Here is a 71,719-nt window from a genome sequence, read left to right on the forward strand (position 1 = left end):
GTGGTTGGTATGTAAAATGAATAGAAAATCTCTTAATAAAAAAAGGAAAAAAAAGAAAAAAGATTACACATAATCTGTGCAGTGTGTCAGAGGCACAGTAAGTCATTGGAACCTGCCTTCTTTTCTTCTTCTTTCATTTCTTTGTTTCTTCCATTCTTTCCTTCCTTTATATTTTGAGGCCGGGTCTCCTGTATCCCAAGCTGACTTTAAAACAGCTGTATATCTGAGGATGATCTTGAACTTGGGATTCTTCTCTTCCACCTACCAAGCATGCAGCACTGGAGATCAGACTCAGGAATTCATAGAGCCAGGCAGGCACCCTACCAGCTGAGAAACATCTGCAACACCCAGGCATACACAAAGGTAGGCAAACACCATACCATGTAAGAATCATCTGCAACACCCAGGGATTCATGGAGCTAGGCAGGCACCCTACTAGCCAAGCAACATCTGCAACACCTATGGATTCATGGAGCTAGGCAAACACCCTACCAGCTGAGCAACATCTGCAGCACATTTTTTTCTTTTCTCAAAGAATAATTATGCTATATGTGTATTTTATGAGCATATTACACACTCTTAGAAGACCTAGAGTCATCTATCACCTAAAACGTTATTGGATGATGAATGTTCTGGCCCTGGTACCCTTCTTTCCATAGTGTGGGTTTAATGAGAAACAGGCTGACACACATCAGCTCACTGGAATTTTGAGGGTAAGCTTTGCCTCGGGATACATCCAAGCCTAATTTTGGATGTTCCCACAACTCAAACTTCCATTCTGTCATTCTTATATAATGTGATCCTTCCAAAGGATGTGTCACTATTAATAAAGTCATGACTCAAAAGAAGACAAGATTTCCTCAGAACAGTGACAAAGAAGTACATAACTTCATGGTCATGGATTTTTCATGCAATGAACAGTTTGTGTTTGTGAAAGAAAATGAAAACGTGAAAACTAAGCCCTATAATAAGACAATTATGAATTACATTTAAAATTTTACTGTTATCACTCAGCCAAGGGAGTATCCCAGACTTCTATATAGGTCAGAGGTGAAAGCTGTGGAGGTAGTAGACGGCATTTCCAGCGAAAGACTGGTGCACAGGGACTCCAGCAACATTCTAGGAAACCAGTCTCCTCATCTAGAATAAATCCACCACATATGACCAGGCTCTCAGGAAGGTGGACTGTTAACTACACAGCATTTCAGGATCAGTTGCCTCCAGATGGCCAGGATTTTATTGATAGTTGGCAGGGTCACTTTTTTCCCCCACCTTCCAACTTAGGAACAAAAAAATAAAAAGCACTAAATATGAACACTGAGCCACTCACAAAGGTTTCCACACTTCCAAGTGATCTGCCTCCAACTCTTCCTGCCAACAGACTCCTGTTAGGAGGGTCTGATGTCTCCTTTTTTTCTCTGCTGGGAGGGTATGAAGCCTCCCTTTTCTCTGCTATGAAGAGAGTTCCTGTTTCTCCATCCATCTCGGTATCTGTCAGAACTCAAGCAGCCACGGCTAGCACATCTGTGGTAGTAAGCTGTGATTATATAGCCTCTGCTTTTCCACCTTGTGGCAGCTTTGATTATTTCCACACCAGGAAAAGGTCTCCCATGTTATGAAAGTAACCTAACATGGCTTTTTTATTTGTTTTTAAAATTTTAAATACAGTTTAGTTTGTTTTATGCGTATCTGAGTGGGCACATTCAAGATACAGTGAGCATGTGGAGGTCAGAGGACAACTTGTGGGAGTCAGTTCTCTCCTTCCTCTACGTGGGTCCTGGGGATCACACTTGGGTTATCAAGCTTAAAGCAGGTGCCTTTCCTCACTGAGCTGTCTCACTGTCCCCAAGGAACTCAACCTTTATTGTGGATGGCTACTTTCCGGATGTCACACCACGTCTTGCCTGTCTCACCTCGCCTTTCCTCTCTATATCACTCCTTTTCTCTATCAGTTCTTTTCACTTATACTTGCACTCCTCCAGATTGTGTGTATATGTATAATGTATACATATATATACACCTGAAAATTATACACACACATGAAATATATAAATTTTTAGACGGCATCTTGCTATATAGCCTGGATTGGCCTTGAACTCACAATCCTACCTCATGAGCCTCCTGCTGGAATAAGTGTACATAACCATCACTGCCTCAGGTTGTCTGCAAGCCACACTTCAGTTTTGGTAGCCCTTAAAAGTGCTGCCTTTGCTTCTTCTAATTTCCAGCCTCTTCAATCCCCACCTCTGATAATTCTCATACAGGCACAGCTGTGATGTCACTTATCTGTCCAAAACAGCAAACAGGAAGCTTTTCAGTCTACAAGGCAACTGTTAGTAACCATAGAATTGAAAACAAGGCTGCTTGCTTTTTGGAATGAACTTTCCCATTAGCTAAAGGAACAATGATGGTATCAGCTAAAAGATTCAGGGTCCTGCTTGAATTTGTCTTAGGCAGAAGCTCAGCAAGCACTGGTTCCAGAAGTAGACAGACACCTCACTCTTTACAGGAGGTGAGACCCATTGTTTGCCATCAACTAGAAAACAGCAAATCTGTGTCTCCGTTACATGAGTATGGCTTGTAGAAGAGGAAATACTGGTGGCTCTAGACTTTCTCACTCACTCACGATGTCTCTCTAACATAGGAGTGGCCAACAAAACCCAAGATCAAACACAACATGTGGTCACCAACTAAAGTCATCAAGACAGAACATATCGGTCAGGCTACAAGAAGTTTCCTAGAGTCTCCTTTGCTCCCTTTGTTTGACAGAGTCATTTTTTTGATTGGAAGACAGCTTGTCAGGTGGACTGCTCACCCCAGAGCTAAGCTTGGCCCCGGCCTTTCTCATGATCATCCCCTCCCCTTCCATATAGATTCACAGATGAAAAAAATGTTTCTTAAGCAGCATTCTCTCCCTCCACAGTCAGATGGGATACACCACTTTTTAAAAGTACAACTATAATTATTAATTTATGTTATCCCATTTTGCACAATTGGAATATTTGTACTAAGAATGTTATGAAATGTCCTTCTTCCCCTCTTAAAGTCAGTTGCCTGAAACCACATGAAAGACATCATTGGTGCCAAGGACTGGTTTCAGCACTGTTCACAACTCTAAATCTGTATTCCGGGAGTAATCTGAATCATTATGCATTTTAAATCAGAATAATGACACATTTGCATCTTCCATTGCCCTGAAAAATAATTACTAAAATGTAACTCAGGATTCTATTTCTCTAGCTTCTTTTCACACTTCTATCATGAAGTGTGATGGCAAAGATTGCTATCATTCTAAATACCCTGTTCCATTCTTCAAGTTGGGTACATGTTCTGTATACTCTTTATGTTTTCCCATGATCCTAAGCAAATACTACCCCCACACACACATATATAGCATAGGACCAAAAGGAAAAGGATGGATCCCATCTCCTCTCTAATCTGTCTCTTAAGACATTTCAGAAACTAAAAAGATGACCTGCCTTTCTGTCACAGACATCAGCAAATGCAACTGATTTATGTAATGCTTGTGAATTTGTATTTTCATAATTTACAAACAGTTTGAGGAATATTGAAAACCCCCACCCAATAGGAATGATATGTCTGCTATGGAATAAATAAATTTTAAAATCCTATTCTAAAGAAATCTTCAGAGAGGTAATGAGTAAAAAGCACACTTCCTTAACTTGAAGATCACTACATAATACTAAGGATGGCCCACCAGTCAGGTAAGTTGCAAGTTTCTTTCTAAATCTTGTCTTCTAGATTCTTCTGTTAGATTTAAGGACATTTCCAATTAGAGCAGTGGCAGCAGGCTTCAACACCCTCCGAGAAATGTTCAAGAGGAGAGGACAGGGGCTAGGGCTGATGCTCAATTAGTAGAGCGCTTATCTAGCATACACAAAACCCTGGGCTCAATACCCACTTCTACGTGTACTGGGTGTGTACAAGGCTGCAATCTCATCACTGAGAGATGGAGGCAACAGGATCAGAAAGACAGGCCAGCCTGGGGTACATGAGACACTTTCTCAAAGAGAACTGTTTGAAAGAGTAAAGGGCAGCTTCCAGACTTCTCTTACTCCTTTCCAAGAAATCAACTTGTTACTCACAGTTAAGCTGAGCCATCTAGGTACTACTTCACCCCATCAGTACTTTCCTGTGCTCTTAGAAGTTTATGGTCCTAAAGTCAATTTGCTCGGCTGTAGTGCTCCACTGTCATTGATGAGAACCTCCTCATGTGGGGGCTGTAGTGTTCCACTGTCATTGATGAGAACCTCCTCATGTGAGGCTGTAGTGTTCCACTGTCATTGATGAGAACCTCCTCATGTGAGGCTGTAGTGTTCCACTGTCATTGATGAGAACCTCCTCGTGTGGGGGCTGTAGTGCTCCACTGTCATTGATGAGAACCTCCTCATGTGGGGGCTGTAGTGCTCCACTGTCATTGATGAGAACCTCCTCATGTGGGGGCTGTAGTGTTCCACTGTCATTGATGAGAACCTCCTGTGAGGCTGTAGTGTTCCACTGTCATTGATGAGAACCTCCTCATGTGAGGCTGTAGTGCTCCACTGTCATTGATGAGAACCTCCTCCTGTGCTGGGCTGTAGTGTTCCACTGTCATTGATGAGAACCTCCTCATGTGGGGGCTGTAGTGTTCCACTGTCATTGATGAGAACCTCCTCATGTGGGGGCTGTAGTGTTCCACTGTCATTGATGAGAACCTCCTCATGTGGGGGCTGTAGTGTTCCACTGTCATTGATGAGAACCTCCTCATGTGAGGCTGTAGTGTTCCACTGTCATTGATGAGAACCTCCTCCTGTGCTGGGCTGTAGTGTTCCACTGTCATTGATGAGAACCTCCTCCTGTGCTGGGCTGTAGTGTTCCACTGTCATTGATGAGAACCTCCTCCTGTGCTGGGCTGTAGTGTTCCACTGTCATTGATGAGAACCTCCTCATGTGAGGGCTGTAGTGTTCCACTGTCATTGATGAGAACCTCCTCATGTGAGGCTGTAGTGTTCCACTGTCATTGATGAGAACCTCCTGTGAGGCTGTAGTGTTCCACTGTCATTGATGAGAACCACCTCCTGTGGTGACTGTAGTGTTCCACTGTCATTGGTGAGAACCTCTTCTTGTGCTCCTTCCTGTTTTTGGCTTGTCAAGTTGACACAAGATAGGCTCATTCAAGAAAGGGGAACCACAATTGAGAAAATGCCTCCATCAGACTGGCCTATAGGAAACTCTATGGGGCATTTTCTTGATTAATGATTGATGGGGTGGGCGCAGCCCTCTGTGGGCAGGTCTACCCTGGGCAGGTTGTTCAGAGGCTGTATAAGAAATGGCTGAGCAAGTCATAAATAGCAATCCAGGAAGCAGTGTTCCTCCATGCCTTGGCATCAGCTCCTACATCCAGGATCCTGCCTTGAGTTCCTGCCTTGACTTCTCTCAGAGATGGACTGTGATGCTGGGCCATGTTAGCCAAATAAGCCCATTCTCCTCAACTAGCTTTTGGTTGTGATGTTTGTCACATCAATAGAATGAAAACAGGACACCTCCCCCACTATCACTTCTGAAAAGCAATTCTTACATGGGGAAGGTTACCCTGCACCCAGCTGATACTCTATTAGGGAACTGAAGACTCCATTGGCAGAGAGGACAGGAGACTTCATAGGTCAGGAGTCAGGGAACTGAGTGGTGGAGACACAGATCACTTAACTGGAAGAAAATCCTCACAGGAGCTCTGTTCTCCATAGAGACCTTTTGTAACCATCTCACACCAGAACTGCTTATAAAGAATTCTCCAGGAGAGGAGGACTAAGGTGGCCAACAGCTGCCATAACACCAGGGTCACAATCTCCTCTCAGCATCTGACTATCCAATGTATATATGAGGAGAATATTCAAAAAAATCATCTCTAATTATGTGTGTCACCATGTACCTAAGACAGAGCACTTCAGAAAGCACACATGATCAGGAGTTTCTTCTGTTATGGAATTCAAGTCCCATGGGCACCAATCTGGGAAAAAAGACTGGTGCCCGCCTGGACCCAACAGCTTGTGGTTCAAAGCCTTTCAGGTGAGTCTCCCTTAGAATCTGAAGGCATGATGACTCGGTAGTGTTGGCAGAAACTCACACTGACTGTCGTCTCAACTGAACTTTGATGCCCAAGGCCCCTGGCCACTTGCATGATATTCATTGTCTTATAGGACCGCTCTTCAAATCAAGTGGACTCTCCTTTGTGGTTTGAGTTGTTCAGCCATCTTCCAGAAAAGTTTCTGTTTTGAAAAGAAATTGGTTTATTCCTGACATCTGGAGCTATTTTTTGAGGATTTGTTGCAGAGGTTCAAGGACATGGCACCAGTATAGCTCAGCACTGGTGTAGATCCCCTTGGGGCACCTGCACAGCAACTGGCATTTTGGAGGGAGAAGAGATGATAGGGGAAGATCATGTGACAAGATAGGAAGCCCAAGAGTTGCATGTGTGAGTGTGTCCATGTGTGAGTGTGTATGTGCAGGTACACACGCATGTGTGTGTGTTCACACATGGAGCCAGAGGCAGGTGTCAGGTGTCTTCCTCAATTTATTCCTACTTTATTTTTTGTGACAGGATCTCTCCTGGAACCTTCTGCTCACTGACTTGATAGGACTAAATTGGTTGACCAGAGGGTGAACATGATCAAAATACACTGAATGGAATTCCCAAAGAACTAATAAGAAGATGAGGGAAAAATCCTTCAGGTCCTCAGGTTTGTGTAACAAGGTGAGCACTTTGATGACTGAATCACCTTTCCAGTCCTTCCTCATGAGGCCCTTCGTGGAGCAAACACCAACAAGGCCATCAAGTGCAGATATGCAGATACTCTGTTCCCCCACGCTGGGGCTGAAGTCCCAAGCCTTCAACAAGCTGGGTACTGAGTGTCACTGAGCCATAACCTTATCTCCCTCTCATTCTAGTTCATCTTCCAATTAGAATATGTGGCTGTTTCTGAAGCCAATGGACATGAAAGTCAACATATATAGCACAATTTTAACTAAAAAATACACAGCAAAAGATCTCTAGGGAATCATTTCTCCTATAATTCAGATTGAGTTGTATCGGTTTATTAAGACTTCTCTGGCTACTAGGATCCAGAATTTTTGAGAACAGATAGATGAAATTTTCTAAGTTCCCATGACCCGCATTATATGAAAACAACATACAGGCATAAAAATGTAAATTCAGGGTTGAAGAGATGGTTCACTTATTGAGAGCACTGGCTGACTTTCCAGAGGACCTGAGTTTGACTCCCAGCACCCACACAGCTGCCCACAACCATCTGTAACTTCGGTTCCAGGGATCCAACACCATTTTCTGATGTCTGAGGGCACCAGGCAAACATGGGTGCACAGACATGCATACATGCAAGCATCATCTATCCTCACAGACATGCATACATGCAAGCATCATCTATCCTCACAAAATAAAAGTAAATCTTAAAAATACAAATGTACAGTTGATAGTCTTAGGAAATTTCCTCCTGCAATGGGACTACAAATCATTTTTTTCCTTCTACGTGTATGTATTCTAAACTTTCCATCATAGATATTTAAACTTCCTTATGTTTTGCAGAACCAAGGCCTTCTATCTACTATAGAATAAACTCCAAACACCTCAGCTGGAGACAAGATTTTCCATGATCAGACCCAAGTTCACCTTCACATTTTATTTTCTTATTTCATTATTGCCCTTTCACATTTCAATGAAAAGTAACTGTTATGTTGTTTTCAGAGGGTGTCTAGCTTTTTCTTTTTTAGTGTTGGGAATCACACCCAAAGCCCTCAGCATGCTAAGCAAGTTCTCTGCCACTATTATTTCTCTAGATAATTTTTTATAAACTAATTTCGCTAGCAGCTTTTGCTGTTTTATCTATTTTTAAACAATTTCTGTTTAACTCCTATTTCTTACAAAGTATTGAGTAAGGAACACCTCTTCTGGACTGTAGCCTGCTTCCATAATTCTTTCATTTCTTTCTCCCTCCATTCTTTGTTTCCCATTAAAAAAATAATTTAAATTATTATCTTTAATTAATTTTGTTACTCCCCCTTCCCTAAATTTCTTTTAAATTTTTATCAACCAATGTGAACTCTTAGTCTTGAGCGCTTCAGATGCAGATACTTGACAAATTAGTGCAGAGCTAAGTGATTTTATCTGTTAGCAGAGGAAGGATTACGCACTGTCACGACAGGTTAGTCAGGAAGGAGTATGACCAACAGGAAGAGGAATTGAAGGCTTATCAGATAAGATGTTACTTGAACCAGCTGTAACTTCTGCAGAGAAGTTTAGATCAGACTGAATTAGCTCCAGGTCTCTGGTCACTCAGAGGCCCGATGTATAAAACTAGCCGCTACCAGATCTTTGTATATATTAAACCATGCAATAAATGATTGTTCTGTGGGGCCATCATTCCCTTTTCTGTGTTGGAAGTACACATTTTCCCTGGTGTTCACATATTCCTCCACATTCAAAATATTGATTCACTTCTCCTTTCTCCTTCCTTTCTTCCTCTGTCCCTTCCTTTCTTCCTTCCCATTTCCTTCCCTTTCTCTGTTTTTCTTCTTCTTCCTCCCTCCCTTCCTGACTTCCTTTTCACCTCTCCCCTCCTCTCACTCAGTTTATTTTATCTATTCCTTTTCAGTAATAAAATACATTTCTATATTCAACCAACAGAGTACAATCTGACTGTCTCTTTCATTGTGAGAAAAGTAGCTGGTTCTATGATTTTAGTTTGAATAGTCAGAAGACATTCAAGTATATGCATTCAATTTGTTCCTTTAATATAAGAACTTGAGGGGATAGCTTGAACTTTTTCTGTGGAAATGAAGCTTTCAAAAATTCAATTACTGGAAGGTCAGTGGGACAGCTTAGGGATAAAGGTGCTTACAGCTGAGACTCATGCTTGAGTTTGATCCTTGGGATCCACACGGTGAAAGAAAAGAACGGATTCCTGAAAGTTATTCTCTGGCCTCTGCACGTATGCCATGGTGCAGACTTCCAGAAGTACTATGGAAACACAAGGAAACACACACAATACATAAACTGACTAATCTTTAGGAAAATTTAAAGATTGGTTACTAGAGTATGTATAGGATCTGAGAATTCAGAATTATCTGCATGAATTATATATTTTGTTTTTCTATGTGCCTTTCATTCATGATTAATATATTAATCAGCTGTCTAAGCAATATTTTAAGTGTGTGCTATATGCCAAGAGCACATGGTAAGTACTAAGAATTCAGAATCAAATGAGTCAAGAAACTTAGTGTAAACTTTGGAAGATGGATGCATAAACCATTGCAGCACAGTAGATTTGAAAAATGTGCTAACAGAAGCAGACACAGGGAGACACTGGGAAATGAGGAATGATGGCCGGTACTTGAAAAGATTTCTCAGGGAAGTCTAAGGTTGTTCATAAAGATATCATTCTGTTACATATCACAGGTTTGTTTTTATTTCAAGAGCAACATGACCATTTTGCCAATCACATCTGTACAAATGGGAATATAAGCACATATCTTTCTAAACTTTAAATATAAGAATATATATTTTAGTGAGAATTTCAGAGAAAAAATATAAAGAAAAACTGTTCATCTAGGAAGAATTGTGGCTACCATGTCTCTCCTGCCTTTTGTATCTCACTTTCTCTGCTTGGCTCTGGCCCTTCCTGAATTCCATATCCTCTTAGGGTCTGCCACTAACCCCTTGTCCTCACATCAGCATGAACAAATATTTCCCTCTTTTTTCAGTCAAGACAGAAACACAATTTTTTTTTCATCTAAGGAACAGAGAATTATAAAACTCTGATTTTGAGAGACCCTTAAAGAAAACTCAGAGTGGAAATGGATGCCTTCATGTGGTGTGATTTGTGGCCTCCTGCTAACTGGCTGTCAGGAGTCTGTTTTGCATTTCTAGTATTGGTGATCTAATTCTCAGAAGAGTGACCCTGTCTGATCTTTATACATCTTCCCAACTGGCAAAATAAATTGAACAAAAAGGAAATGTGAAGGATATGCAAAGAGAGGGAGTCCGTGAAGTCTGTGTTCACAAAATGTCTCTATGTGCACCATAACCATTAACCCCATTCCCATCTCCAGTACAGTGTGCTCCTTAGCAAGCAAATGGCCTACAGACAAGCACATAAAAAGCAAGCAGTCTGTGGTGATGGGGAAGACTGGGGGAAATAGGCGGGAAAAGGGGCGACTTCTATTAAAATGTTTAAGGTCTTCACTGCACTCGTATATCACACACCAGCAACATGAGCAGCATTCTACTTGAAAGGAAAAGGAGAGGAGGGAGAGGAAAAAAGAGAGAGGAGGGGGGAGAGGAGGGGGACAGATGGGGGAATGGGGGAGAGAGGAGGGACTGACGGAGGGAAGGGAAGAGAGTAGAGGGAAAGAGAGAAGAGGAACAAATTAAAGAGAAGAGTAAGCAAAGAATCTTGGGTGAATTTTTTAGCTTCAGATCATCTGTTAACTATACCCTATGGACAAAAAGAACTGAATTTGAGGTAAAACCAGGACATTTCAGACCAGCAAATAATTTCAATTCTGTGAGTCTTATGGAAAAGCTTTTGTCTTTTAACAATGGGGCACAGAATTAAAACTAAACCCCCAAATGATTGGCTTATTTCTCATAAATAGATCCTCTTTACTCTTCCCTTCCCATGAGCTTTCTCTTCTTAAAGATCATCAAATTCAGGGCCACGCATGGCTGGCACTCACTTTTAATTCCAGTACTTGGGAGGCAGAGGTGGGTGGATCTCTGTGAGTTCAATGCCAGCCTAGTCTGCAGTGAGTTTCAGGTCAGGGCTACACAGTGACAGTCTGTCTTAATCAATCAATTAATAAACAAATAAGTAAATAAGAAACCAGTTGTGGGTTAAAAAACTTAAAAAGGATGATTTTTCCCCCTTTCAGTTTCCTTCTGGATATTCCATCCTGTGCTTACAGTGTGTGGTGACATACAGTATGGGCTGTGGTGACATACATTGTGATCTGTGGTGACATACAGTGTGATCTGTGGTGACATACAGTGTGATCTGTGGTGATATACAGTATGGGCTGTGGTGACATACATTGTGATCTGTGGTGGCATACAGTATGGGTTGTGGTAACATACATTATGGGCTGTGGTAACATTCATTATGGGCTGTGGTGACATACATTGTGATCTGTGGTGACATACATTGTGATCTGTGGTGACATACAGTGTGATCTGTGGTGACATACAGTATGGGCTATGGTGACATACATTATGGGTTGTGGTGACATACAGTGTGATCTGTGGTGACAAATAGTATGTCCTCTAGGTACATACTTTCCTTACCTGCATCTCACTGTATTTAGCTTTGGCTTCTAGAAGTTCTACACAACTTGGACTTTTTACCAAGTTAGTCCACTTCTATGTGAGTCACAAACATTATGGCGTCTGAACTATAGTTAAGTTTTCCAAAATTAAAAAAAAAAGTAAATAAAAAAGCTCCAGTTTTCTCTCTTGCCAGGCAGGAAGCATTTCCTGGAGATTAATCACTGTTTTGACTTGCAAAATTCAGAAGATTCAGAGAACTTGGTGAAGAAGGTTGTATCACCCTACTTTGATTATTGGTTGTTGGAAACAGTCCCATTTGGGTGGAAGCAATGATGAGTCAGTTTGCGGGTGATCTCCACAAACACTGTCACCCTATAAAAGTTGGGCTCAGGAGGGTGGACATAGAAGGAGGTAGGCAGAGAACACGGTGAAGGCAGCACAGACCGACAAAGGCCAGTGGAGATGGAGTGTCTCCCGGTCCTGCTGTGGCTGTGTGCAGCACTTTGCTCGTCCTACCCACTGCACAGCAGGGCAGGGGATGAAGACCCCGGCATGGAGCTTCTTCAGGTAAGCAGTGGGAAGGACCTCGGGCTCTTGGCAGGGCACAGCTTTGCATTCCACAGACTGGTTCTGACAGCTTGTGTAGGGGTGGTTCTGCAACAGAGGGTCTCAGCATTGCGGGATTCTTCCTTTTGTATAAAGTAAGAGACAAAGGCCATCAGCATTGGGTGACACTTTGAGGTCACGCAGCCGGTGGCAGGAGCAGCGGCAAGAGAAGGCAGCGTGACCGTGACCTGTGCCTTGCTTTGGACCATCCTTCAGAGTCTGAGTCCAGTGTAGTTTAGAAAAATAGTTACAGTGTTAGTACATGAGAGGCCTGACGAAGTTTCCCCTAGTAAGCCAAATCCTGTGAAAAGCGGAAAATTGAGGAAATTAAATAAAATTACCCCAAACAGGCAAAGATTCTCACAAGTGTTTATTTGTTCCTTTTGGTTTTCTCTGCATTCAATACTTAGGGATTTCCTCCCCACTTTCATTGCTTTAGTGGCAAACAAAGACACTGTGTTCCAAAAACAGAGCAAGGAAGGGCTACTGCTGACAAATTAAATGAAGTATTATGCTTACAATTTCAGCGAACAAGAAAAATAGGTCAAAGACTAAGAAAAGTAAAGCCACTGCCGGGCTTGGTGCAAGTCTATAATCCCAGGATCATGAATTCAAGGAGTTCCTTGGTTAGATATTGAGACTCTATCATGAATAAATGAATGAATGAATGATGAGTGAATGAATGAATGAATAAAGAAGATATATGACTATACATATTTACTATAAATAGCAATAGCTAAAAAAATAGAATTGTGACTTAAAAGTCATGTTTATTCCATTAGAAATACTTAGAAAACTACTATGGCCTTGCAGAAGACGGAAAGCAGTCCACTAGGAAAAAGGACAGTAGTCCTGTGGTGAAAAAAATCCGAGAAATGCAGAAGTTCCTCGGGCTGGAGATGACAGGGAAGCTGGACTCCAGCACTATGGATGTGATGCTGAAACCCAGGTGTGGCGTCCCTGACGTTGGTGGCTTCACTACCTTTCCAGGGTCACCAAAGTGGAGGAAAAACCACCTCACCTACAGGTAACAGGTCCAGTCTTCACTGAGTGTTAACACTGTGTCAGAGGCATCACGGCGGCACACACTATCTTCTTCCATTTCTCTCGTCCAGGATTGTGAATTATACACCAGATTTACCGAAAGAGAGTGTGGATTCTGCCATTGAGAAAGCGCTGAAAGTCTGGGAGGAGGTGACCCCGCTCAACTTCTCCAGGCTCTCTGAAGGAGAGGCTGACATCATGATCTCCTTCGCAGTTGGAGGTAAAGGCGCAAGAACTGCCTGAAATACACATTGCTCGGTGGTATTTTACTAAAATGTTACAAAGAAGTCCTAATTACCATTTGTTACAGTTATATATATATACCTTTTCCCTTCAGAACATGGAGACTTCGTCCCTTTTGATGGGCCTGGAGCAGTCTTGGCTCATGCATATGCACCCGGGCTGGGGATTAATGGAGACGCTCACTTTGATGATGATGAGCAGTGGACAGAGGACACGACAGGTTAGTGTTCTGCCTCTCAGCATGACTTGGTTTCATTTCTTTTCATATTTAGGGAAATTTTCATAATCAGCTGTACTAATGCTAGAATGTGTTCTGGATTCCAATGGAATACATTTTTTTTGTTTTAATAACAGCTTAGTGTATTTTCAGATGACTAAAAAGCATTCATTTTCTTAATAAGCACAATATAAAATATATCAATATATGTGATGGGTTTGTTTTATCTTATGTATTTTGTTTTGTTTGTTGTCTCTTAGAAGCTTGTTCTTTTCCAATGAGAGACAGAAAGGGAGTGGATCTGGCTGTGAGGGGAGGTGGGGAGGAACTGGAAGGAGCAGAGGGAGGAGAAACTCTAATCGGGATGTATTATATGAGAAAAGAATCTATTTTCAATAATGGGGAAAATCACTACATTTTTAACAGTTGTGGATCTCGTGTGATTACAGACTACTACTATAAAAACTTCCTAATGCTATCAAATTATAGATATTCAAGCAATAGCATAGGGTAGTACTTTGGCTCTGGTAATTTCCCCTCTTTACTTTTCAAAGCAGAAGCCAAAATTAAACTTCAGAAATCTGATGGTTTTTTGTTTGTTTGGTTTGTTTGTTGGTCTTATTAAGCTCACATTTTTGTGACTTCTGGTTAAGATGAATTTTTATCAATTTCTGAAAGAAAATGACTATCCCTGAAGTACAAGAACCAAACTGTCCACAGAGAAGGTCTCTTAGTTCATAACTTTGGGGATTGACTAAGTTTTCAAAAACTTGGCTGAAATAAATTGTATTACTTTCGAGATTGAACTGGGATTCATAATGAAAATATAAACTGATATCTGTAGAAAATACAAATCTAACTTTCTCACTGAATAAAATTCATGTGTTAGAGAATTAGCATTCTCCCCTCCCAGAAGACCCTTATTTAAAATGAGAACGCCCTCAGGTCCACAACATCCACAGGTAATATTTACCAAAGTTATGCCAGTCATGATCTCCTCACATCCCAACTTCAGCACTGAGGGGACTGCTTCACATAATTATAATGAGAAGAACATGAATACAGTTAAGGGTCCAAGATCTCACTTAGGACAAACACTCGGGCGTGCTACGTTTAAAACCGATTTTACAAACTCTATGACATCTCTCTCACTTTTGGGACTTGGTATGTAAAAGGATGATGAAACTGTAAAATGATGTAGGCAAAATCCAGTGGAAAGTACAGGATTAGGGTTATGTAAGGGTTTTAGAATGAGATGAGAAATCCCCTGAGATGAGCTGACTGATACGGAAATTGTCAAATGCTAACCCCATGCTGGAGCAGTTTTAGCTTTTTGTGGACAAAAGAAAAGAGAGCTCTGCTATGCTAAGTAGTAAGTAGTGATCTTCATCTGACAGCAGTGAGTGAGAGCTGCTGTCAGACCATTGGAGGCCCAAGAGAGGGACTGCTGGGTGAGTTTGGGTACTTGGCTGATCTCAAGCACAACTTTCAAAATTCACTTGTTTTCCTGCTGAGTGTATGATCAGTCAATTGTTCAGTGAGACAGCAAACAAGGTGAGAGCAAGCCTGTGTGTTTTCAGGAAGTAAGTAAACGCTGTGCCCAGATGTCCTATATGATGTAGATGTAGCTAAGGATAAGCAATTATTACGTACGATTTCTTCCATAGGTACCAACTTATTCCTGGTTGCTGCTCATGAACTTGGCCACTCCCTGGGTCTCTTTCACTCAGCCAACACTGAAGCCTTGATGTACCCAGTCTACAAGTCCTCCACAGACCTGGTCCGCTTTCGTCTCTCTCAGGATGATGTGGAAGGAATTCAGTTCCTCTACGGTAAGAGAAACAGGAAAAGGGAGTCCTTGTGGCTGCTGTGATGCCACATAAGTATCTGTAGTTAAATTCAGAGACATTGAGGGTGTTTGGGAAACACAGAATTGATAGGTAGGCCACAATTCTCCTAACTCTGTCTCCTTTAATCTGTTCCCCTTAGGACCTCCACCAGCATCCCCTGATGTCCCCGTGGTACCCACCACATCCAGCTCTCCGGAACCTGAGTCACTGATGTGCAGTCCTGCTTTGTCCTTTGATGCAGTCACCACCCTTCGGGGAGAATTCTTGTTTTTCAAAGATAGGTCAGACCAAGAGCCCTAAATCCCTACCTATTTTTGATGAAAAATGCTTAGAAAGGGCAATAAGCAGGAAAACAATAGACATATATAAACATTTTAAAGACAAACTCTGGGGCCTGAAATCTTTTGGGTCTAGCACTGACCTTTCCACATGTTTCTAAAATCGTCAAGTTCCTTTTTGAAGCCAGATGGTTAGATTCTTGTCACTGAGGTTTTTGTTCCCAAATGTCCTAGGGACAGGCTGCTCTTCAGAGGGTAGAAATGACCTTCAGAGTCAGTTTTCTCTTTACTTTCTTTCAAAACAATACCAGGAGAAGCATCATGATTTATCAGTTCACTCCTGGGAATTCATTCTGCATGAAAGGGAGCTAGAAATTTTTCATCCCAAGACCCCCTATACACAGTCTGGATATTCTGACAGGCCCAGACTGGATGGAAGTTGTCACGCTCTTGCCTCTTTACAAGTTCTGGGATTCCAGGCTGTGCCAACATACCCTACTTCAAGATCTCTGTGTATCCTAGATTTTTTTCTGTGAATGTACAAGAATATATTTATACATTACACTCATGCAGGTGTGTGAATGTGTGTGCACGCACACACACACACACACACACACACACACACACACCTCACTCACTGTCAATCTTTTTGGGAAGTGTGGATGATACTTTAATTACTAATTACACACTGTTTCATGTGTATTACATGTAGTTAAAGCTTATGCTGAACTAATTAATTGGTGGAGAACAAATGTCTGGAAATCTATGACAGGAGGTCTGTTGCAGTCTTCCTTTGAGGAGAGGGGGGAGACAGGGAGAGAGAGAGAGAGAGAGAGAGAGAGAGAGAGAGAGAGAGAGAGAGAGAGAGAGAGAGAAAGAGAGACAGACAGAGACACAGACACAGAGACAGAGACAGAGATAGACACAGAGAGATTTTCCCTGTAATGACATTCCTGTATTTTGCTCATCCAGCCTGGAGGATGCAGAATGTTGGGTAAACGGGGACAGGGATGACACACTAAAGATGAAAGGCTGGTTTCTGATTGATACCCTTTTTTTCTTTTACATCTATTTTTAGGCATTTTTGGCGAAAATCTTTGAGGAGCCCCGAGCCTGGCTTTTATTTGATCTCTTCATTTTGGCCATCCCTTCCTTCCAGCATGGATGCTGCATATGAGGTTACTAACAGAGACACTGTTTTCATTTTTAAAGGTGATTATTCCACAACATTGCTTTAACTTAGTGAATCAAGCCTTCTGGGGGAAAGGTGAACAGGACTTGACTTTCTTATGTCAAATTCTGTGTAATTAAAAAATAGCCAAAGATAATAAGGAAACACATAAAACCAACATTTTATTTACGGTTAGAAAGTGAACTCAGGGAGATGCCTTGTCCAAGTTGAGAACTCCCTTCCTTCGTTCTTCCACCCAAGCGTTTTTGTTGAATGCCCACCATAAAGCTAAAACCTAAAGCTATTCACCATGAAAAGACAGTGCTAAGAATGCATTTCCAAAATTCAAGGCATAGTTACTGGACTTTTAACTGGTGTTCTGTTGTTTGGCTTCTGCATAGGAAATAAGTTCTGGGCTGTCCGAGGTCACGAGGAGCAAGTGGGTTATCCTAAAAGCATCCATACTTTGGGTCTCCCTGAAACTGTTGGGAAGATCGATGCTGCGGTTTCTGATAAGGTGAAGAAGAAGACGTACTTCTTTGTAGAGGACAAATACTGGAGGTGAGATGCTGTGAGGATGGTTTTGTGTAGAGACCAACTTGAGAACTGCGTTCTCCCTTTGAGGAAACACTTCCACCTCACCCTTATCCTCACTCTCCTCTCTGGTGCGGACAGGGGCTTTGAAACACGGGAGCATCTTCCAACAGGCATTTCGGAAGTGTTCCTGTTCAGAGCGTGTGTCCCCCCTCCCCTCCCGACTCTGTGCAGCCTTCTCTTCTCTACCTGCTCGATCCTGCACACATTTCATACTTAACTCCTGCACCTTCATGAAGTCTTTACTTCCTCGTAATTTACTGTTCCTCTCCCAGTGCCCCAGACTTCTCTTTGTCTCCTGTGCCTGGGTCTCATCTTCCTCTCAAGGACTTCAGCTGAGCTCACACACTGACGACCTCTGCCTGGCTAGAGATAAGACACCATGAAGTTGGTGTCTTATCTCTTATCAATCCACTCAGGATTGCTTGCAGGTTCACTAATTCCTAGATCATCAGTCCAGATGTTGAGACAAGGCAGACAGACCATTGGTCAAAACCACACTTACTATGTCTTGCTTTTCATTCAGTCCCTTTTCCTCCAGGGCTTCCATAGAAAACTTCAATGTACAGGATAGGAAAGGACAGATAGCCTGCTTATGGTGGTGAACTGGAAAGTGTATTTTTTCATTTTTAATATTCAACTTTTAAATTTGTTTTATTATTTTATGTATATTAGTAAGTGTGTGTGTGTGTGTGTGTGTGTGTGTGTGTGTGCTCTCACATGTGCACCACATTTACACAGTGCTCTTGGAGGTAGAAATGTGTATAGCATTCCTCTGGAATTGGAGTTACAGATGGTTGTGAGCCACCATGTGAGTACTGGGGACCTCACGTGGGGCCTTTGTAAAAGTAGACGGTGCTCTTAACAACTGAGCCACCACTCTAGTCCTAAATATTCCATTTCTACTCATGAGGATATATCTGTGAGAGAGTGTGTACATAGGCATACAGGTGCCCACAGAGGCCAGAAGAGGGGATTCATATCCTCTGATGCTGGAGTTACAGGCAGTTGTAAGTCACCTGACTGCGGATGGTGAGATGAACTCCAGTCATGGGAAAGAACACCAAAAGTGCTCTTAACCACTAAGGCACCTCTCTAGCCATGGAAATTGTATTTCTGACCAGTAACTCAATCCATACACACATGTGTATGTGTGCACTTATAGGCAGATGTATGTATACATGGTTGTGTATTCACACAACCATGCCCTTCTGGTTGAAAGAAGGTGGGGAGTCTCTTGACCAGGCTTAAGAAGAACAGTAACAAACAGTATTGCTGTAGTAGACTGTTGTCCTGTTCCCAGTGTAGCTATGTTTTTAAGAGCTAAGTTTTACCTTATTAAAAACACATGGTGCTAAATAATCTTGACATTTATGTGCAGAACTTGGAAAGGTTACTAGAATTCCACATGGCTCACAAGTTTGGGGAGCATGCCCTCCATGCACTGCTGAGCTGCACTTCTCTCATTTTGTGCAGATTTGATGAGAAGAAACAATCCATGGAGCCAGGATTCCCCAGGAAGATAGCTGAGGACTTTCCAGGCGTTGACTCAAAGGTGGATGCTGCCTTTGCAGCATTTGGTAAGAGGACACTTACTGTGTTGGCAATGGGACCCTTGAAATGCTCTGTAATATGAGAAGATGGAAGAGGATTAAATAATTTCTAATAACAGATTTTAAAAAATCAGTACTCTCCTCTCTCCCAAGAATTTCAACTTGTTTGCTTTTGTGGTAATTACGGTTCTCCTTCGGGTGAGCTCATGAAGGCGATTGATTGACACAACTCTTCTATTGTATGCAAGAGTGGAAGCCCAAAGTGCTGGGAAGTCACTTCCTCATTGTGAGCTGTTGCCTTTCTTATCCATGTTATTAGGAAGCTGCCATCAGTGGCGGGACTTGGTTTAAGGCTGGCTGACCTTCTCAATCCCATTGTTTCCACTATTCAATCGCAGACTTTCTCTGTCTTTCCTGACTCAGTAAATGACTGACAACATTGATTCCCTGTAAACACTCATCTTTCCATGTACCAAAGCCTAAAAGAATTTCTTCCCTATGCAAGAGTAAGCTGGTGATCTTTACTGACACTGATGGCCACATCTGCAGAGAGGTAGAAAGCATGGTGATTAAAAGTCACTGTTTTCCTAGAGCCAGAAACAGCCCTTGGACTAGAAGATAATGAAGGGGAGAAGGGGGGGTGGGAAGAAAGAAAATAACCATCGTTTCAAACAAGCAGCCATTTTTTTTTTCCTGATTGGAAGTACAGACTCAATGCTATCTCCTTCCCTCCCTGGCAAGTCTTTTGAGACAAATATTTGCATCTGCCTAAACTTCAACTGGTTTGTCAGAAAGATGGAATTAGATAGACTTACTTCACAGAGCTCTTGCCCAACCAAGTTTATAAAAGTAGTAGTTTTGTTAAATGCTTGACATTGTCCCTGGCATGGACTGAAACTACAGAGATATTCTGTGTTGTTTTGTTGTTGTTTTCTCAGATGAGCAAGAGTGTGAACCCAGGACTTTGAACACTCTAGGCAAAGGTTTGAACCCAGGGCTTAGAAAACTCTAGGCAAGGGTGTGAACCCAGGATTTAGAACACTCCAGACAAGGGTGTGAACTCAGGACTTAGAACGCTCTAGGCAAGGGTGTGAACCCAGGATTTAGGATATTCTAGGCAAGAGTTTGAACACACAACTTTGGACACCCTAGGCAAGTATCCTATTACCAAGTCGCATCCCTGATTCTTTCTGTTTTCCACTTCTCTCTTACTGAGGTTTTTATCTTCCCAAGTTTCTACTTAGAAGAATGTAGCTCATATTTCCTCTTGTCTTTATATGCAGGGTTTTTCTATTTCTTCAGTGGATCTTCACAGTTGGAGTTTGACCCAAATGCAAAGAAAGTGACCCATGTATTGAAGAGTAACACTTGGTTTAATTGTTAGAAGAGATTCAAGGAAGACCTGGTGTATTTTAACTGAAGTTGACAGTTCTTCATCCGAGTATTTGTGAACTGAAGTGATTCACTCCCCCCAGTATGTGCAATGACAGGATCCAATGGAGGTTATGGATCTCACCAGCCAGCCTCGAGTGGTCACAGGGCACTCAGAAGCACTGCTTAGCTTGTACTGTGTCACATGGAGAGGTTGAGGTCACTTCTGGACAATAAACACTTGTCCAGAATTATTGTATCTATGTAGATGATTTGCTTTTATTTAATAAAGATGACGTATCATTTATTTAATCATGGATTTTTGAGTGCTGGTTTCCAGAACTCAGCATCTTGGGCACTGAAAGACTGAGCAACGAACGCACAGCTGGATATGCTGGGCCACTGGAGGTAGACATTCTCTGTCTCTGCTGGTGGAGTTTATCCATAAAGAAAATGTACCACTCACCCACCTAATGCACCCCTACAAACAGGAAAAAACAGGAAGTGTATTTTCCCCACCTAGACTTCAGATGTCTCTGTCATACCTAATGGAACAAGCTAGGGGTGAGTCTCATATTACAGGGCTAGCTTCTAATAACTGCAGTGAACCCTGCATTCATAGCAAACAACCTAGTTTGAGCGCCTCATCCTACAGGTGAGGGAATCCTACTCCTTTAACTTACATATTCCTTCAGGACTGTGCCTCCCTGCCTCGGCCATCACCTTTCCTCAAGTCTACCCTGTACACACATGAAAGTATCATCGTGTGCTCATTTGTATCTGTGTGTGCCTCAAGGTGGATGTCCGTTTGCAAAGGACAATTCTAAAACAGGTTTCTCATCCCTCAGTAGCACTTAAAGCTCAGTTCCTAAGTATGCACTAGGTGCTCACTCACCTTTAGACTATGCTTCCATTGGAAGAGAATTTATTAATCATGTTCCACGTGCCAGGCATTGTGCTAGACTGGAGACACAGAAGCCTAAAAATATGCACATAATTCCTGACTTCATTGGGATCATTATAATCATTAAAATCCAACAGAGAGACACAAATCATTACAAATCTGAAGAAGCACTTACAATGCTAAGGAGTTATAGAAGGGAACACAATGTTTAGGTGCACTTCTAGGAGGCTCTTCTTGGAACTGTGTCCTTTCTGGAGAATATTTGAGGCCCACAGAACCACAGAACAGAACCTGGCTGTGGTGGGAGGGTTGGCAAATGAGAAGCCCTTGATCACAAATGGAAAAAATTTCTAAGCAGCATTCTACAAAGGACAGTCCGCATCACGGAAAGCTTTAGAACTTGGTGTGAACTGGCTTCTGGCCCCTTCACTTGCTATCTTGATTCTGTGCTGTAGATTTTAGCTACAGGCTGGCCCTAAAGGCTCCAGAATGGTTTAGTTCCTATTGCCTTGGGAAGGTTTCCTGGAAAGGTTGGGTACTCTGTGTCTACAGGAAGAAAGGAGCGTCTGAGCCCGAGGGCGGGAAGAAGGAAGCAGATGCTGGGGATCTGGTGAGGAATTAGGGATAAACCAACGGAAGAGGGGATTTGACACAGGTGAGAAGGTCCCAGCACCGCAGTGGTCAGTGAATGACACGTATACATATATCTATATCTATAGAGAGAAGGGGGTGAATATAATATTGAGGCTTTTTAAACAGTGTTGATTAGTCATGATACTTGGTATATAGTCTGCTGTCCTGAATGCTGTATTTTTTTTCTGTTTCACAGTGCTTGAAAAGTATATGAGAATTGACTTAAGAAATTCAATTTCTTAATTTTTGTAATTATATTTTTGATTAATTAATAGTTTTGATTAATTAATAGTTGTTTAAGTGTTTAGAAATACTATTGGCTTTTAAATCTGCATAAAAGATTTACACTATTTGAAAACTCATCCACATTAAAATTATCTTGATATGAATACTGATTAAATGTTATTTTAATGTAATTTAGGTAGTTATTTTAATGCAATTTAAGTAATTAAGAATATTTTATGTTCAACTATATTAATCAATTAAATATTAATAAAAATCAGTAAAAGACATGGTACTTATTTTTATGCAAGTATGCCGTGTAAGAAGCAGAATGACATGGCTAGAAATGAACGTAGACCTTTTTATTTTTGAGACAAGGTTTCACCTAGTAGCCCTTGCTGGCCTGCAATTCATCGTGTGGACCGGGCTGCCCATGCACTTGAGACAGTTTTGCTCTCCTTCCACAAAAGTGCTGAGATGACAAATGTGGACCATCATACCTGGCCGAACTTAGAGTCTTGAGAGCACCTCAGCATGGACTTTCAGGAAATTATGATAATGAAAAACTATCAAGAAGTATGCAAAAAGAAAGCCCCCAATGGACCTGAGAAAATCAAAACAAAACATTGGCATACAGGACTATTTCTATTTTAACACAGAAAGGAAGATATATACGTACGTGTGTGTGTGTGTGTGTGTGTGTGTGTGTGTGTGTGTGTGTGTGTGATATAACTCTCATCCATAAAACGAGCACTGTTAGCTGTCTTCCAGTACAGCCAGCCATTCTTCAGACAGGCTGCGCAGCATCCTCAGAGTGTGTGGAGGTAAGTGGAGACTTGTCTGATACTGGCTTGCTACCCTCACTCTGATACCTGCCTACTTTAGCTGACAATGACTGATCTGGAGAAGTTATTAATAACGAAGCTGGTAGAATAAGAAGAGACTGACAGAGGTGAGCTTGAGCTGGAGAAAAAGATAGAGGAAGTGGTTGGTTCTCGGAAGCAGGTTGAATTAAGAGGTAGGTTGAGTGACCCTGGTAGTGTTCAAACCATGAGACTGTGACAGGTCACACATCAGATTCAAATCATAAGAATTAAAGAGGTTAGTGTGACTAAGACTACAGGCCCCAAAAGCTGTGAACTCAGATTCTGTATCCTAAGCAGCCCCCAGAGTCGGACTGTTTTCACACCAGAATGTCACTCCTGGCTCTGGAGCCTGTTTCTTTATGTACAGCTAGGACATACAGGACTTCAGCCAGTGGAAATATGGAGAATTTGGTGTATGTCCAGTGTTTGGGTTAGTATTCTAGAAATCAGTCTCTTAATAGCTCAAGAAAACACTAACTATAGACAAAGATAATGGATTGATGACCAGGAGTCCCTCTGTGCACCTTCTGTTGACTAGTACGTTGTTGTGAGGAATATCCTAAAGGTTAGAAAACTCACTGTGCTGTATCTCTGATTACATCATAAATCAGTTAGCTAAGGCAGTGTTGTCTCCTGGTAGGCAGCATTCATGGTTGTAGATAGCATCTAGTGAGTGGACAAACCCATACTCTCCTTATGAACATTTCAGTCATTTGGTCTTAGATGAGTAAAAGAAAAAAAGAAACAAACAAAAACAACCACAAGCATAGGGCCCTTTTCAGACAATCAAGCCTAGTAGGAACTATCCCTTTTATTTAAGAATCACTTAAGTATCTACTCATTTCTTATTCATACATCAATTTGTTCGATGCTTATTTGTAAAAATGTAAGAAGCTGATGTAATAGGTCCAAGTGGCAATTTGAGGACCTTTTGTAACGAATAAGAGAGATTAGTTCATAGTTGGAGGAAAGTAGGGAAGACTCTTCAGGCCAGGGACAGGATGGTGACATGGAGGCCAGAGGAAGTTAATGGGACAGCCCTAAAGTCTTCAGACACCATTTCCCTGTCTGGGACTCCAATTTCAGTGCCTAGAGTGGGCACATGTTTGCACTGCAGTCACAAAGATTTATGTTCAAATGATTCTGCCCCTTGCCTCCTGTGACCTAGGACTTAGGGTCCGTGGGTTGTTTACACCTAAAATGAAACCTTGAAGACCCAAGTAACCATGTGTGTCCAGTGTCTGACACAGTGTTTGGCAACAGCGCTACTACATGGCCATATATGGGGATGGGTGGATGGATAGATAGATGACAGAGAGATAGATAGATAGATAGATAGATAGATAGATAGATAGATAGATAGATAGATAGATATAGATGATAGATCGAAAGATGATAGTGGGTAGAACCATTTTTCCTACATGCCACTTCCTAACAAAACAGTATTAAATCCTCAATTTTCAAAGTTTCTTGTTAAAGACCATTTCAACACATGTAGTAGAAAAAAAGAGAAGAAAGAGGAGAAAAGCAGCTCAAATGAACTAAGAATGTTCAAAAGGCTGACTCCCTAAGTATAAAAAATTAGACACAAGTTGAAATTCAAAGACTGAATTTACTATGGAAAACATGAACACTCTGAGGATTTTCACAAAGCACCCAGCATGAAAGAACCAAGAAAATCACAGAATAATTTGTCTGTGTAGAAAGAGCTGGAAGTCAGTTGGAATAGTTGTCCTCAAAAAAAGTCTTTTTAGTCATGCCATTCTCCTATGGGACAAAAGGCAGAGGGAGGAATGTCCATAAAATTATATCTAAATAGGGGGTGGGGGAGGAAGATTCTCCTAGAAGAAAAAAAAAACTCATGCAGATGTAAAGAGCAGATAGAGTTTTAACTTATTTTTATCTTCCTGTAAACCATGTCAATTCTAGGCACTGATAAATTTTATTTTACTGAATCCCTGGATTTATTAATTATTGTTCTCAAATAATCACACATCAGTCCACAACCTACCTGTAGATATTAATAGAGTTCTGCCATGAATAGCTAGCTGAAAATTTCAAGATTCAAGACTATGTAATTCTATGAAATTCTTTGTTGTTTTTGGAAGAAATTGAACAAAACGTTACTTTAAGCTTCCAGTTTTCAGCCCTTGTCTGCACCCAGACAGATCATAAAACAGCTTCAGGTTTATCTTATTGGTTCTGGGATTGGATCAGGAGACAATGGGTGACCTTGCTGAAGAAGGTGGGTCATACAGAGCATGGGCAAGGCCCAGTAGAGAGCTTCTGTTTCTATCGGGAACAGGGAGATGGCTTGGTGGGCAAAGGCACTTGCTGTGTGAGCCTTGTGACCTTAGTTTGATCCCCAGAACCCACAAAAAGGTGGAAGAGAGAACCTATTCCATAAGGTGTCTTCTGGCCACACACATGAGCCATGCCTCACAGACAAACAACAGTAAGCACATTTTTGTTTCGTTTCTTTTTTTTTTTTTTTTTCGTTTTTGGTATTTCAAGACAGAGTTTTTCTCTGTGTAAACAGTCCTAGATGTCCTGGAACTCACTTTATAGATCAGGCTGCCCTCCAGCTCACAGAGATCCACCTACTTCTGCCTCAGGGTGCTGGGATGTGTGTACCACCACATGCGGTCTGAGTAAGTATATCTAAAACTGGCTTTCAGGGTTTCGTTCAAGTAAAGGATAGTAGTTTATAAAAGTTTGAAAGCTTCTAGACTGTAGAATACACATATTCCTGCAAGATCTTATATTTTCTGAGCCTCTTGGAGGATCACACTGCATGCCATTGTCTCCTCCCTAATTCCTGGTGGTCACATTATCTTCCGTCAAGTGAGTTTAGTAACTAGGTCCCAGGGAGCCAGGAAAAGGTACTTTTCTAAAACTTTATAGTCTACCTCAAGATAGATCCAGCTATTGGATATACACCCAAAGGACACTCCATCCTACTACAGAGACACTTGCTCAACCATGTCCATTGTTGTCCTTTTCATAACAGCTAGATTGGAAATAGCTTAGATGCCCAGCAACAGATGAATTGATCAGGAAAATATAGTACATTTACACAAAGAATATTACTTAGCTGTTAAAAAATTATAAAATTCAAAGGTAAACAGATAGAGGCAGAAAAAAAATCATCCTGGGTGAGATAACCTAGACCCCAAAAGACAACAATGGCAGGTATTTGCTTATATGTGGATGCTATCTTTTAAGCCTTTGCTACTATCTGAATAACGACAGAGGTTAGGTATAGAGTAAGGAACTACTGGAGAGGGAAGGATTGCCCAAGGAAGGGGAAAGAGAAAATACAGTTAGAGATAAACAGGAGGGATACTGGAATGGGAGGATTAAACTGGGAGAGGGAGGGAAGAGGAGAGTAAGGGAGGAAATATGGAGAAGTGATAACAGTAAGGGACATTTGAGAGGTCACTCAAAAACCTACTACATTAGACGCCTCATAAAATATGTATATGTATATGAAATATATATATAAATGAATCACCAAATAATGAGAAAGTCAAAGCCTCAACTAGACCACTCACATCCAAGCGAAACCTCCAATGAGTGTAGGAATGGGACTCATCTAATTGAGTTGTTGTCAAAAGGGCCCCATAAAAACCTCAAAATAACTCAGCCAATTACCAAGGCTATTGGTTGCTCTCTACAAGATGATGTTTAGGACCCACGGCTGAAGACAACATCTACACACAACTCACTGAAAACAGAGAAGTTGAGCTGGTGTCTTCCTAGGGCCTTCACTCTCACTGACTAGTGTTCATGGCACAGGAAGGTACTCTGCACACCACCAGAGGAGAAACTTAAACACCAACCCAGCTTCAAACCCCTTGACCTACAGTGGTGACCTGTCTGCAGGACATGCTGGTATAATAGTGGCACAAACATTGTGGGAGCAACCAATGACTATCTGATTGGATTTAAGGCCCACTTCACGAGATGGAACCCATGCCCAACACTGCTTGTGTGGCTAAGGACCTGAGACTAGATAGACCATGGACCTAGAGGAAAACCAAATACTACTGTTCTGCTAGAGGAACATGGCAATAAAATGACTCCTAATGGCATTCTGCTGTACCCACAGATCAGTGTCTCAGTCAGCATCAGAGAAACTTTATTCTTCAGTAGACAGAAACTAATTCAGCGACCCATAGCTGGACATTGTGCGGAGAATGACAGACTTTGATACACTTAGTTCTAACTGGGATGTCTCCATCAAATCCCTCCCCTCGGGGCTCAGGAAGCTATGCGGAAAAGGAGGCAAGAAGACTGTGGAAGCCAGAGGGGATGGATGACACCAGGGGACATGCCTTCCAGACACAGCAGGACTGACGCACACATGAACTCACAGACTGTGATAGCATGCGTAGGGCCTGCACAGGTCCAAAGCAGATGGGGTCCCAGTGCTGCAGCGGAACTACCTCCAACTGATAACTGCTCCCAAAGGAAAAGCTAGTTTCCCCAATGACATCTCACGGGGACACGAACCACACTCGGAGGCCAGCCCCACGCCCAGCAGTAGTCAGCAAACACAAGTGAACTCAGGGGTACCTTACTGGTCTTTTGCTTATATAGACTTTGATTTCTGATTTTATATTTTTATGGGTTTTGTGTGAGTGTGTGTGTGTGTGTGTGTGTGTGTGTGTGTGTGTGTGCGCGCGTGTGGTGTCTCACGCTATTTGTTTCTTTCTCTTTTCTTTCTGTTGTTAGTTTGTTCACTTTGTTTTATCCTTGTTTGTGTTTTTTATTTTTTCTGTCTGTTTTTTAAAGAGAGACAGAGAGACAGAGAGAGAGAGAGACAGAGCGGGGGAGTTGGAAGGCCAGGGAGGATATGAGGGACAAGAAGCCATGTTCAGAACACACTGTATGAAAATAGCTATTTTAAAGGGAACATAAAATAAAGAGTATGGCGGTATCGCCAAGTGCCAGCCCCCTTTAACTCCTGAAGCGCAGTCCGCTCCTCTCATCTGATGACTGACCCACTGCTGCCCTATGCTGCAGGCACCCCGCTCAAGTCTTTCTCACACCCACCTACCCTCCGTCTGATGCCACGAAGAGAGGCTTCTGTCTTTGAGAGGCCTTCTCCCAGTCTCCTACACTATTGGACTCACATATTACTGCCTTGAGAGGAAATGAGTGCTTTCATATCAAGCCAGGACCTATCGAAGCATTATTTATGAATAAGATATTGGTTGTACAGTGAGAACAGACACCCACAAGGTGAGAAGAGTCCCGAGGACACCGACTCTGGTCCCAGGCGAAGGTGGTACTATGAGGAGGTAAGGTGGGGAGTGGGTCAGTGTTTCTCCTTGTTGCACACTCTTGAGCCTCTTCTAAGAAGGGAAGGGACAGGAATAGACGGACCTACAGAGGCAGGCAGCCTTGTCTCTCTAATGGGGATATGATGCCGTGGATCAGCAATTTTATGTGAAACATGAGTCCTTGAGTGCACATCTTTCAATAACACAGTGATACATGTATTTAGCTATTCAAGAGAGGCTCCATGAGACCTTCTGAATGGATGAACACACAAATACATGCATGAATGTGTGTGTGTGTGTGTGTGTGTGTGTGTGTGTGTGTGTGTGTGTAGTATAAACACATGCCACCTACCCTCAGTAAGCAAAGATGCACCCATATTAAGGAAACAAGGATAATTACATGCAAGAACCCAGGATCACACTTGGTCTCTTGCCAGCCCGTTTTACCTGATGCATTTAGACAGGTTCAGAGGTGAGTCTTCTTTGTCCCATGAGGCTGATGAGCAAGTCTGTGTAACTCTGCGTATCTCGTCTCCCAGAATTCTTCTTGGGCAAGGTTCTCATAGCCTACACCTCGAAGATAAAGAGAGGCCATGGTGCTGTTGCAGTCTCATAGCAGATAGTTTATCGAAGGCTGAAGAGGACCTCAGGAACCCAGGAAAGCCAGTAAACACTGGAGGGCCTAGAGTTCAAACAGCATGGATGTTGAACATTGTCTGTCACTCGGGGTCGGTGACCCTGCCCTCTTTCCTGGGAGCAAGGTGTATGCAGATATCAGAGAGCCAAGTAGTAAAACCTGCTTATCAGGGGTCACTGGGGGCTGTAGGGCTGGCTCAGGAAAGGGCTTGCTGTGCAAGGGGAGAGGGAGTTGATTATGATCCCAGAGACCCATGTGAAAAGTGAGACTTGATGACGTGTGTTTGTAATCCTACCACTAGGATGTGTGACCTGCTAGGTGAGCTCAGAACGATGGGAGAACCTTCCAAAAAACTAAAATGGATGGCTCCTGAGGAGGACCAACCAAGGCAGTCCTCTGGTCTCTATGCACACATATACAGGCATGTAAGTATACACACAACACACGCACGCGCACACACACACACATACCACACACACACACCACATGCACTGCACACACACACCATACACACATTAACACACACAAAATACACACACCATACACATACATACACACACACACCACACACATACACACATATATACATACCATACACACATACACACACATATCACACACAACACATACACACACATACACAGACACCACACACATCATATACACACATATACACACACCACACACACCATCCACACACACACACATATACCACACACACACCACACATATATACACACATCACACATACACACATATACAATACGACACACACACACATACACATATCACCACTGTATACACATACCATACACACATGTTCACACACATACACCATACACAACCATACACATACATACACACACATACACACATATACACATATACACATACCACCCACACAACACACACACACACACACACAGAGCCTTGGAGTATGCTGTGCCTATGTATTTTATAGGCCTGACCCTTTCTCAGATAAGATGGATATGAACTGGAGAAAACAACCATTTAATTGATGAAGAACATCTCTTTCACAAATGTCCTGTTTGATATAATCCTGGATTTACCGCACCAAACCAGCCCAAATAATCTGCTAGGGTTACAGTTTCTGATTTCCCAGGTTTTTCGCTGCCTATGAAAAGGATGTTGTGAAGCGTGAGTCACACAGCCTCTGGCTTTCTAGAAGTGTGAGAAGTCCCTATATAAAGATGGAGCTTCCTGGCTAGGACGCTGCAGCAGGCAGGGAGGGGGCCATTGGTGGTCTCGCCCAGGGAAAAGGGACATCATGCTTAGCCTTCCTTTGCTGTTGCTTCTCTGGGGCACCAGCTCTTATAGCTTCCCCGTGTTTCAAGAAGGACGCCGGCAAGATGCGGAGACTGTCTGGGTAAATGGACGCTACATTACGTGGGACAGGAATGCGAGCCTTTGCTTTGTGTCCTTCTATTACAGCATGATGGCATTTATGGGTGGATTTCCTTCTAAGAGGAATAGAGTATATCAGAAATGGAGCCTTCTCAAACACATATCTAGCCAAGCCTGGTTGGAGGAGAGGGAACCAAGGAAGGAGAGGCAGCTCGCTCTACAAATGTGGATTTGCAACAGAGTGCAAACCTCACCTACAATTCTTGTCCCAACACGAGCTTCCGAATTCTCAGTACTTAGTGGTGGGAGCTCTCTGCTCTGAAACCGAAGGATAAGAAGGGCAGCGAAGCTTAGTCAAAACTTTAAAGTAATTATCTAGTGTGGCTAAAGCCTCAGGATGTCATTTAAAAAAAAAAAAAAAAAAGGAGAACCATTTTCCAGTTAGTGCTCCATAACTTTAAGTATTTACGTATTTTTAATTATGTGTATGAGTGAGTGTATCATGTGTCTGCCCACCTCAGGTAGAGGCCAACAGTGGTCTTTGGATCCCCTCAGCCTGGGTTCTCTGCAGGCAGTAAGTGCTCTTAACTGACTTAGTGGTTCGTTAACTTTGTATTTTATCAGAAATACCTGGAAAACTACTACAACTTGGGCAAAGACACAGCAGATAAAACCCTGAGTGGCAAGGACTTGATGGCTGGAAAGCTGAAGCAAATGCAGCAATTATTTGGGCTGAAAGTGACCGGAAAGTCAGATCCTGAAACTCTGAGAGCGATGGGGAAGCCCAGGTGTGGGGTGTCTGATGTGACGCCATACTCCATCACCTACAACAATCCACGCTGGACAAAAACACATCTGACGTACAGGTAACTAGACTGGCATCAGAATCAAAATGGGGTCATTGTTCCCCATTAGAATAGCGGGAAACAAGACCCAGTGTGCCACCATCTTATTTTTTTTCTTAGCATTTTGAACTACACACCATATTTGCCAAGAGCAGTTGTGGAAGAGTCCATCGAGAAAGCCTTCCAAGTCTGGAGTGATGTGACACCACTGACATTCTCCAGGGTCTTTGAGGAGGAAGGGGATATCGTGCTGGCTTTCTACAGAGGAGGTAAGTTCTTCAACCTCGCCTTGTCCCTCAATCTCTCCTGCTTTGCGGGGGGGGGGGGGAGTTGCTTGTCGAAGAGCATTATTGGTTTTATGGGGTCGAGGAGTGAAATAGTATCACATGGGATGGAAGTCTGTTGGCGACTCAGCAAAGCTCTGAGCTAGCCAACAGGAGAACCAAATGAGCCTTTTATTGAATTTGGTTTCTTGCAGACCACGGTGACAATAACCCTTTTGATGGACCCTTCTATGGCCTTGCTCACGCTTTTCAGCCAGGACCGAGAATTGGGGGCGACGTTCATTTCGATCTTGATGACAGGTGGACCGACACCAGCGAGAGTGAGTCTATGAGGCCCCTGCTCTCAGTTCAACTGGCCCTTCCTAGTCCTTTGCAATGTTGGTTGATTTAATGGACAGAATGCATTAATGGAAGTAGGTAATCCATTACCACTCAGAGAACTAGTAGCACATTGAGAAGCAGGAAACAGGAGTGATTTCTGATCATATATCATCTTTCTGATGGCAAATAGGTTACTCTAAAACTGCTCTTAAGAAATTCTGAGGGCTGATGAGATGCAGCTCCTGAAATCCTCCATTTGATTCCTGGAACCCATTTGGCAGAGAGGAGAAAACTGAATCCTCTAAGTTGTTCTCTGCCTTCCACACAGGCATCCTCTGTGCACTTTGTGCTTGCACATGCATGCACACACACACACACACACACACACACACACACACACACACACACATCAATCAATCAATCAATGTAAACCACTTTTCTTTTAAAAAGAAAGAAAATGTTGAAAGTTTTAATGTTTTACTTATGGACCTGGACCATTTTTACAAGAAAGACGCAATAAACTTAACAAATTTGGTATTAAACTTGGAAAACTGAATGAGAAAAAACTGTTTTGTGCATTCCAATTTTTCCAGCAGTAATCATTTATTAGCTTTGTAAATAAGAAAAAGTACAAAACGTTAGTGCTTCATTGCCCCTCTGCAAAAGAACTTGTCCCAGGTCTTTGTTAACATGGACTCATCTGAGCTAGACTTTAGATCAGTGAGATCTCTATTGGACCAATATAATCCTAGAGTGCAGGCCTGTTACAGTTAACATATGCATGCTCCCACCTTCAGAAAAAGACTGTATATACATGTGTGTATTTTAAAAAGAGACTGAGAAGGTGTGAACATTCACCCTGGAAGATTATTTCCTTACTAGATGTCTCAAAACAACATAATTTTTAGTAATTGGAAACATTTGGCTCTTTGTCCTTCCAGATTTCAACTTGTTCTATGTTACGGCTCATGAGTTGGGCCACTCCCTTGGACTCACTCATTCCTATGATATTGGGGCATTAATGTTCCCCAGCTACACATGGTACACTGAGGACTTTGTGCTAAACCAGGATGACATCAATCGTATCCAGGCTTTATACGGTAAGTGAGACAGCCATTAGCTGTTGAAGGCATTTCAGTCTTCAGGTGGGCTTCTAGAACCATGGAAACTAACTCCAGGTCCCTTATATTCTTTAGGACCTTCCCCAAATCCCATCCAGCCAACAGGTGCAACAACCCCAAAACTATGTGATCCCAATCTAAGCTTTGATGCTATAACTACATTTCGGGGAGAGGTGATGTTCTTCACAGGCAGGTAATATCTTTATGCTTCACTGGACTCTAAATTCACTGTTGTAGACCACCGATATGGCTCATCTATTAACCTTACAGTGTTTGTAATTACATGGTAACAATTGATTGTGTTTCTTTTCTTATCTTTTTACAACTTATAATGACTGCTTCCAAGTGGTAATTAGGTCAGTTGGTTCAGAAAAATCACCACTGTAGTGAAAACATGTTAATGTAATGTCATTTTATGGATCTGTAAATTAGGAAGGGAAGGAAAGAGAGGTTCCCTGGGGACACAGAGCTCATGGGTGGCAGAGCAGTTATCAGTCTCCTGGCCCCCTATTCAGAGCTCTTTTCAAGATCTCAATCTGCATGTTGATGAGTGTGATGTTCCTTTACCAGGAAAAGTAGGTCTTTTTATGAACCATTATGTCAATGAGGTAGCTCTTTAACAGCTTTGCTCTGCTCCTGAAGGGTGTCTGTGGCTCCTGAAGCTCAGGAAAGAGAAAGGAAAAAGCCATTGCTGGAAGACTTCTGAGTCCCTCAGGCAGAGAAGGGCAGCCCCCCTCAGAAGAGGGAACTTAAAATCCCCTGTCAGTGTGTGGACCTGAAAACATGCTGCTCCCCTTCTACACAAGGACCAGGCTTACCCTCCACACCATGATGATTTCTAAAGGTCCAGGCAATATAATAGCACACCCAGATGTTCCCCACTGAAAAGTGAATAGAACAGAGGTGCTCTGGAAGGCTGGATCCCTCAGCCACTCTTCTCAGAGTATACTGGTGCTGTCTGGTTATGTTGTACCCAAACTCAGATATTGACCCCAAATGCTTTCTAGGCTCTTCTTTGCTACTTTTGAGAATAAAAGATAAGGATGGAACTTGCATGATGTGACCCCATCTGGCTCTGGACTTTTTTTTTTTTTTCCTGCTTGGAGTCTGTTTAGGTAGTTGACTTCCTCTTGGTTTAATTTTGGTGGTTTGACTGGATCTAGAAATTCATCCATTTGTTTTAGGTCATTTAGCTTAATGGACCACATTTCTTAAATATTCCCTTTTAATATTCTGAATTTATTTAGTATCTACTATAATGTTTTCTGTTCTATTCTGATTCTATTGATTTAGGTCCTCTCTTCCATTTGTTTGGTTGGGCCTAGAGGCTGTCACTCTTGTCTATTGTCTCAAAGAATCATCTCTTAGATTCACTGATTCTTTGTAGTGGTTTCTTTGTTTCTATTTCATTGATTTCTGATCTGATTTTTATTATTTTTTACCATCAACTAGGTTTGCATTTAGTTTGCTCTTGTTTTTCCAATTTTTTGAGATACACCACTAAGTCCTTTATCTGTGCTCTTCCTGATTTTAATTTTAATGGAGGCACTTTGAGCTGTAAATTCCCCTACAGGACTACTTTCAATGTGTGCAGAGGCTTTGTGTTGTGGTTTCATTTTCATTTAGTTCCAGGGGTTTATTTTATGTCTTTCTTGACTTCTTCTTTGACCCATTCATCTTTCAGTAATGAGTTATTCAATCTCCATGAGTTTTTGTATTTCCTACAGATTTGTTTGCTGACAATTTTAAGTTTTATTGCACTGTGGTCAGATAGGATGCAAGGAATCATTTAAACATTTTTGAATTGTAGAGATTTGTTTTATGTGGTCTCTTTTAGAACAGCTCCTGTGTGTTGCCAAGTGTGGTTTGTATTCTTTGGTCTTTGGATGAAATGTTTTGTAGATAACTGTTAAGCCCATTTGATATATTATAGAAATTAATTCTGATGTTTCTATGTTTTATTTTTGGTCCGGATAACTTGTCTGGATAAAATAGCATTTTGAAACCATCTGCTACTAGTGGATTGATTTTAGTCTGTATCTTTAAATTTATTAGCACATTTTTAAAAAGGAAATTGGGTACACCAAAGTTCAGTGCACATATGCTTAGGATTGCAATGTCTTCTTGGATAGCTGCTCCCTTGATTAGAATAAAGTGTCCCTCTTTATCTCTTCTGATTAGTTTTAATTTGAAGTCTATTTTGTCAGATATTAGAAGACTCACACCTGCTTGCTTCCTGACCCCATTTGATAGGAGTATTTTGTCCATCCTTTTACCCTAAGAAGATGCTTATCTTTAAAGCTAAGGAGTATTTCTTGTAGAAAGCAGATGGACTTTGGATTTTTGATCCTTTCAATCAGCCCATGTCTTTTGATTCGGAAATTAGGGTCACTGATATTTAAAGTTATTATTGAATTGTGTGTGTTAATTGTAGTCATGTTGTTGATTTTTGTTGTTGTTGTTGTGTTCTCAAAGACACTTACTGTGTGTTTTAGTAATTATGGCTTCGTATTTTTCCACTGTCTCTCTTCAGTCCTAAATATTGTTTCCTGTATTTTCTTTAGATTTGGCTTGTTGGATAGAAAGTTTTTAGGTTATTAATATTGTTTTTCTTTCTCCTTCAACTATGGTGGATAGTTTTTGTTTGTTTGTTTGTTTGTTTGTTTGTTTGTTTGTTTTCGGAGCTGAGGACCAAACCCAGGGCCTTGGGCTTGCTAGGCCCTCTACCATTGAGCTAAATCCCCAACCCCTATGGTGGATAGTTTTACTGGGTGTATTAATTTAGGCTAACGGTCATAGTTTTTTAGAATTTGAAATGCATTTCTCCAGGCTCTTCTGGCCTCCAAGGTCTCCACTGAGAAATCTGTACTCTAGTGGGTTTTCCTTTATATGTGACTTGTGCTTTTTCTCCTAGAACTTTCAGCACACTTTCTTTTATATGTGTGCTTAGCATTTCAACTGTGGTGTACTGTGGGGATTTTCTTTTTCCACTCTTGCCTGTTTGGTGATCTGTGTGCTTCTGGTATCTAAATAGGTGTGTTTTTCCTTGGTTTGGGAAAGTTTTCTTCTATGATCTTGTTGAAGATCTGGTCTATGCTGTTGACTTGGAGTTCTTCTCTCTGTCTATGTCTGTAATTCAAAGGTTTGGTTTTTTTATGTCATCCCACATTTCCTGTGTGTATTTTTTGTAATGTGTCATATCCCATACTTTTTTGTTATAGATTCTCTTTTTATTCTTGAGTCCTGATTCCCTGTCGTCAACTTGATTCATCCCAATTATAAGGCTTTCCTTTGCATTTTCTAGTTGAGGTATTGGGTTTTTCAATTCCATCTTCATTTCAGCTTGAGTTCTTTTCAATGTTCCTATTACCTTATTGAATTTTTATTCATGTGTTTTAGATTGTCTTTGCCATTTCCAACAACTTTGTGTTTTCTTGGGCATCACTCAGGCATTTATTCTCTTTAAGCTCTTTATCCTTGATTTAATTGAACTGGTTTTTTTTTAATCTTCTTTAAACTTTTGTTCTTTGATGAAGTTTATGACTGTTATGATTGTCCTTTTAAATTCTGTGCCTTCTGGTTCATGTAGGAAATTCTCACAGCGAACATTTCCACAGGACTGGTGGGTTTTGAAGAAAAGATAATGGCTTGAGATTTCAATTTCTATTGTTGGTGTATTTTCAATAAGATCTGGGCATCTTTTGATAGTTCTAAATCTGATATGGATAGAGCAGGTTGGGGCAGATAGAGAAGTTTTGTGGGTAGATTGGGCCAAAGAGGTTAGAAATGGTTTGGGAGGAATGTTCAGAAGACACAGGGCTGACGTACAGGATTTGCCTCCTGGTCCAAGCCTGGAGTATGGGGGTAGGTCTGGCTGGGTGGAAAGGTTGAATGTAGCGTGGGTGGGGCCTGTGGATTAGAGGGTAGGTGGTTAAGGTCATTAGCAAAAGCCTAGAAGTTTGTGTTTCAGGCAGGAGTGGCTAGGCTAGGCTGGGACTCTGGGTGTGGGATCCAGGCTAGATCTGGCAAGTTGGAGAGGGTCAATGAAACTCACTGGGCTAGATGCTTGGATGTGGAAGATCTGGCTGGGTGGAGAGATTGAATGTGGTGTAGAAGAAGCCTGTAGGTGTTGGACTCATAGATTATATCTTAAAAATTATACCCTGTATAAAGGATTTAACCTTCCACAGGTTTAAGTATTCATAGGAGTATCCATGCACCCTCAGATACTCAGGGGTGACACCATCACTAAGTACAGAACATTGTGTTGCAGTTGGTCACATGCTACAGTCAGCGCCTCATGGCTCACCAAAGCTGACTATTACATTTTGAAGATTTATGCAAATTGGTTGTAAATCACAGTCAATATAAAAATTAAACTGTACTGGAACCAACAATAACAGAAATAAAACATTGTTTTGTCATCATCTTCACTGAAACCTGTTGATGGTACTGAGGCTCCAACCCAGGACTTCCCGCATGTCAGGCCAGAACTCCACCACTGGTCTATATGCCCAACCTTATTCTCACAACCTTTTATTCCTTATGTTCAGTTGGTTTATGCCATCTGTGTCTCCAAATGATAGGGATCCCAGGTGATATACTGCCGTCACTTTTAAGATTTGCCACAGCGTGAGAAACAAGCACATCGAACAGAAACCTTCACGTCCAGTCTCTTCTTTGGAGGGGCCGTAGACATTCACTACCAGCAGCTCCAGTGAGGAGTGGGTGGAGACTGCTGGGAGACTGACACCCATGCTCTCTCTGCCTTTCAAATTAGGTTCTACATCCGTGTAAACTACTTCATGCCAGAGCCTGAGCTCAATTTGATAGGTATTATCTGGCCAGATCTGCCAGGTAAACTTGATGCTGCTTATGAAGCTAGTATAATGGATGAAGTCCGCTTTTTCAAAGGTAATGTTTCTGATGGTTTCTCTGTTTGTATAAATTAAACTTTCATTTAGCTTAGGGGTAAGATAAAAGGGAATTAGCTATGTTCACTGCATGTGCTTCTGAAAATCTAAGTTTCATGAAGTAAAACTTAGGAGCCCACCGTCTTGGTTAAAAGTTACATTGCATGTTTAGCATCATTTTGATTAAAATGTAAGTGAATAGAGATGTAACTCTCTAGGCTCGTTAAAGAACTTGCAAACATCACTGTATTTTAAACTTCCTTCATACCACTGGGATTGCTCAGAAATGAAATTGAGAGACAGGAGGTAGTTCTACAAAGGATGACACAGAATGCTTTTGTGCATGCAATTTCCTGGACCCCATTTTAATACGAACCATCTCCTGCGAGAGAAGGAAGCTGTCACCAGGGAGGCAGATGAGGCACCGCGTACTTGATTTCTCCTAGTAAAGTGATGATATGTTTCCCTGACTTTGATTTAGAGCCTCTTTTCTTGAGGTCAGGCTATGTGGTGGTGAACATGTGACCACTTTACTGGGAGAAGTCAGTCATGTTCCCAGGACCCTTGTCCTAATGACATCCTGCCTTGAAAAACAAAATAGACTCTCAAGTCTCACTGTGAAACTTCTTTGAGAGAATCTAAATTTTACTAAGTTTTCCAGGAAACTCATTCATAGATTAATATATGAGAAAATCAAAGTAACTGTGGATGGAATTCAATGAGTCTACGTGATTCAGTGAGATCAGAGAATCTAGCGCTTCTGACTTTGAAGACCATGCCAGACACACGTACTTTTTACCAACATGTTTTGGTATAGTACAGCCTTTGAGACACTGAATACAGTTATAGACTCAAACAAAGAAGAGAATTCAGTTCAGATGGACACCACACTTGGCAATGGCATCTCTAGCCTTTATTATGTAAAATTAAATAGAAGTTTACATATGCAACGTTTCAAAGCACCATTTTGTGTGAGCTAAAATAAGCATGTTTGTGAACAAGAGTGATCTTGCCTTCAAAAAAGATCATTTCCTGTGATATAGAGCTTAGGCGCTGCAAACAAACTCTTGAATCTGCACACATTTACCTATCTACCTTTTACAATGCTGTTGAACTTTGTTGCCACAGAGGTAGCCTAGAACTTCTAGTTGTTTAGTATCTGGCTTTGGAAAGGAGCTTCAACTGCAATAGGAAAAAAAAGATAATTTTCAAAGCTTGTTACAGAATAGAATGGCCTAGAAAAAACCTCATGTAAACCAGGCTTGGCGGCTCACGCCTCTAACCCCAGCCTTTAAGAGGGTAAGGCAGGAAGGCGGCTGCAAACTGGAGGCCAAGCCTGGTTACATAGTGAACTCCAGACCAGACTAGCTTACAGTGTGAGACTCTCTCAAAAACACAAAAGTCAATCAGACAAACAAAAGGCAAACTCATTCAATTGGTTTGAAATTGGATCCCAATATCAGCATTTAACACAAAACAAGACACCACCACCTTCCCTGGGTGGTTGCAGTTTGTAGCTAGGATACTGCTCTAGCCTTTGAAGCTTAGCTGGAAATGTAGACAAGGAGGTTCATCTGTGGCTTTTGATTGGCAGGCAATAGGATGTGGGCTGTTCGTACAAGGAGTGTAATGAGCGGATACCCCGTGGACATCCACAGCTACTTTGGCTTCCCTAGCGACGTGACACATATTGATGCTGCTGTCTGTGAGGAAGAGATTGGAAAAACATACTTCTTTGTTGATCACATGTACTGGAGGTAAAGACTGAGATCCAAATAATGTTATGGTGCCAGTTGTTTGAATAGAGAAAGATCTTAAAATGAGTTTCAAATAGCCTTGACCAACTGCCTTTGTTTGCGAATGGCTGTAGCCACTGAACATCCATTAGTCCGTGGACTGGTAGGTCTCACATGGTGCTTGTACAAGGAATCCAGTGAGCCTGTGGCACTGTTCCATGCTGTGGAAAGACAGGACAGTAAAAGCATTCAACTTCCTGAGCTTCTTTGACACAAACTTAGCCATTCACACAGCATTTTATCTTAAGAGGACATCTCTGTAGTTCACTGGATTTCAGAGGGACCTTATGCATATTCTGACATCCTCAGCATTCATTTTTCCTCACCCAGTTCACTCTTTTTTAATCTCAAGAATTAAAAATTTGTATGCAATCCATGCTGGTGTGATTCTATAAATATTTTAAGCAATCTGCATGTTTGGTCAAAGGTCCTAATACTTTTAACCACTTTTTGATCAGGTATGATGAATATAGACGGTCCATGGATCCAGGTTATCCCAAATTAATAACAGAGGACTTCCCGGGTGTTGGCGATAAAGTTGATGACGTTTTCCAGAAAAATGGTAAGAGTATAAACATTTTCTCCATTTGTTAAAATACTAAAAGTAACAGTATTTCTATTTAATGTAAATGTAAAAATGTAAATGAAAGTACAAATGTAAAAAATAAATATACTGAAGTCATGTAGTACTCAGTATTGAGTCAAAATCTGGAAACTACATGTATAATTTAATAAATATGTTTCATTTTTTTTCTAGGGTATTTCTATTTCTTTCACCAATCAACTCAATACAGATTTGACCTCCAAACGAGAAGAGTTGATGCTCCCCGTGATTCCAATACCTGGTTCAACTGCTGAGAGTCCTGGCAACCTGTTACCAAGTTAATGAAAATACATATCTCATCATCTTAAGGAAGGTGTTTTTCTGAAGAGCCAAGTATTTTTATATTTATTTACCTTCTAGAATTGCTGATATATAGCACTACTGAATACACTTTTATTTATATTTCATTTTACATATTTTTACAATTTATAGTATAATATTTTATGAACTAAAACAGTTTAGTGCCACAGCTGACAGCCCAAGAAGGTCAAGTTCATGGTTGATAAGTCACTGAAGGAGGCTATTTGTCCAGTGAGTGACTCTGACAGACATTGATCCTAGGCCTCTCCTTCTAAGAGAGGAGGGTCACCAGACAAGCTCTCCTCAGAGGAAATGGCTCTTGGACACACGAACAGCTGTACATGAGGAAAGTCGGTTGATACTTTGGGTTTGGTTTTTAAAACAGATCTTACAGCCCAGGCTGGCACTGGACTCACCTCTTCCACTGCTGACTCCCAAATGCTGGGATTACAGGCATGCCCATCATGCCCAGCTAAGAGATGGTCCTTGTACAAAATAAAGATTTGATACTTAAAGCCACTTTTGTCTCTAATGCTTTATAAGTTTTCTATTTCATTATGTTTTTATTACCTGATTGTAAAGCCTCACTTATAAATACTATTTTTTTTCAAATTTGAAATGGAAAACAAGCAATATGAAAAATGCTCATGAGAAAATTAGTCTATCCAAAATTTTCAAATTTCTACATTTTTGTGGAGTTTGTCTACAGCAGGATATGCCTCAAAAGCAAGGTATCATGACACCTAGCCCTTAGCAATTATCATCATGTGCCAAGGCAGAGTGAGTCTTCAACACTGGACTATGAAGTATGTGGCAGGGCTACAAGCCTGGACAAGGAAGAAGTCGTTGAAGTGGGTACCTATAACTTGGAGCTTGGTATTCCAGAAAGGAACTCAGGAGTTTTTCCAATGTGCTGTTTACCTGGTACCTCACATTGTGCACACAACGATGTTCCATAGTGTATGACAGAAAGCTCAAAACTTCTGTCTCACAGTGTGGAGTTAGCGTGCGGGGAGACGGGAACTTCCATGGATTATTACATGGAAATGAAGCCAGCCCCTCCTCCCCCCACTAGACGCTGGTCCTTAGGAAGGCCCAGAGAGGAATTTTCCCTAAGACTATAAGGTATATATTAGAAAAGGAACATATTGGAGTCTGAGACACTTACGAGTGTGGGTGCGTGTACACATGCCTGTGAAGGTCATCCAGTATCTTAGTGTTTCTACTACTGTGAAGAGACACCATGACCACAGTAACTCTTATAAAGGAAAACATTTAATTGGGGCTTGCTTACACTTTCAGAGATTTAGCCCATTATCATCATGGCAGGATACGGCAGCATGCAGGCAGATAGGGTGCTGGAGAAGGAGCTGAGAGTCCTACATCTTAATCTGTAGGCAGCAGAAGGAAACTGTGTCACATTGGCCACACTTGAGTTTATAAGCCCTCAAAACCTGCCTCCAGAGTGACACTTTCTCCAATAAGGCCATGCCTACTCCAACAAGTCCACACCTCCTAATAGCACCACTCCCTATAAGCTGAGCATTCACACACATGATTCCATGGGGCCGTACTGTTCAGACCACCACAGACAGAAGCCTCAGCTCTCATTCTTATGTGCCATCCACCTTTCTTCTTCTTTTTCTTTCTCTTATTTTTTCTTTCTTTCCTTTTTCCTTTCTTTCTTGAGACAGAATCTCTGAATGGCCTGGAACTCACTGGACTATCTGAGCAGGCTGGCCAGTGAAGCCCAGAGATTCTCCACCACCTCCCCAATGCTGGAATTATAATCTGCCCCCCACACACACACCTTTTTTTTTACATTGCAACTGAAGTTTGCAAGCACTTAAATTGAGCTGTCTCCTCAGCTCCCTAGTTACTATTTTGATCAACAGGTAAGTTGTGGTTAGCATATATAGGAGCTCTGTTCTAAGGATTACACCTTTCCTTAATGAACCATGTATGCCTGCTGGCTTGACTGTGTAAATGCTCAGTAAATTTAATAGGTGGTAATTTACTTAAGAACAAACAGGACTCCATAGCCCCAAGTCACTAATCTCTGTCAGATGTGGAGGCTTAGAGTAAGTTTAGTCATCAAAATCACCCCTGGGAGGCAAGTCTGTCCTTTCATGGTTAATCAACTACAATCACAACCATAGCCCTCGGGGTACACAAGAACCATCAGCAGGGTGTGCCAACACCAACAAAGGTGTGACTCAAAGGAACACAAGGCATCTCAGAACTTGTCAAGGCAGCACCTCGGTGCACAGTTAGGAAGCTGCCCAGCCAACAAGCTCCATCTGTTAAAGACACTAGAATATAACGAAAAGGGGCTTGTTCCCAGCATGGAGTACGCATAAAAACTAATACCTTGAGTGATGTTATCCACACCACAGGAAAAGTAATTGTACGGTGATAGCATGTACTTGCTCAAGTTGAGCTGACTTTGTCTGAGTCTACTGGTGGGCAGCTTTGCCTCTGATTTTCAGGTTGGTTTATTCTGTGTAGTACCTATGCAAAGTCACAAGCTGACTTGGCTGGCCGAGGGCATGCACCTCCCCCTCCAAGCTGTGGCTGAGAGGTCTCAGAGCCTCCTGGTTTAAGGAGGTTTCTGTTGCCATGCCTCCCTCTGGTAGGGAGGTAGATGCTACTGAAAAGGTCACTCCTATATTTACTTGTTTCTATCCCACTAATTTGAGATTTCATACTTCAGATATGGTAGGATTACTTTCCTTTCACTGAAAGGAAAATGTACTTAAAATGTTTTGGCATCCTCTGACCTCTATATTAAGAAGCAAGCTTGTGGGGCTGGAGAGACGGCTCTGCAGCTGAGAGCACTTGCTGCTCCTCCAGAGGACCCACATGGCAGCTCACAACCACCTGTAACTCCACTCTGAGGAATCTGACCCCTACTTCCAGCCTCTGACACCACCTGCACACTCGTGACACACACGCAGACACATGTACTCATATGCATAAATAAAAACAAATATTTCTTTAAAAAGAGCTAATTTTGGCTTAACAGAGCTACTGCAGACTTTCTGTGTTTGAAGAGCACTCAGCTTGGCCAAGAGAGGAAGTGAAAATGCTTTTAATGGGTAATGTTACATGAGGAGAAAGGACTGGAGATTCCATTGTAAACCTCAATCATCTGTACTTTGGGAGAAGGGAAAGGATAAAAATTGGAAAGCAAAGATAAGGAAGGAGGTCAGGGGAGTATCTTCATCTAATGTGCAGTTGTCCGACCTCCATTTGACAAGTCTCTGTGGAGCCAGTACATGAGGACCTCAGTCATGAGACAGAGACTGGGCGGACACCTGAGCTTCACCTCTGGACCTTGCCTCCTCCATGTTGGCGGCCTTCTCACAGTACTCCCCCCCCCCAAGGGCCAGTAAATCCATCTGAAAATCAGTAATACCTGTTACACAAAGACTCAAAAAGTGGAGTTTCTGTCATTATGTCTTCCTAGATCGCCATCCTCATAGTTACATTTGGAATCTTTTTCCATTAATCTGTTTACTCCTTGGCTGCATGTGTTTGAGCCTAATGCATGTTTAAAAAAACACTGTTTTCAAACTATCTAAATATTCTACAAACATTAATTCTCCTTGTGAGACCCTCACTCTATTCTCTAAGACGAAGAAGGAGACTTAGACAAAGATATCTTAATATAGATAGACCCAGGCCAGTTTCAAGCTCCCAGAAATGATGGTGCCAGCCCCAGGAACTCAAAAGCACAAAGTCAGGAAGAGCCATCTGGTAGCAACTAATCAACAGAAGAGTGCCCCAAATGCAGGACAAAAGCCAGGCCATTTGGCAGTGACTGATTAACCACGGGATGTCCCAACGCCTGAGATGGCACGTCTCAACTCCAGAGACAGGCTGTAAAAAGTTCTGACACAGCAAACGGACAAACTAAAATAAGATAACATGGAGGCCTGGGAAGATTTAGCCAACTAGAATTGTACCTGTACTAACTCCCCCACAACCTAGAGGGACTCCTCGTGGTTTTTGCCTTTAAAAAGCAAGCCTCACAAAGAAAAGGCAACTCCTCCCTGCCTCGCTGCAACCAGTGAGTGCTTGGGGACAAATTCCCTGCCGGCTTGTATTGCTTACAATAAACCTTGCTGTTGCATTCTGGATATCCTTAGTCTTTGGTGGTCTCTCTGAGGGTGATCTGGTCATAACACTCCAGTCAGTTCCTTTTCCTCTTTATAAACACAGAAGCCACTTCCTTGAGATTAAGCATTCTTTCAAGTTTAGTAGGTTGAGGGATTCACTGATGTAAGCTACTCTGTCTTCATGCTGAGTTTTGTGAATGAGCTTGCACACGTGAGTCATGCTGTTAGTGACCTAAACACTGACTCCCTATAAAAGAGTGGCCACTAAACGAAGCTGTAGAAGTCAGGAACTGGAGAAGGACTGCTTCACAAGTCAAGACTGTCTGGATGGAGCCGCTGGCCATCCTGGTACTGCTGAGTCTGCGCCTCTCTTCAGCATATCCTCTGCACGGGGCAGTGAGCAAAGACCACCCCAGCATGGAGTTTGCTCAGGTAAGCAATCAGTGAGGGATCCACTTCAGCCCAAGTGGAAGGATAACTGTGCCTCCTTCATCTTCCAACAGGAGTAGATGACTTGATGAGAAGTTGTGTGAGAGGTAGAAACTCTGTCTTTACAGAGGAAGGCAGCGAGGCCAGGAAGGAGGTGTACTTACTCAGGTGGATAGCTGGAGGCAGCACCAGTTGACAAGAGACGATGGGGATGGATGAGATCTCTCTTGCTTCAGAGTTACTTATCTCCTACAACTTCAAGAAACAATGCTTACTCTAATTTTTCGTTTGTGAAAAAAATGAGTTTATCTAACACCAGTCAGTATTAGCAGCAGGTCTATGTTAATAATGGAAATGGAAACTTAGATACATTCATTTAATGTACTCACACACTTAGGCTAGTTCCCTTACTTTCGTAGCAAATTAAATTGCAATGAAATAATAAAATGGGGCATCTTAGTGAAAAAATTAAAAGTATGACTCCTACTTTTGCTTCTGAGAATAATTAAAATAAATTTTGAGGTTTGTATAAATGGTTTAAAATTCATAGTCACAGCTTTAAAACTGTGCTTGTCACTCCACTAGCAATATCTAGAAAAGTACTACAGCTTTGAAAAAAATGTGGAACAAGCATTTAGAAGAAAGGACAGTAGTCCTGTGGTGAAAAAAATCCAAGAAATGCAGAAGTTCCTCGGGCTGGAGATGACAGGGAAGCTGGACTCCAGCACTATGGATGTGATGCTGAAACCCAGGTGTGGCGTCCCTGACGTTGGTGGCTTCACTACCTTTCTAGGGTCACCAAAGTGGAGGAAAAACCACCTCACCTACAGGTAATGGGTCCAGTCTTCACTGAGTGTTAACACTGTGTCAGAGGCATCACAGCGGCACACACTATCTTCTTCCATTTCTCTCGTCCAGGATTGTGAATTATACACCAGATTTACCGAAAGAGAGTGTGGATTCTGCCATTGAGAAAGCGCTGAAAGTCTGGGAGGAGGTGACCCCGCTCAACTTCTCCAGGCTCTCTGAAGGAGAGGCTGACATCATGATCTCCTTCGCAGTTGGAGGTAATGAAGTTGTACAGTCACTCATCTGATGTTTGAGTTGTTCAGGCACCTAAAACAAAGTACCTCACACTGGGAAATTTGTAAACTACAGAAAGGTACTGCTTGGAGTTCCAAAAGATGAGTAATACAAAACAAAGGGGCCACACACTCAGCTTGGTGAGGGTCTGTTATTAGGTAACACCTGTGTTTCCTCATGTAGCAGGAGTGGCCAAGAGGTTTCTCCAGCTGCTTTCACCTGGGTACTAACCATCACAGAGCACTCATACCCTGAGCATCTTCTAAAAGAGATGCCTTGTGATCCCGTTACACTGGAGATTACATTTCAACATGAGAATTTTGAGAGACATCAACATTCAGACTACACAGTCCCTGTGCTGTTTTGCTGAAAAGGGTTAGAAGAAATTCTTACTAGTTATATTTCCATAACTTTGTTTTCCATCAGAACATGGAGACTTTTACCCTTTTGATGGACCAGGACAGAGTCTGGCTCATGCCTACCCACCTGGGCCTGGATTTTATGGAGATGCTCATTTTGATGAGGATGAGAAATGGACACTGGGACCCTCAGGTAGGATGAGTTCAAATACGAGTTGTCCAAGAATAGCTTGTCTAGAGCCAGCCTCAAATGGAATGTTCTGCCAGCTTCAATTTCTGATTATCTGTGTGTTCATCTAATCATTACTAAAAAACTGTAAACTGCTTCTTTCTTTGTTCCCACCAAGTACAATACAGTAAGCCCCATTAGATATCATTTCTACAACTCAGGATCTTGTACAGGGTTCAAGTGTATTATAAGTAATACTGTTTACCATTCCAATAATAAATGAGTAGTGTTGAGTGAATGCCATTGAATAAGTTGAAGCCCCAAAGGTTGCCCTTGACTTTGAACTCTCATTTGCTCCTTTTTCTTTTAAATGTAGTGATTGGGAGAAAATGCCAGAAGCTAAAGGAAGATGCTCTGTTTAAATAAGCATGCCACCTTTCCTAGCTCAGAAGCCTTTCTCCTTCCCCAATTTTTTTTCTGAAAAACATTATTGAGTCTAGACATGGTGACTACTATTAACTACACTCTACTTAAATTTTATAAATGGCATTTGGACTTTGGAGACAGACTGTTGAAACAATCACAGTTTCTGGATTTCTTGTTAGACCGTTAATATGAAGCGAGTCTCTATTAACGGTGTAGGTCTGCAGCAATGTCACATGATGAACAATATTTCCAAAATTGCCTGAACGTCTGGTTTAATGATTAGCACTGACATAACCTTTCATAATGTGAGGCAACTCTGAGTCCTGCTGTGTTCACAGCAGAAACAAGCAATGGACATGTTTCTATTTATAATGGGATTTGTGCTCTTCATATGGCACCCCTCACTAGGAGATGAATTTTCTCTAAATCTAGTTTTTGATGGTTTCATAAATATATATGATGCTCCATGAATATATTTATTCCCATTAACCTCTCTTAGGAAGGTTTTTTATAAAAATCGAAGGTTGATGATGGTGTCCCCATAATTTTGTTACTTAAGAGATTGAAGAATATATAAATAGCTTGTGATTGATTTGAACTGTGGTTAAACCATTTGTTACTAAATATTAACAATGGTTTCTGATTTCTAGACAACAAAGATTTATTTTTATTGGCATGTGATTCATCTTGGTCCTGCCAAAGAAATCTCTTCAGGAAACAGGACTTACTACTGTTGATATAGGAAAAGTGACCTAGTATCCTGACTAAGGAGACTGTTAGAAAGCAGCTAGTGAAAAACTGTCTTAGACACTGACTTCAAGTTAGCCAGGAAAGATATGTGAAGGAGTATGCCAGTTAGTGAGTCAACAAATAAGGAAGAGGCAGCGTGTGATCCTGAGGGTGCCCTGTGCAGTTGGCAGGAGTAATATGTGCATGTCTGTGGAAGAGTAACTGCTAGGCTCTGAATATTTGTGGTTTCTCAAACAGGGACCAACTTATTCCTGGTTGCTGCCCATGAGCTTGGCCACTCCCTGGGTCTCTTTCACTCAGACAACAAAGAAGCTCTGATGTATCCAGTCTACAGATTCTCCACAAACCCAGCCCAGTTCCGGCTTTCTCAAGATGATATAGATGGCATTCAGTCCCTCTATGGTGAGCATGAAGAAATAAGGGCCCAGGGCATTCTGTTTGTTTGCTTACTCTCATAAGTGCTCTTTGAGAATACTGTACATGTCATTAATAGCAGTAAGGTGTGAGTGGTTGATCATCTTTCCCTCAGCCCTGATGACCCAGAAGAAATATAAGATTAATAGCATCAGAAACTAACTTAGACTTGGTACTTAAAGAAGTTTCTGAGCTCAGATCTCCACAAAATGAGGAAGGAGTCCCAAAAATGATCAGGAGAGAAACTGGCATACAAATCTTTAAAAAGTGTCTAACCACTTGACCAAGGCCACAAGACTGAGTTTTTCTCAAACGTGGTAAATGGGAAGCAATGGGGTTCCACAAGGACACAGGTCAGGTATGTCCCTGCTGGAGTTCATGCCTCCTGTAAGGAGAGAACTTGCAAGCGTGAAGACCCACTTGTCTGACCGGGATGGTATTCCTCTTCTCTGATGCCTACAAAACCCCTGAGTGATGGTGACTCAGATGACATCCAGGTTGTCAGAAGATCCTGAGACTTAAACAGAAGTCACTCTAAGGCTGGTGCAGTCAGGCATTTACAAAGAGCTGTGGAATACGGAGGAACTGTTAGGGAGGGAGCTTTAGGTGTGAAGGCCCAAGGATCAGATGACCAGAGGACAGTGTTTGGGTGTACCTGAGGGCATGCTGGCTCCTACTGAGCTCTCTTATCCACTCACCTCCTGGTGGGTCAGCCACCTCCAGGTCTTCCACCCTTTCCTTTTCTTGGCAACTCATGTAGCTGTCAGTGACAGCATCCTGAAGTCCCCCACCTGGCAGTCCCCACCCTGACATTCCTGGAACCTGCCTGCCTGGTAGGAATAAGGATATTCTATAGAGACATTTGGCTAACAACTGGTGAAACGGTGGGCCCCATGAAATTCTGATTTCTGAAGGAATCTCATTGTGGGAAAAGACTGAATCCTCCAGATGAGAATGTCTCTACTGAAGAAGCATTTACTCCTTATCTGATCACCTTGGAGGAGAGACAGGAGCTGAGAATGGGGGAGGAGTTTAAGGATAGAAAAAAATTCATTATGTGGCTTGGTTAGGTTATTTCGTTTTGCATATCACTTGCCTTCTATCTAAATGGGTTAGGACTCCAAGGATGAATTTGTTGCTTTGTGTCTTCATCAGTATTTCAAATTAGTTACACTGAATAAATATGGTGTTTTCAATTCTCATTTTAAAAAGAAAGAACGCTGTACAGTAAGTCTTCAGGAAAGTTTTGCTTTTATTACATGTTATTTATTTGTGTGTGTGCCTGTGCATGCATGCTATAGCGCACATGTGAGAGGCCAACCTGTGGGAGTGCATTCTCTCCTTCTGCCATGCGGGTCGTGGGAACCCATTCCAAGTCGTCAGACTTGGAAGCACCAGGTTCCTTTACGAGCTGAGCCTCCTCCCTGGCCCCAGGTTTAAAGGGCTGCATACTGTTTCATCTCAAAACACCGTGAAGAAGTTTGGACAGTGTGTAAATTGTTAGATGCACCCCTGATCTTCTAACACTTGCTTCTCCTACCTGTTCCCTTCAGGACCACGTCCCTCCTCTGATGCCATAGTGGTACCTCTGTCCTCTGTCTCACCAAGACCTGAGACCCCAGCCAAGTGTGATCCTGCTTTGTCCTTTGACGCTGTCAGCACCCTGAGAGGGGAACTCCTACTCTTTAAAGACAGGTTAGAACACAACATTGTATTTCCCTAGCTACCCTTTTGGTGTTCAATGCTCAGAGAGGAAAATAAACTTGGGATTATATATATTTATGTAATAAATATAATGTAGTATGATTACAACATATTCCCAGCATGTTTTAAAATCACTCAGCTCTGGTTTATATTGCATTTTTAAAGATCTCCTTGGAATTGTCCAGATTATTTCTTTCTAGACTCCCAGAAGAGGATTTTTGGTCAGTAGGATATAAGATCCATAAATCAGGAAAATTTGTCTCTTTTTTATATTTTTCACTCTTTATATACCATGACTCAAAGAACTTCTAAAAGTGCTAGCCATCTTTAGAACCAGACAAGTATCTTTATCCTTGCTAGAAAGTGCTATCATTTCAATTAATTCATTTTAGAAAAGGTGATACATACTCATACACAATACTCAAATAGTACCAAAAGATATAAGAAAAACCCTTCTGTTTCGGCTGTCCCAGATCCTTGCCTGTGTGTGCCGACTGCTACCAATTTTCTTTGTCCCACTTTACCAAGGTGCTCACATTTAAAAAGGTACGAATATTAAAATACATTTAATATTTGAATATGTAATTTTTAAAATATTAATGGATTCATAAAATACATACTATTTCACATACTTTTGAATGGATTTGAGCTGAGTAATCTTATTGGAACAGGGTGAACATCCCTGTCACCCTAGGCTACATCCATCACCTGGAATCACATGTAGGACATGCAGTGAGCACTGCTGTGAAGAGGTGAATCATCGTTGACCAGAGACTGTGCCCTTCTGTGCTTATTGTTTTAAAGAGAAAGGCTGTTGCAGTTCTCATATATTGCAGGTACTTTTGGCGCAAAATCCGCTGGAATTCTGAGCCTGAAGTCCATTTGATTTCGGCATTTTGGCCCTCTCTTCCTTCACACTTAGATGCTGCCTATGAAGCTCACAATAAGGATAGTGTTTTCATTTTTAAAGGTAAGAACTATACACATTTTTTGCTTTGCTGAAATAAAGCTTACTGTAAAACCTTCAAAGCATGAGTTTTCTCCATTGTGTTAAATTTTAGATGTTTTATTAGAAGAACAAGTCAGAAGTGGTGATTGTGAATAAGCGTTTTAAAAGTCTGACCTACCAAGGAGAACCTTTTGAGGGAAGTCTAAGAAGTGTAGACCAAGAGGCCATTAGAAGAAATGACTAGAGCTGGCTAGTGTAACCCAGAGAATAAATATAGAAATATGGAATAAATACAGAAAAATGACTACGGAAAGGGCAGTGAATCTGCTCATCTATTTTTTCATTTACCATTTCCCCCTCACTCAGAAAGTATTATTTTTGAGAGAAAGTCTCACTATGTAGCTCTGGCTGGTCTCAAACTCACTGTGTAGACCAAGCTGGCCTCAGACTCACAGAGGTTCCCCTACCTCTGACTCCCCAGTGCTAGGATCAAAGGTGTGTGCCACCACAGCCAGCCAGGAAACACTTTTTAAAACACCAGCTATGGACTAAGCATGGAGTTGGGGGTTAGAACAAAAACCAAGACTTCATCTTTCACCTTTACCAAACAATTCACTGTTCTCGGTTCTAAAACCAATTAGTTTCACTCAACATTTCTTGGGAAATTTTTCAACAGGAAGTCAGTTCTGGGCAGTCCGAGGAAATGAGGTCCAAGCGGGTTATCCAAAAGCGATCCACACTCTCGGCTTTCCTCCTGCTGTGAGGAAGATCGACGCAGCTGTTAGCGACAACAACAAGAAGACAACGTATTTCTTTGTGGAGGACAAATACTGGAGGTGAGCTCCCGTGGGAAACTTTGCTTGGAGCCTAGTTAGGAGTCAGTTTCTTTTCTTTCGGGATACCTGCCCACCCTCTAGTGCTCCCAGACCTCAAATGTTCAGACTAAGCAAAAGATAGCACGGTGGTTCAATTTCACAAACACACAGGGCTTTCCAGGTGCACCTATCCAGACACCAGCGGACATGAGGAAGTGTGAACCTGAGGGCCACAGGACAGTGTCTTCTCACGCCATTGTCGCTCACCACGTGGCTGCCATGTAGAGCCAGGGGTAGCAGATTGTAGGGTCTACCAAGTCCTGGTGTGGTAAATAGCAAGCCTGTTTTTAGCCAACTTTTTAAACTTAGCTTCCATCTTCTGTTTATATAGATTTTATGTATTTATGACAGGTAGATTCTTGGGTTTTGTGTGTCCAGGCTTAGAAAATTGACCTTAGGTACATATATGGAATTTCTATAGATTATAGCATGGTGTCCCTGTTTCAGGAGATCATTATTCTATAAGAGATGCTCACAAGCCCAGAAAGTTCACATGTTACCATACCCCCTCCAACACAAAAAGTATTTAGTGCTGCACAATTTGAAAAGTTGCCCTAAGACAGCACATTGGACTGTTAGCACTGTGTGACAGCGTGTGTATGACAGGACTTGTCTTGTGTGGATCTGAATTCCTTTTACTTGCTATAGATTTAATGAGAAGAGAAATCTGATGGATAAAGGCTTCCCCAGGCTGATTAAAGATGACTTTCCCGGAGTCGAGTCACAGGTGGATGCGGTGTTGCAGGCCTTTGGTAAGGAGAACTTCATGCCATCAGCAGTGGGGGCGTTTGGGCATTTAAGTGTCTGTGAGGCTGTTTGAACTGGTAGCTTACTATTAAAAAATGTTACAATAAACATTTGCCTACAAATTTTTAAGTAATATTCACAAAAACTTATCAAAGTTGGTTGATTTTATGTGATGTCAAAACTTGATAAGGTTGTTAAAATGTCAATAATGAAGTGAGAAATTGAAAAGCTTTCAAATCATTTGCCTTATGCCGTTTTTACTCAAATCCTGAAATATTAACTTGAAATTGATGCCAATTGGGTCTAAAATTCTGTTTTTCTTTAACAATTTTCAATATTCTGTCCCATGACACTGGGACAGGCTCACAGTCATCATTCACACCACTATACAGCCAAGTGTGAGCCAGGCTGGCTGGTAGCTGGTTCCATCCCCATCAGCCCTTGTCTCCTATCCCAACTACCATGCCTGGGCTTCTATTGCAGTCTGAAATTACTTACATTGTTCACTAGAAAATAGATACCATCCTTTCATGTGCTCAAATGACAAAATTTGATTGCTGGTAATGGGCTTATGGGAAAGCAAAACGTTCACTTGCTCCCTCTGAAGGCATATCTGGGGGATCTCCCTGGGCTTCAGCTGTGGTCCTCATGAGACCACTGACATTGTTATTAAAACAACTTGCCCATAATATACACAAGAAGAAAATGAACCCCAGATGAGTTTCATTTGTCTAACTCACTTGGGTCCATTGACTCCCACACCATGATTTAAGAGCTAGTTGGTACAAGGGAGTTTGGAAAGAAAGGAAGGAAAGGAAGGAAGGAAGGAAGGAAGGAAGGAAGGAAGGAAGGAAGGAAGGAAGGAAGGAAGGAAGGAAAAAACCCTTAAATATTAAAATCCTTTCTAATTCTGTCTGTTTAATAGTAGTATATCCTGGTATTTTAGCATGCTGGCTTCAGAGCCAGAGAAATGAGATGGAATCCTTCCTCTGCTGTTCACTGGGGCTATTGCCTTGGGAAAATGTTAACACTTTCCTAATTTTCAGTTTGTCCTCATTCGGTTTGGCAGACATTTTTGGTAAGGATTCATCAATGAGTTAAAATCATGCAAATCATTCAGCTCAGTGCCAGGCAGACATCACCTAGCCTACACCCTCCTCCATCAGCTCATGTTCTTTCTTAGTTATTCATATCATAAATTTGATTTATTTAAGGTAGTGTCATCATTTTTCTTATCTGTGTCTGCAGGTTTTTTTTATTTCTTCCACGGATCATCACAGTTTGAGTTTGACCCCAATGCCAGGATGGTGACACGCACCCTGAAGAGTAACAGTTGGCTCCTGTGCTGATTGTCATGAGGAGACATGTACAAACCCTGTAAAATGAGCCCTGCCATTTCTCACCTAACTTATTATGTGTCAGGATGATTAACTATTCCTGTATGTTCTGTGGCTCAAGAAGATGAGCCCAAAAGATGTCTTTCTTAGAGAGCATCACCTGAACTCCTGTACTTGCTCTTGAGTTACATTGCACAGAAGTGAAAATTTCTCATTGCAGTTGGTGAGAGGATGCATCTCCACGGGTACTTTATTGTTTAATAAAGAGCTTTATTTTTGGACCATTCCTGGCTTCCTAGAATAATTCCTGCTCAGAACCTTAGTTGTGCTTTGGACTGAGAGTCTGAAAGACAAGATGCGTAGGAGCAATGGAGCATGCACTTCTCGGATGGGGCCATGTGGAGTGTCTGCACCAACATAATCTTTACTTTTGTCTCATATATGTTGCATTCTTTATGTATCTAAAGAAGAACAAGATACATTAAGAGTTGTCCTCAAAGACTGAGGAAGGAGCCTTCTAGAACACTGAAGCCTGCAAACCAAGGTTGTGAACTAGTCCACTTTATGACTTTACGTGTAGGGAAACAAAATTAATTTGGAGACTTAGTCATCTCTTCATTTCTTCACTGGTACTCCTGCCTGTCACAGAGAAGGGAGTTCTCATATCAACTTCACTCCTTCATCAAAACATTCTCGTTAGGCTCTTGTTTCTAGAGGATTTCCATGCATATGCTGATTGTGTGGTAGTGTTATCACACTGAGATGTGTCCTATCCCATACCAGGTACATTATTGTTGATTCACATAAATGTCTGCTGCTGTCATAGATCCAAGGCACAGAACCGAGTCAAAAATACATTTAACCCAACCTCATTGATTTCCAAACAAAAGCAAATTGTTATATAAGTGGCAGATATTATTAAAGAAGTGACAAGAGGAGGAAGAAGAAAATGGAGACGTATCTATGCCTCAGCTTCTTGAACATGACAAGGGTTTTTTTTGGTGTGTGTTTTTTGTTTTTCCGATAAGACTTCAACAGTAATTTTACATTTTCTTGGCATGGATCCATCTCCTCTCACTCATCTACTTGAATATGAATTTAGATGCATTTTTCCATTATCATGCTAGAGAAAGCTTTCTAACCAACAAAACTAAAGGAGTAGCTACAAATGGCTCATAAGAGGTGGGAAAGGAGATGGAGAAGATGATATTAGGTACACAGGACAAGCCATCCAGGCTATCTAGATATTTATGGAACTATATTTTACTTACCATGCTGCTGTGGATATTGCTCTGTATGCTGTGAATGTGTTGCTCTGATTCGTTAATAAATAAAATGCTGATTGACCAGTAGCCAGGCAGGAAGTATAGGCGGGACAGAGAGAGAGGAGAATTCTGGGATCAGGAAAGCTGAGTCAGGAGTCACCAGCCAGACACAGAGGAAGCAAGATGTAAAAGTATCAGCAAGCCACAAGCCACATTGCAACTTATAGATTAATAGAAATAGGTTAATTTAAGATATAAGAACTAGATAGTAAGAAGTCTGCCACGGCCGTAGAGTTTATAAGTAATATAAGTCTCTGTGTGTTTGCTGAGTGGCTGCAGGAGCCGGGTGGACATAGGAAAACTCCAGCTACACTATGCATTGAAGGAAATTTAAAGAGAGAAGTAACATGACCCACTGTAGTGAACAATTTCTCTGCCTGAAAAGAACAAGCAGGGGAAGGAAACAATGATAAAAGGGCTGTGTAGACATTTATATCCATCTCAAGATGCTCTCTGCAATTGATACCTGAAGGGAAAGGAAAGGCCAGTCTTTCCAAGTGGGATCTCACTGGGTATACTAACTACAATTCAGGGCAGGCCCTGTGCCCAGGAGCGGTTGGCTAACACAAAACAAACTCAATGGTATTTTTGTAGACTTTTTGTCTCATTTTGCTTTGTTTGAACTTTTTTTTTTTTTTGCTTATTGGTCTTTTTCTTATTATTTTGATTTCCATATTTTGTGTTTTTGTGGAGTGTTTTTGGGTGTGTTTCATTTTTTGTCTATTTTTTAGGAGAGAGAAAGAAAAAGAACACAAATTGAGTGGGTAGGAAGAAAGGGAGGAATCAGGGAAGGGGAAAAACATGATCAAAATACATTGTATGAAAATATTTTCAATGAAAAAAGTTTAAAAAGAAAAAAATAAATGGCTTTGTAGATAACAGAGCTGGGTATTAAGGACAGAGCTGCTTGGAGAAGACTATATGAGACCACTGGATTCGAACTACATTTTATAACACTCAGGTTTTATAATAGATAGACAGTTCCCAGAGAAAAGACAAAAGTACAAGAAGCAATCCTAGATTCATGGTCTGAGTAACTTCTTGAAGGGCAGAGGCTTCAATGGTTAAGGAAGACCAGACAATAGTCCAGGGGAATAATCTCATGTATAGGCTCCTAAGAGGTAACCACATGAAGGTATTAATAAGCTGTTTAATATGGAAACATGGAGCTCAAAATGGGTGAAAGGGAGATTTGGTAGTATCAGCTCAGACCACTGAATACACAGTTACATAGATTAACTAGAGAGAAAAGAGAGGACAGTTCAGAATGAAGCCTCATCACATGAAGTGACCAGAGGTAAAGACACGCTGTGGTACTGAACAACCCTTGAATTCCAGTGGCCCACCACCAACGGCATGTCAAGATATCCTGCTGGGACTTTTACTCTGAGTTTCCTAAAGTAAGACCTTGGCTAGTGGAACTGTTTTGACCTTGATTGTGGGTGCTGGTAATCTTTGAGGGGCCCTGAGAAAATCAGGATTATGGTTCAGTCCTGACTAGAGTATTCTGTGGGGCTGGATCATCTCAGTCAGCAGCCTGGAAGCTGTGTTGGATGCTGGATACCCAGGGCCGTCAGTTCCCATCAGAGCTTTTCAGGGAGATCTTCCTTGATCTAACCTGATTTTTCTTAATCTGATATGAATCCATAGCCTTTCATTTTCTGCAGAAATAAAAACACAACCCCTCCCCCAAAAGTGACATACCTTTTGACTTAAATTTTGGAGTTAAGATATTTTTAAAGTATATAGATTGGTTTAATCTAGCAGCTTTTATAATCAAATGTCTTATAGCAGTCAGAAATTTTAAAGACAACACAATAATATACATAATTCAAACTCTGTGAATTTTCCATCTTTATGTGGCTTGTTTCATTTTATTATTTTAAGTCTATATTTTTAATCTAAGACTGTATACACCCTTTCTCTTCTCTCTCCCAAGCCTATGTACATTTTTCAAACACACTGTGACCCATTTAGCTTGGACCCTCCTTTCTTATAGCTTTACTAACTTTATAGACCCCTAACTTCTTACCTAACCACTTCTAGGAATGTAGACTGAGCACATAGATCCCTTTTTGATACACTAACCGGTCATTAGCACTCAGTTGACCACCTCTTTTACCACTCCCATTTTGGGTTGCAAAAGAAAGCCTGGTGGTCACTGCCTGAGGAAAATTCTTACCTGCCTGTATGAACCCCTAGAATTCAAGCCTGGTGACCTTGCTCGGCCAGAGGATTGCTATTGCTTGGGTTTATAACTGGATTCCAGAGATACTTAGGGAGAACTGAGAGAATAAGGAGATGGAGAAGAGAAAAGAGAATAGGAAGAACTAGATGGGTAAGAACTGGAGAGGAACAAACTGAGACAGGGAAGAACCAGATTGAAGGGTTAGAAGAGAGTACTAGAGGAATGAGATAGGAGATGAGGAAGAGCCAGATGGGGAAGTACTAGCTGGGTAAGAACAAGCTGAAAAGGATCTAGATGAGGCAGAATTAAGACGAGAGAATTAACATAGAACTTAGAGGGAGCGGTAGATGAATATAGAGAGAAATAAGGCAAGAAAGGAGCTAGGCACGAGAATAGAACTGAAGCTGTGAAAACAGGATGTTATCCCAGAGGAATTAAAGCAAATGGACTATAGAGCTTGGTGTGCTGAGATTCTATTTCCCAAAAATAGTCTTTGGTCTTTGAAGTTCTCTCTCCCGAGCTCCTGGGATGTATAATATTAAGGCTGGTCCCTCTAATATTATACAAGAGAAAGCTGTTTTTGCCTCCATTATTGTGTGTTTAGAAGCCCCTTTTAAACTCTTTTAGGCCTTATGGAAATTCAAGAGCCCCTCATCGGTACACCAAATGTAGCTGGAAGTTTTCCTGTGTCCCATCCAGTCCACAGCCACTCAGACCCAAATAAACACACAGAGGCTTATATTAATTACAAACTGTATGGCCATTAGCTCAGGCTTATTACTGACTCGCTCTTACATTTAAATTAACCTATAATTCTTATCTATGTTTAGACACATGGCTTGGTACCATTTCTCAGTTCTACCTTGTCATCTTGCTTCCTCTGTGTCTGGCTGGTGACTCCTTCCTTACTCAGCCTTCCTCTTCCCAGAATTCTCCTCATCTGCTCTCCCCACCTGTACTTCCTGCCTGACCATTGGCCAGTCAGCATTTTATTTATCAACCAAATCAGAGCAACACACATTCACAGCATACAGACTGGCATTCCACAGCAGAATCTGTTCACAATAATCACAAGATAGAGTGAGAAATTAGGCCGAATCACACTGTTCCACTGTTCTCCGCTGCTGCAGCCACTTCCTCATTCCAAATGGGGATGGAGAACCTGAACCAAGTCACCAGCCATACTTGCTCCCTTGGCTTGCTGCCCATTCGTCCACCTTCCAAGGGAGCATGCTGCCCGCAGCCCTGCCTACTATTTGGGTCACATACTCCCCAATAAAAGTATTCTCTGCCCTTTGGACAGAATTGCTCCTTTCAATTGGCTAGCAGACTGGTAACAGAATTCCCATAACATGGGTGTGTGTGTGTGTGTGTGTGTGTGTGTGTGTGGTGTGTGTGTGTGTGGTGTGTATATGTAGGTGCTGTGTGTATGTGTGTTGGCCACAAAGCTAGAAAGGGGGTCATGACAGTGAGAAAGGAAGATATCTTGAAAAGAGGTGAAAAAAAGATCAGGCAACAGTATACATGAAATAGGAAAGCAGGACAATTAACTGCAGTAAGAAAGTGAGTCGGCTGGAGATAGGAGGTGTAACGTGGGAGGGCAGTGAGGTTGGAGGTGTGACACGGGAGGACACTGAGGTTGGAGGTGTGACACATTAGCTTACATTTTGGGTTTATCATCACCGTTTTTCTTTTAAAAAATTATATTTCTGGGTGTGTCTGTGTTACCTGTAATCTGAAAACTGAGGAGGCTGAAACAGAGGATCACAACTTCAAGGCCAGCCTAGGCTGCATAACAAGACCCTGTATGCAAAGTAAAACAAACAAACAAAAAAAAAACCTGTCCTTCCACAGGTGTGAGTACGTGTGTTTGAAAACCCAGCTTTGAACTGAGGGACAGACTTACATGCACATTCCTGACTTGCTAATGCAGACGCCACAGATGACCCAAAGACAGCAGCTCAGGCAGTCCACAGGGCCAGAGACTGCTGGAGCTTCCCGAGTGACTGTAATGGGCAGACTCTGTAAAGGGAACCCACTGGGTCACCAGCTGACAAGAGAGCTTTGGGGAAGTTCCTTCTGTTGTTCTTGTACCTCTGCCCTCAGTGGGTTAGGAAAGAACGGGCAGGAGTCAACTACAGCGCTTTCCACTAGGACCTAAGAGTGGAGAAAACAGAAACTGTAGCCACAGCTAGCCCCAGGGACCTGTGGGCAAAGCAAGCACCAAGGAGGTGTTTTCAGCTTCCAGGCTAGTTGCGTTTTAATGAATGCCTTTATTTGGTTTGCTGTGGTGATGATGGATTAAAAGGAACATAACTTATTGGCTCTTTTGAAAATGGAATTCATTTGGCCTGCATGGTGACTGTGGAAAATGCCTTTTTATGGCAGAACTCCAGATTTCAATCAGCCACACTGAAGCAATATTCAGCTCAGGAACTCTGCCTTCGAAGGGCTCATTCCTGAGCCGAGTAAACAGACTGTGAGTTAACCGAACTTAACCCTGTCGTGACTGCTCTCTGTCAGTGGCTTTGTCTTTACACTGCAGACCTTTAGTGACATCCTGGTCCCCGGGGATTGCTGAATTGCCACCATCATGGTACTTCTCCATGCATCAAGATCACGAGGACCCTCAGCACTAAGACATGTTTGGATCACGATGCCACCCAGAATTCACCCTCAGGGGCACAGGGGGAGTACTGTATTTGTGCCCTTCCATATGTGCTTGGTGATTTAGACTCAGCACTATCAGATGGAGTCCTTCACATATCTAAAGCTGAAAAGCACTGACTAGTCTGCCCCTCCGCAGAGCTGCTCCTTCCTCCACATTCCCAGGGTTAGTAACAGCACCACATCCTTCTTCTGCCTTGAGACCTTGGTCTTCTTTACCTTGTTCACAGACCGTATTCTGTGGTTTATCACAGCCAATGCAGTCCACCTCTGTCCTGTGTGTGTGGGGGAAGGGCATTAAGGGATACACTGTGAAAATGACGGGATGGACAAGTGACTACAGGACTGCTACTCAGCCTCAGTACCCATCTGCCTCCAAGTCAAGTTCCTCCTTCAGAAAGCTCACCCCCTTCACACCCTGGCTGTTTTCCACTTTGCCCGTGACAGTCGGATGAAGCTACACTCTGAGGTATATATCAAGTCTTGAAGTCAATTTTGGCATGACAAATTCCTAAGAACACGTGGTAAATCTGCTTGGAACAGAGAGTGCAGTTGAGCCTGCATTGAAAGCAGCTCAGATGTGACGCTGACATGAAGTTGCATTTAAACACATTTAAAGGGTGAAAGGCCAGGCATGTGCCGTATGTCTATAGTCCCAGCAATCATTCATCTCAAGGCAAGAAGGTGGTAACTTTGGGGTCAGCCTGGGCTATGTAGTGAAACACTGTCAGAGACAAAAAGTGAGGTTGAAATCAGAGTCCAATCTCAGCTAAGTGGAACAGGTGAGGTTTGAAGATGAAGCGAAGATCCCGGTATGTGGGAAGGACACAGCAATCTGACACAAGCGAAGGTAAGCCGTGTAGGGAGATGACCAGACGCCACTGGTTAACAAGGCTGCTAACGGAGGGGGGTGTAGAGCGTACATCTGAGGATTTGTTTGACAAATCACAGCTAATCTGTGAAGGACCTGTGAACAGGAAGCAACGCAGAAGATCAATAGCGCACTATGCAACCTCCTGACACTTGGATTCAGTCAAGGACTTTTGAAGAGACTTGGATCTGTGTGGGAAAGCAAAATTGCTTTCTCCTCAGTGCTCACTACACTCTGACACCAGATGGGTGGGGGCTTTCTACCACACTAACCGATTCTCTAGGTGTCCCCATGTCGGCTGGGCATCCTACAGTTGAAGTATGGCACTGCCTGTCTAGAGTTAGTGAAGACACCACAGATAGAGAGCAGTCACATATCACTGCCTTCACTTCGGATCCCAAGAGCATAGCTGAGCCTCCTGAGCTGCTGGAGACCAGCCCCTGACCAGGACTTCCTCTTACCTCTCCTTATGTGGAATAACTTGCTAGAATGGCTCCCAGAGCTCAGGGAAAAGCTTACTATTGTTGGTAGGGCATCACAGAGGTATAGCCATATTGGGGACTCACACAGAGACATGGACCCACTCAAAAGGGCTTCATCCTCACCATCTTATATCCACAAGTCAAAGAAATTCCCCAGTGAAAGCAGACATGTAAGTGGGAAGCCAGAGGCAAGAGCATGGTGAATGACAAGAACATGACTGCTCCTAGGTGTGACTGAGGGAAAGAATGGCCAGAGGCAGATGGAACATGGCCAGCAAAATAGACTGGGTCAAGAGAGGAGAGAGAAGGTTGAGAGTGAGAGAGGAGAAGAAGAGAGAGGACCAAGAGAGTGCATAGGAACCAAGAGACCAAGAGAAGAGGACAAAGAGGCCAAGAGAGACTAGAGGTCAAGAGAGAGAGAACCAAGAGAGTACGTGGCCAAAATGTCTGAGGTTATACAGGACTCAGAAGCTGGGGGCGGGGCAGTGAAGCCCAGGCCCTGGGCTGGAGAGGTTTAGGTGGAGGCTGGGGTGAGAAGTCCTGGGAGGAGCCATAGACACCAAGTGGGACTCATCCTTGGTTTCTTTGGGACTTGACACAGGATGGGAGGGGGAAATATGGCACACAAGGAAAAAGGGCAACAGAGAATGTTCAGGTCTACCAGCATTTCTCCAACATTTCCAATAAGTCACCGAATAATACTTCTGTAAAACCATAAAGATAAGAAATTAATAAGAAAAAGTAAATACAAAGATACTAAGAATGTCACATAGGTTTGTTTTGCACAGTGTTTCATGTACCCCAAGCTGGGCTTGAACTCACTATGTAGCTGAGGATGACATTGAAGTTCTGATTTTCTTTTCCCCCTCTCCTCATTACTGGGATTACCAGTGAGTGCCACTAAGCCTGCCTTATGTTTTACTTGAGAGAGAACTTGGGACTTTGTACATGCTAGGCAAGAACTCTACCAAATGTGCTATGTTCCTAGCCCTGTTTTTAAATATATCCATAGATATACATCACCCTACCAGACTACTCTAAGTACTTATTGTCTTAAGTACTTGTTCACTAGTTTTGTATAAATCCCATTATAGAATAATAAGCAAACAATTTGCGGGCCTGCAACGATTTTGAATAACATCGGTATTTTGAATAACATCGGTCTACAGTCCATAAGTAAAGATATGCATTGCAAACAGGAAAAGCATTGGAGCCCTATACTGCCAGAAACTTGTTCTGTATGCATCTGCTGCTCAGGTTGCTGAAAGCCAGGTCTAGAAGCCTATTGTGCACCTGGGTGATTGGTACAGTAGAAGCTACACCATACTTGTTACTAGAAAGGAAGTAATTCTGTAAAGGATGGTGGAATTCCAGCAACTGGAACCAGGAGAGCTGGGAGTACTTGGAATTGGAGTAGGACCTTTCTTCATAGCGTTCTTATTACTGAAAATCTTCAACTAAATTACAACCCCTCTTCACTCAATTACAACAACCCCATATTCACTGAGATATCCTTATCTTTGTACTCCTGGCTCCGTGGAATCGCTTGCCCAAGTGTTCTCCAAATATTCACCATGCTCCGCTGTAACCATTGCCTTAAATTCATTTCTCCAACAAACTGCTACTTCTTTGAGTCACTTGCTGTGCACAACCAAGAGGTTCATGATGTGTGTGCTCAGTCAGTGGTTGTGGAATGAATGGGTGGACTGTCTGTTAGCCTAGGGAGGAAGTGATATTGAACATGAAGAATGAGTGGGGGTTTTCAGGCCACAGTCTGGAGAGGAAGAATGTCCCAAGAAACTCTCTGAGCCGCGGCTGGGAGGTACTAGATGACAGGCTGTACTTGGGAAACTCCAAGGAGATGTTTAGCAGAGTCTAGAAGCAGGAGGATTTGGGGGTGTATTTATGAGAAAAAATATGAAGCATTCAGCTTTTCAGTTGATAGCTGAGAGTATGAAACTTTAATATGCATTAAGTACTTTAAGTACTTAATGATTTTTTTCAGTCATTAATCATTTGATCTCAGCACCAAATCTATTTTGAAGCTAACAGGATGTAAGTCAAAAACAAAGGGTCAGGTCTGGTAGAGCATGGCTGTAATCCCAGCACTCAGATAAGGCAGGAGGATTGAGAGTTCAAGGTCAGCCTGAGGTGCAGAGCAAGACCCACACTCAAAACAACGGCGGCGGCGGCGGGGAAGTGGGGAAGCGATGGACTGCTTGCTGCCTGAGAGTGAGGACCTGAGTCCACATCTCAAGAATCCACGGAAAGCTGGACACAAGAATGTGGGTCCATGACCCCAGTGCTTCGGGGGCTAGATGGGCGGCACACAGGAAGAGTCCTCGGAAGCGGGAGGACCAGCCAGCCTGACGTATACAGTGGTGAGCAATAAAAAACCTTGTCCCAGAGAAGATGGAAGATGAGGCCCAACACCTGAGGTTGTCCTCTGACCTCCATATGCGTGCCGTGGTGAGTGCTGCCGCCTCCCCCCACACGTCCTACACTCACATACACACAAAGATTAGAAAAGAAAAAACAAAGACTTAATTCACCGACTAGCAAATGCTCCAAAGCACCTCTACTATGGGCATACTGGATCCCCTCCACAGCTCAATAGGTAAATAGGACTGAACTAAGTGGGCAGTGGAAGGAATAACCTAGTTTCTTAATGTTTAAGTTGGGAAATTTTTATGGCTCTTACTACATAACAAAAATAATAACAATAAAATGCCCCTCCAAACTACACAGCTGAAAACTCCAGTCACTCATGTTTATGTGGTTGATTGTTTCCAGCTGTGAGATTCTTGTTCACGTGGTCACAGTCAGATGGCTAGTGGGAATGGACTCATCTCTGGCTCCCTCCCTCACATGTCTGGGACCTAGCTGGAAAGGCTGCAGCTGCCTCGCTCCTTACAACCTAACTTGCTCATGGTGTGTGACTTCAGCTAAGTCTGCCTTCTCCAAGGACATGGGAAGCACTCTGAAGCAATTTATAAGAGGCCGCCAGCCTCTTACATGCTGCCTTGCTTTTACTTATTCTTGTGGTCAAAGTCCTTACAGATTCCACCCAAATTTAAGAGGAAAGGACGTAGACCTAATCTTCCAAATGAGGGAAAATAGGATTTGAGTGCGTTCTAGATCATTTATACTGTAGTTATCTAAGGATTCCTGCAAGGTGACCCCTGAGCAGTCAGTAGGAAGCTGGTATGTGTGGAGCGTCCTTCCTCAGCCACAGACATGGCACTGAGTACCCAGAAGCTCATCTGTAGATAACTGTATTGACATGGCTTCCATAGTAAGATTGATGGGATGGTACAGAACTGTCACAAGCTCAGCCCCCCCCCCCAAAAGCTCAGCTGTAGATGTTTGAGATGGGGGTGGGGAAGTATTTGTCTTGGAACCATGGCATTCTTAGACTCAATAGCTCATGGCAATAATGATGGTGTGGGAATTTCTGGTCATGTGGTTCTCTCTCTAAGTAAGGCTCCAAATTTACACAAGAGATGATGTATTATGTGGTTTATAATGTTGATTCAACTAAAAAATATTTTCATTCAAATTCATGCAACCATCAAGAAACTGTTTCCTCAGGAAATTTACTTTAAGGGGTTGGAATCCACTTCAAATGACCTCACTCAGTTGCTCAAATAATTTCTTTCTGTAAACTTTTCTAAGAAATGAAACAACTTAACATTCTGAATTTCATTTTTGCCATCTCATACATGAGAGAATTTTTAGCTGATTGATTTTTAAAAGGTATTTTCTGGTGGAAAATGTGTCTGTCCAATTTAAGATGAATCAGCCTTCATTGAACGGCCTTCAGTGTGGTGATGTCGTTTACTCTACTCCATCTAGCCCTGAAACAAACATCTGGAAAGTTATCATTGTGTTTTCTAGACAAGAAAACCAAACTTAACGCAGGTTGGGAGAGTTAACTCTACGTGTGAAATAGAAAATTGGAGTTCACAGTTGTCTCTCTCACTCATGGAGCTGATGTTACTTTAAAGGGCCAGTTTCTATTGATAGTCCTTTAGCCTGTGGCTACGAAGGTATCTGGCAATTGCGTCCACTTTGCAGAGTTTGTAAGCGTTGAAGTTAGGGCTCAGATATTCATTCTGAGAGTTATCATGGTCATCAGTATGACGTATGCTGGGATTGGGGAAGTGGAATCTGTCACTAACAGTCACATAGGAAGCCAGAGATGAAGGGTGAACTGTGTGCTCCAGCTTCATCCTGTTGCTGCATGACTAAAGGCAGCTTAGGGGAGGGAGGGTTTCTTTGTCTTGTATTCCCGAATTACAGTCCATCACTGAGGGACGTCAGGACAGGAACTCAAGGCAGGAACCGTGGAGAAACGCTGCTTTCTGGCTCTCTCTTGCTTGCTAAAACTCCCTTTTCAGGGCTAGATGGAGTAGAGTAAACGATATCACCACACTGAAGGCTGTTCAATGAAGGCTGATTTATCTTAGATTGGACAGACACATTTTCCACCAGAAAATATCTTTTAAAAACCAATCAGCTAAAAATTCTCTCATGTGTGAGATGGCAAAAATGAAATTCAGAATGTTAAGTTGTTTCATTTCTTAGAAAAGTTTATAGAAACAAATTATTTGAGCAACTGAGTGAGGTCATTTGAAGTGGATTCCAACCCCTTAAAGTAAATTTCCTGAGGAAATAGTTTCTTGATAGTTGCACGAATTTGAATGGAAATATTTTTTAGCTGAATCAACATTATAAACCATATAATACATAAGCTGTATTGTGTTAAGAGTTAATGCTGGCCGGGCGGTGGTGGCGCACGCCTTTAATCCCAGCACTCGGAGGCAGAGGCAGGTGGATCTCTGTGAGTTCGAGGCCAGCCTGGGCTACCAAGTGAGTTCCAGGAAAGGCGCAAAGCTACACAGAGAAATCCTGTCTCGAAAAACCAAAAAAAAAAAAAAAAAAAAAAAAAAAAAAGAGTTAATGCTAACCAAGACAGCATAATCTCAAGTAAATAATGTCACAGAAAAATGGACACAAAGGCAGAAAACATATTAAACAAACTTATTACACCATATAATTTGACCTCTTTTTTACCTTTTTCTTCAATTAAATGCCCAAAGAACACCTCCCCCCTTCTCTTTCTCTCTCTCTCTCTCTCTCTCTCTCTCTCTCTCTCTCTCTCTCTCTCTCTCCCTCTCCCTCTCTCTCTCTGGTGTCCTTGAATCACCTAAATCACTTCTCTAATGATGGGCAGCACGTGCATTCTGAGACTACTGTGTGTGTAGTCACTAGCATATTCACTTGTCCTTATTTTGGAGACATTTGTTTCATGTCTTCTCATTAATCATGTAGTTTTATAAGACCACATGTCTCAGTTGTGAGGTACACTAAGTGGATTGTCCTGAAAAATGCAGTGTCACCCTTCTACTCTGAGTAAATTCTGCACCAAAATTCCAACTTCATGTTGAATAGATGTGCTCCAATGAGATTTGGTCTTTCAAGTGGAATGGAACAAAAACAAAAGTAGTCAATCCTCAATACTGTCACTATACCAGAAAGCTCATTTCTCAGTCTGTACCAGTAACCATAAAGAATATGGTCCTTAACTTGCTTGAACAATCTGCAAATCAGTGTTTAATGAAGACCTATCTACCGTCTCTATGAAACTCAAAAGAAAAGATGTTCTATGTTCACTGTTGTATTCTGGGATAGGCTAATTTGGTTTGTGACTCAAAGGAAGGGGTGTCCAGAGTTTCTTCCACTTGTGTGCTGTGCTATCTCTAGAAAGTCATTTAATTACTGTGAGAGGCTGTTCTTTATCTCAATGGGGACTGATAAATCTGCTCCAACTGCTCTGTAAGATTGTGCAAAGACAAAGCACACTTGTGTTTGTAAAAGCTGTCCCTCACTGAACATTTTCATTTCTTTAATTCAATGTAAATTTTAAGGACAGTTGACTGAGAAGGTGAAAACAACAGATCAGGTCAGTTGCTATCAAAATAGCTTAGAGATGGAGGCGTGAATAACCTATTAAAGCAAGCATATGAAAAGATAACAGACTTTGTATCATGTAAAATTTTCTTTGTTAAAAATCAGAGCCAACTTCAGCCAACAGAACATATGTGATTTGTAATATGAGCCTGGGTCTCAGAGGAAGGTTCTCAAGATGAAGGTATACATGAGAAACACAGAGAAAAACAAGTCATTGTCTAAGCATTGCAGCCAAGATCTTGCTGAGACGTCCTGGAATGCTCAGGCTACATCAAGCCCATCTTCATACAGCTAGAGGCTGGGAAAGGTGGGTCCTGATGAGTCTCACCTGTGTGATATTACAAGGCCTCTGGTTTGGACTTCTTAGTGAGAAATGTACTTGAAGAATTAGTGATTTAAACCAGAATGATCCTCATAGGCTCATATGTTTGAATACTTGGTCACCAATTGATGGAACTGTTTGGGAAGGATTAAGATGTGTGACCTTGTTGGAAGAGGCATATCACTGTGGACAGGCCTGAAGGTTTCAAAAGACCATACCATTCCCAGTTAGTGCTTTAACGAGTGTGCTCTCTCTATCTCTATCTCTCCCTCCCTTCCCCCTCTCTCTCTCCCTCTCCCTCCCTCCCTCCCCCTCTCTCTCTCCCTCCCTCCCTCCCCCCTCTCTCCCTCTCTCCCTCTCCCTCCCTCCCTCCCCCCTCTCTCTCTCTCTCCCTCCCTCCCTCCCTCCCTCCCTTCTCTCTCTCTCTCTCTCTCTCTCTCTCTCTCTCTCTCTCTCTCTCTCTCCCTCATAGCTGTTGTCTTAAGATGTGAGCTCTCAACTACTGTTCCAGCACCGTGCCTGCTGCTGCCTCCATGTTCCACTCCCCACAATGGTCATAGACTAACCCTCTAGGACTGTAAGCCACCAATAAATTCTTCCATACATTGTCTCGGTCATGGTGTCTCTTCAGCACAATAGAAAAGTAACTATACAAGGAGGCACATTGGCCTATGTAGCAGAAAGAGGCCAGCCAAAGAAATCCACACTGGCCCCAAAACCAGAGCTAGTGAAAGAAATACACCCTGGCCCAAGACCTGGTCCAGTGAAAGAAACACTTTAGCCCTAAACCCAGAACCAAAGAAACACACCCTGACCCTGAAACCAGAGCCAAAGAAACACACTATGTCCCTAGAGTCAGAGCCAGTGAAAGAAATGTGCCCTGGCCCTGAAATTAGAGCCAAAAGGTGTAAAAGGACCAGTGAAAGAAATAGTTTGGACCTGAAACCAGAGCCAACTCTGCCTCTGACCAACTGACCAATGAAACCAATCAATCTCTGAGCAGGAAAACTAACCAATCCCTGAGCAGGTCCTGAAGCCCAAGCCAGTGAAAGAAACACTTTGGCCCTGAACCCAGAACCTAAGGAACACACCCTGATCCTGAAACCAGAGCCAAAGAAACATGCGTTGACTCTAGAATCAAAGTCAGTGAAAGAAATACACCTTGGCCCTAAAACTAGAGCCAAAAGGTAAAAGGGGCCAGTAAAAGAAACACAGTTTGGCCCTGAAACCAGAGCCAACTCTGCCTCTGACCAAAGAAACCAACCAATCACTGAGCAGGAAAACTAACCAATCCTCATACAGAAATTCTTCTCCCTGGAGAAACTCTGCCCCTAAGAAGTCCTATATAAGCTCATCTGCCTGTTCAGTTGTGGACTGTGCTTTCCCACTCTGGCAGAGGCAGCTACTCTCCTGGACTCCTCCTTCCCAAATAAATCTCTTTCTCAAAAGAGTTGGGTGAAGATCTTCTTTCACCAGCGCAGAACAGAAGAATCTTGCTGAGACATTCCCTTAGGGGGCTGAGCAAGGCTGAGCAGAAAAACGAACAGCTTTTCACCAGATCCAGAGGAAATGGCTATATTTCTGCAGGGGTTTCCCCTTTAGCAGAGCAAAGTGGAAGAAGCAACATCTTGGGCCAGAGAGAAAAGAAGCGGAGCTCTGTTGGGAGCTCCCCCTAGGGGAGGGCAGAGCAAAGCTCAGCCAGAAAGGCTCTCTCTAGGAGAGAAGCAGGATTGTTACATAGGGCTGGGAGACCACTTGGCACCGCCCCCCAGCTTCAGGCTGACTTCCTGACAAGTCGGGATACCGTCCCCTCCAGAGCTCTAACACTCACAGCCTACGTGAAGGTCATGTTACTTGTATATTAATGGTATGCCGTGAACTGCTTCATTGATTATGCAAGAAAGGACGTATTATTGGTATGCAAATTGAATAGAACAAAGTTAAGGTGAAGTGATTTTAGCGGGTCGACCTAATCCCTAATTACAGATGTTTCATTCAAAACTTCCACTCACTTTTTACCTTCATTCTCAGCCATCATAATTTAAGTAATTCCTCACTCACCAAGAGGAGAATAACTGAGCATATCACATGAGAACAAACAGCGAAACCTCAGATTCTCATCTCTTCACGTTGTCAGCAGTTATGAGTTATCTCATAAGTGCCATTCGGGAAAATGGAAGGACAGTATAAATTCTCCCTAAAACACACGAAGATGCAAAGTATCACGCTAGAGCTTGAAGGTCATGATCCAGTAGAGCAGTGGTTCTCAACCTTCCTAACGCTGCCACTCTTTAAAACAGTTTCTCATGTTGTGGGGACCCCAAACATGTAATTGTTTTTGTTGCTACTTCATAACTGTAAATTTTGCTACTATTATGAATGTAATGTAATATTTTTAGAGAGAGAGGTTTGCCAAAAGGTTTGTGACCCACAGATTGAGAACCACTGCTGGAAAGTGTCCTTCAGGATTAAAAGGGACAGATATCAGCAGGGGTAGACTGAGGGAGGCCAGCTCCCACCTTTTAAAACGGTTCCTATGAGGAGGAGAGAGGGATAAGAAACTTTTAGATAGAAAGATAGCAAAGAGGAGAAAGACGAAAACACAGGATAGCTTTGGGAGGACCTGGATAAAAACCCAGTGGTCCTTTCTGCCTCTTCAAAGGGGCTTTTTATAACAATGCCAAGGGGTGGGGCAAAAGACATCTCCCTTGCTAGATCAAAGCACACTGCACAGCCAAGTGCAGACCCTTCCACACACCTGATAACCACTCCCGTGGTCAAGTCATCCCCTTACGCAGCCCTGCTGGGTAAAGCAAGCTCAGATTCTCGGACCCTGAGTAAGTTCTCACTAGGAAACGTCTGTGGGTCTCTGCAGTGGACAGAGAGGCACATCCCACTGAAAACAGACTAACATGATGAAGAAATAAAATTACCAACTGTGATGGTTAGTCTTGACTGTCAAGTAGATGTGGTTTAGAATCACTTTGGAAATGAAGCTGTGAGGTAGTAGTAGATTGGCTTAAACGAGGTTGGAAAACCCACCTTGATATGGACAACACTAACCAGCCAGCTGGGATCCTCGGCTGAACAAAAAGGAGAAAGCGAGCAGAAGCATTCATCCATAGCTCTCTCTTCCTGGCTGTGGAGGCAGTGTGACCAGCCACCTCCTGCTCCTGCTGCCATAATGAGTGTATTCCTGAACCATCAGTCAAAATAAACACTTCCTTCCCTATTGGTTTTCAGTACTTAGTCATAACTTGATAGGAAACAAATATACAAATGGAATAGAGCACCAAAGCAAGAGAAGCAACAGCAGTGGAACTGTGTGCAGCACCACCTCTTAGTCAACGCTTCAACAGCAATGGAACTGTCTACCATATTACCTCTTTAGTCAATGCTTCCACAGCAGCGGAACTGTCTGCCATATTACCTCTCTAGTCAATGCTTCAACAGCCATGGAACTGTCTACCATATTACCTCTCTAGTCAACACTTCAACAGCCATGGAACTGTCTACCATATTACCTCTTTAGTCAACGCTTCAACAGCCATGGAACTGTCTACCATATTACCTCTCTAGTCAATGCTTCAACAGCCATGGAACTGTCTGCCATATTACCTCTTAGTCAATGCTTCAACAGCCATGGAACTGTCTACCATATTACCTCTCTAGTCAACACTTCAACAGCAGCGGGACTGTCTACCATATTACCTCTTTAGTCAATGCTTCAACAGCCATGGAACTGTCTACCATATTACCTCTCTAGTCAATGCTTCAACAGCCATGGAACTGTCTACCATATTACCTCTCTAGTCAACACTTCAACAGCAGCGGGACTGTCTACCATATTACCTCTCTAGTCAATGCTTCAACAGCAGCGGAACTGTCTACCATATTACCTCTCTAGTCAACGCTTCAACAGCAGTGGAACTGTCTACCATATTACCTCTTTAGTCAATGCTTCAACAGCAGCGGGACTGTCTACCATATTACCTCTCTAGTCAATGCTTCAACAGCAGCGGAACTGTCTACCATATTACCTCTTAGTCAACGCTTCAACAGCCACGGAACTGTCTACCATATGACCTCTCTAGTCAACACTTCAACAGCCACGGAACTGTCTACCATATTACCTCTCTAGTCAATGCTTCCACAGCAGCGGAACTG

The 71,719-nt window shown here is 42.2% G+C and overlaps 3 protein-coding genes across 4 annotated transcripts; all 3 read left to right on the forward strand.

The window, feature by feature from the left end:
• The first annotated feature begins 11,797 nt into the window (after positions 1 to 11,797).
• LOC131914044 (stromelysin-1) lies at positions 11,798 to 20,312 on the forward strand. The gene is made up of 10 exons (XM_059266646.1): positions 11,798 to 11,902; positions 12,724 to 12,968; positions 13,057 to 13,205; positions 13,323 to 13,448; positions 15,113 to 15,277; positions 15,435 to 15,576; positions 16,652 to 16,785; positions 17,146 to 17,305; positions 18,815 to 18,918; positions 20,175 to 20,312. The coding sequence occupies exons 1-10, from the start codon at positions 11,798 to 11,800 to the stop codon at positions 20,273 to 20,275; spliced, it is 1,431 nt and encodes a 476-aa protein (XP_059122629.1). The 3' UTR covers positions 20,276 to 20,312.
• Positions 20,313 to 30,100: 9,788 nt separating this feature from the next.
• On the forward strand, positions 30,101 to 40,315 carry LOC131914045 (interstitial collagenase A-like). The gene is made up of 10 exons (XM_059266647.1): positions 30,101 to 30,199; positions 30,802 to 31,043; positions 31,143 to 31,291; positions 31,501 to 31,626; positions 32,569 to 32,727; positions 32,824 to 32,941; positions 37,529 to 37,662; positions 39,256 to 39,418; positions 39,916 to 40,019; positions 40,215 to 40,315. Exons 1-10 carry the CDS (start codon positions 30,101 to 30,103, stop codon positions 40,313 to 40,315), a joined length of 1,395 nt encoding a protein of 464 aa, XP_059122630.1.
• A 4,494-nt stretch (positions 40,316 to 44,809) lies between these two features.
• Mmp10 (matrix metallopeptidase 10) lies at positions 44,810 to 53,736 on the forward strand. 2 transcript variants are annotated; one of them, XM_059266648.1, is made up of 10 exons: positions 44,810 to 44,914; positions 45,497 to 45,741; positions 45,830 to 45,978; positions 46,421 to 46,546; positions 47,936 to 48,106; positions 49,669 to 49,807; positions 50,653 to 50,786; positions 51,442 to 51,601; positions 52,289 to 52,392; positions 53,636 to 53,736. In XM_059266648.1, exons 1-10 carry the CDS (start codon positions 44,810 to 44,812, stop codon positions 53,734 to 53,736), a joined length of 1,434 nt encoding a protein of 477 aa, XP_059122631.1. The 2 variants fall into 2 exon arrangements, with proteins under 2 accessions (XP_059122631.1, XP_059122632.1); XM_059266649.1 differs by having other exon boundaries at positions 47,936 to 48,100; positions 49,666 to 49,807.
• Positions 53,737 to 71,719: the final 17,983 nt, after the last annotated feature.

The sequence above is a fragment of the Peromyscus eremicus genome, chromosome 7 (genome assembly GCF_949786415.1).
Source record: "Peromyscus eremicus chromosome 7, PerEre_H2_v1, whole genome shotgun sequence".
NCBI lineage: Eukaryota > Metazoa > Chordata > Mammalia > Rodentia > Cricetidae > Peromyscus > Peromyscus eremicus.

Bases quoted from the DNA above. Each gene is read 5' to 3' on its own strand.
- Mmp10 (XM_059266648.1), top strand. From the start codon at position 44,810: ATGGAGCCGCTGGCCATCCTGGTACTGCTGAGTCTGCGCCTCTCTTCA. The intron at 46,547-47,935 runs GTAGGATGAGTT...TTTCTCAAACAG, and splicing joins ATGGACACTGGGACCCTCAG to GGACCAACTTATTCCTGGTT. The intron at 48,107-49,668 runs ATGAAGAAATAA...TCCCTTCAGGAC, and splicing joins TCAGTCCCTCTATGGTGAGC to CACGTCCCTCCTCTGATGCC.
- LOC131914044 (XM_059266646.1), top strand. From the start codon at position 11,798: ATGGAGTGTCTCCCGGTCCTGCTGTGGCTGTGTGCAGCACTTTGCTCG. The intron at 11,903-12,723 runs GTAAGCAGTGGG...TTATTCCATTAG, and splicing joins CCGGCATGGAGCTTCTTCAG to AAATACTTAGAAAACTACTA. The intron at 13,449-15,112 runs GTTAGTGTTCTG...TTTCTTCCATAG, and splicing joins GTGGACAGAGGACACGACAG to GTACCAACTTATTCCTGGTT.
- LOC131914045 (XM_059266647.1), top strand. From the start codon at position 30,101: ATGCTTAGCCTTCCTTTGCTGTTGCTTCTCTGGGGCACCAGCTCTTAT. The intron at 31,044-31,142 runs GTAACTAGACTG...TTTTTTTCTTAG, and splicing joins AAAACACATCTGACGTACAG to CATTTTGAACTACACACCAT. The intron at 31,292-31,500 runs GTAAGTTCTTCA...GGTTTCTTGCAG, and splicing joins GCTGGCTTTCTACAGAGGAG to ACCACGGTGACAATAACCCT.